Here is a 72,089-nt window from a genome sequence, read left to right on the forward strand (position 1 = left end):
GACCATAGCTTCCCATCTTCCTGGCAGCAGATTTTTATGAACAAACATATTTCCATAGGCTCTAGGGGAATGAGAGTTGGGGGACAAAGTCTACAGATTCTGTGCACCTGGATTCAGACAACTGTAAACTGTGTCATCTACGCTTAGACTGCTTGGTGTTTGAAGTCAAATTGTTTATTACCTAGCAGGTTAAATATAACTCTCATATTGGCTCATAAAAAGAGAGGCATGGATTTGGAGGTCCCTTTGCTACAGCAGTGTAGCAAATTATATTCATGTATATTCCAGTCCAAGCAGTCTTCATATGATGCCAAAAAGAACAAAAGGTCACAGGTACCTGCTAGCCCTTTGGTCTTTAAGCTCTTGTCTGTCCATTTATAAAACAAACACGATTTTATCCATAGATGGAACTTAGATTTCACTGGTAATTATACATGTTGTGGTAGACCAAAGGGGCTCATATCAAAGGTGATCTTTTTTTAAATAATTTTTTTTAGAGAGAGAGAAGAGAGAGGGAGAGAAAGAATTTTTTAATATTTATTTTTCAGTTTTCGGTGGACACCTTTATTTTATTTTATGTGTTGCTGAGGATAGAACCCAGCACCCCATGCATGCCAGGCAAGCACATTACCGCTTGAGCCACATCCCAGCTCCTCAAAGGTGATCTTTATGTCTAAGGTCATGCAAAACCCCAGGAGGAGAATCAGATTGCATTCTTATGTGCTTTGCATATACTTCTATAGCAGCACTATTAACCACTGAAAATATTCTTTGAAATACTTTTGTATTCTCCAGTACGTGGTTTGCGATTCAATTTGCAAACATTAAGAGAGAATACTTGAGCTGAAAATATCTGGAAGACTGCTATATCCTTTTAAATTGTTTTTTTTTTTGGTTGCAAGTGGACAAAATACCTTTATTTTATTTATTTATTTTTATGTGGTGCTGAGGCTTGAACCAAGTACCTCACACATGGTAGACAAGCACTGTACCACTGAGATACGACATCAGCCCTGCTATATCCTTCTTGAATGGACCCATGTTTATATATGCTATAATATAAATGTCTCTATTATTATAAATTATTGGCAAATATAGTTAAAATATACTTTGTTTTTTAAGAGTGTTTTGTGTTACTTGTTGGCAAATTATAAAACAGGGAATATTATAACAAAAATCTCAGCAATGGGTGATTTGTACTTGCCTGTGCTAACATTACACCTTTATCAGCATAAGTAATTAAAAGCTAGCTGTATTATTTCAAGAAGTTGAACACAAAACCAAGATGCACAGGAAAAATATAAGTCATGAATATTGGATTATATAATGAAATAATGCCTTTACAATGTTTATCTAAAAGATAATCATAATAAAGGGGGAAACACCCTATGAGTGTCATACAGTCATATCAGAGACTATTAAATAGTACAATAATATAGAGAAGTGTATTTAGTTCTTATGAATAGTTTTTCAGATATGTACAGTGAAAAGCTAGACTGACCTAGGGGGTAAAAATCCTTACATTGTTAACAAAATATCTTCTAGCCCCATAAATCATGTGTAATCACTTGTTAATGAAAAAATTCCATAACTACATGGGCAAAAAGAATGTAAACTTTTACTTTTTTGTGCATTTCAAAATTCACTTATATTGATGTTCCTTCCACCCCAATCCATCCCATTACCAAACAGGAATGAGCTAAGGAGTGACAAAAATATTCTTCTTTCTCATTTTCTTCCTTTTCCCTTGGGATAAACCAAGACTTCATTAGATTTTTTTTTTTTGAAGTTGGAAGGATAACAAAAGTCTCAAAATTTCCTTCAAATAAAATAGAGTGAATAAGTAAATAGGAATTCAAATGTCAGTAAGCTAGTAAGCCTCAATATAAATGTAAGATAGTTTCCCTTTAACAGGGGAGTGTTAGAAGAGAGGTTTCCTGGGAGGCACTCATTTAAAAAATAGATTATAACTTAAGTTATTACTAGATAGATCATTCCTGGCAAAGGCAGAAAGAATGAACATTTTCTCTCCTTTCATGAATCTTGTAAGGCTAGGGTATAGTGGCTTGCAAATGTCATATATTGGACTGTAAATCATGTACCATATGATTAATCATGGTTATTTATGGTATTCTCAAGGCTGGGGAGATAGCTCAGTGATAGAGCACTTGCTAGCATGTACTAGGCCCTGGGTTCAATGCTGAGCACTGCAAACAAAACAAAACAAACAAAACATTATTAACATTAGACATTTTTAATGGGTGTAAAAAATTATTAAAACAGCCATTTCATTTCTCCTTCTCCTAATCTAGCCACATAAGTCATCTCCAATAGATGATACAGATTTCAGCAATAATTTGTAAAATATTCCAAGAGTTGGCATAGTCCCAAGAATTAGAGAAAACTTCCACCCACTCATAAACTTCCGAAGTAAATGTAAATATAGCGTGGTTCTCATTTTCTTTCATATAATGCCACATAACACCAAATAACTTTGTAAGTATCTTATGAAGAAAACAAAAGCTTAAAAACCTATCAAAACTATTTAAAATATTTAAATGCAGAAAACTCAAATTTCCTTCAATCAGGTCACAAATCACCCCAAAATTGGAATCACATTTACAAACAGAATGAGTAGAATGTTTAGGACAACCAAAACTGCCCCATGTAACTTTTAAAATGTAATCATTTACTCAAATACATTTCAAATGGGAATGGTGATAACACAGGAAGCAAGAATAAGTTCGCAATTGAAGTTTCTAGAAGCTCAGGAAAACAATAACATCCCATGTCGCAGATGCAAAAAGAAAAACAGTTCTAATGGAGTTAAAGAGTACTCTGGTCATCTTCGTTCCTTTAATCTTGTAAGGTGTTAACTATTTTCACTTCCCTTATCACAAAGTTAGTCCACAGGAGGAGCTGGTGGATCTTGTCCATTATGAGGACTGGTTGGCTTTCCGGATAAGTTGGATCCTCTTAGATTAGGCGGTCTCAGCAAGAACGCGATCACTGCAATAACCATCCAGGCCATCAAGATCATAGTAATATCGATGCCGTTGTCACCGGAGGGTCCTGGTAATTCCTGAAGACATTCTGTGTCCGTGCAGTAGGACTGGGACTGCCGCAACAACTCGATCAGCCTTCGCATCACTTGATCATGAGAGCAAACACATTCACAGGGATCGAATCCACCTTCTGCCATGATTGCTCAGCTTGATTTTACTTGACTGTTTAAATCCGTCCAGGACACAACCGACCGACCGACCGGTGAGGAGGGAAAGGGCCGCGACGTACTCTCGACGGAAAGACAGCACAGGGCGTCTGGCTACCGCTGCTCCGGAAGCTGCTGCTGCTGGTGCTCTGGTCCGCGGTCCGCAGTGTCCTCCCCTTCCTCTGTTTGGATTCGAGATTGACCACGTCACTCTTAGCCACGAGACTGGGATCTGCCGCCCCCAGATGGCGGCTCGACAGATTGCAGCGCCTCAGCAAAGGGTGATTTATTTAAGTTCCATTTCACCGCATCCTTATGAATTATATATCTATGATACAGTGTCTATTTTTAAGTAAAACACTAAGTGTTCCCTAATATGATAATTTTTAATCTCAGTTTTTATTTTTCATTTAAAGTTACTAGAATATTTAAAAATATTCTAATGTAATTTGAACTGTTATTTGGCTAATTTTCTATCTTAATTTTTAACCATTTATCCTTTCATTTTCATAGTGCTTTAATTTTTTTCTTTTAAGTGGGCTTTTTTTGTGGTTGTTCATATAAAGAATATTAATCCTGCATCATGTTGTATGAAGAACAATCACCCTGATTATGTTTTCTCAAGATTGCTATTTGAGACTTTTACTATTTTTATTTTTTAAAATGTAAATTGATAAATAACAATTGAATATATTTATGGGTTACAATATGATGTTTTAATATATGTATATAACTTAAGAGATGAATGAGTTATAAAAGGGACTGGATAGAAGGGCAACCGATTGTTTACCTCAGAATGGTGAAATTGTGGATGATCACTTATTCTACTCTTCTGTATTTTGTGATTTCCTATAAAGAGAATACTTTATTAATCAGAGAAGAAACAAAGTCTATTTTACATCAAGAAAATTATAGTGAAATCATTTATACTGAAAAATATTTGGTAAGTAGCAATGTACTATCAAGAATATATTTTCTTTATAAATCAGTGTTCCTTTTTAGGCATCATCTGAAGCATGAGTGGCAGGCAGGGACTTGGTTTCCAGTTTTTTCTTGGTTAAAGTTAATGGAGCATAGTATTTTGTGTCCCCCAAAAGGTGAAAATATTTGCTATAATAGCATCTCCTAATATTTGTACCACCTGTATCTTTATTTCTTATATCACTGAAGTAAAAAAAGGCCAATAATATGATGCTCAGTAAGCAGACTAGAAACAATGGCCCATAAATCCTAACACTCAAGGAGGTCTCTACTTTTCAGAGTAGCCACTTAATGAGTCTGTGATCTGTAGATTTGTCTGAGCCCAATTCAAACATACTTAGATCTCCTCATCTATCATCATTTCTGTGAGTTTGAAAAAATATTGTTTTTGTATAGTTTCTTTTTGTTCATTCAAAACTTACTCAGGTTGACCCACCTATTAACTCCCAATCTTCTTAACTATCATTACTCTGGAATTGTTTTCTTTTCTGTGAAAGCAGTATCAACAACACTAATCCTCTCACTAATCTGTTGTCTGTTTTTAGCTATTATAATAACCTGAAGGAACCAAGAACCTATGGCACATATTTTTGTGGACACTGATCTAACAAATGAAACCAGGTTTCCCTCTTTTTTTCCTACCTCAGATTCCCTGGGCAATGTAATATCATTTCTAAGATTAAAATTATAACACAAGTATTATAAAAGAGGTATTTGCTAGATTTTGCAACTCCAGTTAACAATTAATATGAATTTTGAAGATGACTAAATAGAGGTACCTAACACTCATCTCTTCCTCCACAAAGAAGAACCAAAGGAACAGGTGAATTGCTGCATTTTGAGATGAGTGACAGACAAAATGCTGGAACTCAGCAAGAGAGATTGGAAAGAAATAACACACCTCAGCAATTGTCACTGCAGCTCTCTAGTGAGATGTGTGGGGGCTCCCCTTTTCAGGGGTAGAGGTGAATGGGAAAGTCCCTGCAGTCTATCCGTTTTAGAATCCAGAAATCCTAGCTACTGCAAAATTTCACCACTTGAAATACTGTTAGCAGAACCATCTGGAGTTTGTACTGCAACTTTCTTTAGAAAAGTAACTCATGTCACCCTTCCCACTGACTCTAGATCCCAGCCTGTTATGAATGAACACCATCTTAAGAGGGGAGCTATTGTCCAAATTCAAGCTGTTTTAAGTGTCAGAAACCCCTGCATATCCTCATCTCTGGGACGCCACGGACATTCCACCATGTTGGCATGGGGAATTGCAGTCTCATGGATCCAACTTGGCTCAGCAAAGCAATTTGACCCCAGTACTGAAGCCTACTTGGAGTTCTGCATTGCAGGAGAGAGTAGGGCCCTTGTTCTTGAGAACAAGGTCACGGCCAGGTGCATGTGGACTTGTGCCAATGCCAGGACTGAAGACAGATGCTCACCTGGTCCCCACTGCTGCATCATCTCCATGCTTCCTCTGGGAGCATGTTTCTCTTCTACTGGGGCCAGAAACTCACAACACATTCCTGCTGCTGCTGTGCCACCATGCACTCTGTTTGGGTATGCAGTTCAGTCCAGACTGAGTGTAAATGCCACAGAGGGGGTCCCGTGGTTCCATTGCCACCTCTCTCTGTGCATGGTGAGGGGCAGCCTACTACTTGGTATAAGAGCATGCATGTCAGGCCCAACTTGGCTCAGTGCCAGAGGCCCTTGTGGCAGCAGAGCTAACTTCATCAATGTCTGAAGAAATGCTCTTCACCTGACTGATACTGCTACTCCCATTGTATAAGTGTCTGCACAGTGGGCATCCCACATCCATTTATGTATATGCTACACCTGCATGAGCTTTTAGATTGTCCCCACACATTCATAGTCTCTGGAGATTGTGGATCTCTTCAGCTGTACCATTTCATGCACTGTGCTTATAATCTTTAATTATAAAAGATTATACTTGGGCCTGAAGTACATACCCTTATACCAAGAAAGCTATAGGAAGATTATATTTTTGGTATCCAACTGGAAACAAAGAAAACATTGCATGCACACCAAAGTGCTGCCTCAAGACACATATTCAGGAGGAATCTGTTGACTATGAAGGACATACATATAAGTGATAGAAATAAGTGATTTGTGAGAAGCACAGATTTCAATGTAGGAAGACAAAAATATTATAAAACACAATAACATAATGCCTCCAAAAGAATATAATAACCTTTTTGCAAAAGATTCCAAAGGAAACAATATTGATGAGAAACCTTATAAAGAATTTAAATAACTATACAAGGTTAATGAAATATAGAGAGTTGAACAAAATTAGAAAAGCAATGAACAATATGAATGAAAAATTCAGCAAAGAAAGAATCTTGAAAAAAGAATCAAGCAGAAATCTTGGAAATGAAGAGCTTGATGAGTCAAATAATAAGTGCAGTTGAAAGCCTCAACAACAGATTAGATCAAGCAGAAGAAAGAATCCTGAACTTGCATATAGGTCTTTTGAAATATTCTGGTCAGACAAGAAAGAAAAGAAAAAAAAGAACATAAAGAGCCTTGAGACCTTTGGGATACCATAAATGAACAAATATCTGCATTTTGTGTGTATCTGAAAGAGCAAAAAGAGGGAAAGTCATCAGAAATCTATTCAATGACATAACTGAAAACTTTCCAATTTTAAGAAAGATATGGTTCACATAGATGAAAGGATAAATAAATACATCCACTATGGTTGGAGACTTCCACACTCTCTTAGTAATATAAAGCTGTAGAAAGAAAATTAGTAAGGATATATAACTGTGTGTCCTTCAACTACCAACTGAATCTAATTTATCTTCATAACCTTCTATATAACAAATCTTTTTAGTACATATGTAAATAGCACCAATATAGCCTATATCCTGGAGTATAAAGTAAATTTTACCAAATTTAAAATGATTTAAATCATACAGAGAGTGTCCTCTGACCAAAATAGAAAAAAACCTCACCAATAAATAAGAAAACATTCAAAAAGTTTTCATACACTTAGAGAGGTTAAACCACTTACTTCTAAGTAATGTATGGTCAAAAAAGGAAGACTCAATACAAATTAGAAAATATTTTGCATTGAATGAAAATTAAAATATGCAAACTGCAGCTAAATCATTGCTAGGTGGCAAATTTATAGCATTAAATGCTTGTACAGGAAAAGAATAAAGATCCCAAATCAGTTCTGAAAGCATCTGTCCTAAATAACTAGAAAAAAAGGAGAAAATAACCCAAATCCAGTAGAATGAGGATAAATAAATAAAGATTTTAGCAGAAATCAATGAGATTGAAAATGAAAAATGAACAGAGAAATATGCAGATACTGGAGAGCAGAAAGGAAAACAAAGGTGGGGATAGATCTCATGGAAATCAAAGGGAGATCAGTAAAGAAAAAGAACCAAGGGATGGGAGGTAGGGAGGGAGTGGGGAGTGCTGGGGAGTGATATTGGCCAAATTACATTTGTTATATTGTGTGCATATATGAATATGTAACAGCAAATCCCATCAATATAATGCACCAATAAATACGATACACCAATGCATATAATGTACCAGTAAAATATAATGCACCAATAAAAATTTGGAAAAAATTTTAAAAGTAAAACAGTAAAAAAGAATAGAGAAATCCCCAAAACCAGTTTTTTAAAGTTTAATACAAGTTATGACCCTATAGAAATTAAAAAGATACTATGAATAACTCTATGCACACATCTTTGCAAATTAGATTCAAATGGAAGGATTGCTTAAGGTACAAACTACCAAAGTTCAAACAAAAGTAAGTAAACTCAATAGATATATATGTATAGAAAGATCAAATTTATAGACATTCAAGAAAGAAATGTCTAGGCCTACATACATGTTTTCACTGGGAAATCCTACCAAAATTTAAGAAGAAATAACACCAGGCTGGGGATGTAGCCCAGTGATAGAGCACTTGCCTAGCATGTGCAAGGCCCTGCATTCTATCCCCAGCTCCCAGTGAAGAAGAAGGAGGAGGTGAAAGAGGAGAAGAAAGAGAAAAAAATGAGGAGGAGGAGGAGGAGGAATGGGGGAGAGGGAGAATTTTGAATTCAATATAAAAAATAATGCATCATGATGAAGTGGATTTATCCTGAGAATGTGGAGCTGGTTTAATACTAAAAAAAAATCAATGAATACAATCCACCACATTAACTTACCAACACCACCAAGAACAACCCAGTCATATGGTCACACAATTGATGAAAATTTTTTATTTATTTTTTATTTTTTTAAAAGAGAGAGAGAGAGAGAGAGAGAGAGAGAGAGAGAGAGAGAGAGAATTTTTATTTATTTATTTATTTTTAGTTATCGGCGGACACAACATCTTTGTTTGTATGTGATGCTGAGGATCGAACCCAGGCCGCACGCATGCCAGGCGAGCGCGCTACTGCTTGAGCCACATCCCCAGCCCAATTGATGAAAATTTGATAAAATTCAACAGCCATTTATGATAACAAAACAAACACAAATGAATAAACATCTCAGTAGACTGCAAGTACAAGGAAGCTTTAAATTGATATAGATAAACTACAAAAATGTCTATATCTTATATTACACTCAGTAGAGAAAGACTGTTTTCTTCTTAACACCAGGGATATGGCCAAGCTGCCACTCATGACTGCCAATCAATATTGTACTTGAAGTTCTAACCAGTTTAATAAGGCAAGAAGAGGAAATAAGTGGCTTACAGACTGGGAAGGAGGGAAAACAACTACTCCAACTCACAGAAGTTTTGATTATCTACATAGAAGATCTTATAAAATCCATAATAATACTTCTAGAGTGAAAAAAGAAGTTGAACAATGTTTCAGGATACATGTTCAACAAAAATGCAAAGTACTTCTCAAAGTCAGCGATGAGCGTTGGAAATCAAAATGTAAAACAAAATAAAATGGCACTGGTCTACATGCCTCCAGCCAGTTTTGTTTCATGTCAGTAGGGCTGCAGAAGGGAAAGACTCTGGGCAGCAGAAAGAGGGAGATTCTGGGAAGAGAAGAAACACTAATAAAAGGGAGGGTAGAGGGGCCCTGTAATAAAACTAGTTGAATATTCAGTTCAAATTTTATTCAAATTATTTAGTTCAAATGGAATACATATAGTTTCTTTCAATGTTCTGAAGCAGTTTATAAATATGTAAGTTCTTCAGGGCTTTCTAGGGGGAACTAGCTAGGAAATTGAGCATAACCTCAGAAATGTATGTAAGCAAGTCCCTGCTTGAGGCACTCTTGTGGATGGATGGAATGCAGAGTGAACTCCAATAGGTAAAGGTGGGGGAAACACACTCACAAGAAAACCCATCCAAGCAGGGTGTAGTGGTGCATGCCTGTAACCCCAACAACTAGGGAGACTGAGGCAGGAGGATCACAAGTTTGAGGCCAGCCTCAGCAACTTAGCAAGACCTTGTCTCAAAATAAAATAAATAAAAAATAGAAAGTGCTGGGAATGGGGCTCAATGGTTAAGTACCCCTGGGTTCCATCCCTGGTACCAAAAATAAAACAAAAACAAAACTATGCAGACAAAGGGTTATAAAATTTTGTATGATGAGCATAAACCTAGTAAGTGGGGCATTTTGTCTTTCACTCATGGAAAGGAAGAAGGAGAAACGTTAGAGAGATCACACAGTCTTTCTCTCCCTACTCCCTTGCCTTCTCTTAAGGTGTTCATTCTGGTAAGAGAGGGATAGGAAACAGGAGGGTGAGTTGTAGCTGATGCCTGGGATGAAGGCTGGAAGGGTTTTGATGCTGGATGAGAAGTGTGGGCTGACTTTCCAGGAAAGGGTTTCCTTCTCAAAGTGTGGCAAGGAGAAGGAAAGAAGGATAGGAGAAAGGGAACAAAGAGGTCTAATTGTATCCTGTGATTTGCTTTAAAATTGGACTTAGCCATGTGTAGTGGATGTGCCTGTGTTCTGGGTCCTCCTCAGGAGCTAAGGCAGAAGGATCATTTGAGCCCAGGAGGTTGAGGACAGCCTGGGCAAACAGAGCAAAACCCCAACTCGAAGAAAAGAAAAAATGTTTCCCTGAAGTATCAGCTTTAAAGAAGAAATATTTATTCTAGGTTCTCTTAAGATAAGCCATATGTTTGACATAAGGGGTGGGGCCATGGATTGTGCTTTTAAATCTTATTGAGTTCAGAATTTGCAAGTGACTCTCCAAAATCGCACATGCCCTCACCATTAACACTGTAGGCAGACCACCCTCTCTCAGCCCAGCCTTCCCAGTGGAGAGGCAGCTCCCACGGCAGCATGGGGGAGTGGGAAATCGTCAGAAACACCGGCTTCAAATACCAGCTCTGCTCTCCTAAGCTGTGGGGTCTGGTGCTAGGTGCTCACTTTGCCTTCTTGATTTGAGATTTTTTAATTTAATTTTTTATATTTATTTTTTACTTGTAGTTGGACACAATATATTTACTTTATTTATTTATTTATTTTTATGTGGTGCTGAGGATTAAACCCAGGGCCTCACATGTGCTTGGCAAGTGCTCTACCACTGAGCCACAACCTCAGCCCCTTTTTAAAATTTTAAACTGGAAAAATAACTGTGCCCAATGTTTTTGAGGATAAAATAAGATGATGTATCCACACAGGTACATAGAAAAGTGAGATTCATTCTACTGTCTTTCCTATTCCTGTGCCTCACCCCTTCCCTTCATTCCCCTTTGTCTAAAACAATGAACTTCTTATTCTTCCCTCTCCCCTGTTATGTGTTAGCATCTGCATACCATAGAGAAGATTTGACCTTTGGCTTTTGAGAGTGGCTTACTTCACTTAACATGATAGTCCCTTGTGCACATATATGAATGCACCCCAGTGAATCTCCACAAGACTAGAATCCTAATTAGAATAAGACATACTTCGTGTTTGTACAAATATGTCAAAATACACTCTATTGTCTATCACTAAAAAGAATACATAAAAATAAAAACTAAGATGATGTATGTAGTGTGCTAAGCGTGTACTAGGGACATTTATAATTAGAATACCAGGTATTCAGCTGTATTTCCTCTTTGTTCTTTGAAGCACTGAAAAGCTCCTGTGAAGGTGGGACCCAAAATTAATTTAGACCAAAAATATGCTGAAGTAAGAAACCACCACCATGTTCAATTCACAGCAAAGATGACTTCAGTTTGCAAAGGTGAGGCTTTCCTGGCAAACTATAATGGGTACCTCCTTTTTTGCATGCATAAAATCTGAACCAGAGTCAATTTTCTTTATGTGAGTAAAAGAGGATAATTTAAGAACAGATGGTCAGGACCAAAAGCCAAGCTTTTCATTGAACAAACTTCAGAGAACAGAGCTCTCAACATAGCTGTATAAATACATGACAGTCCAGGGGTAGTCAATGGATGCTTTTAACAGAAGTTGTTTTTCTTACGATCAATCTCAATTTCAAAGACGATTTCCAGCACTGGGAAATCTGAAGTGTTCTACATTAGAACTATCTAGTATTTAAAGCTACCAAGTATAGTTTCTCTCCTGGGAACCATATCACCTAGCAGACCTGGAGACTCTGTGCATTATATTACACTAAAATTGACCAGTAATCCTTATTTCATCTCCATATATTTCTGCCTCTGTGGGCAGCTCCTGACTTGACAGGCAGCCCAGGGATAGAGCTGCCTACAGTGATATACTACTGGCTCTCACCCACTCTCAAGAGCTGATAATTAAAATTTTAGCAAGTTTGCAAGGAAGGTGTTGAACATAACCATCATTCAAAATGAACATATATAAACTTATGATTAAATTAAGGTAATAATTATCATTTTGTGTTTTACTACACTAACTATTACGTATCATTTTGAAATTATCTCTGTTTTATCTGCATGGTGGAAATCCTAGATAATAGTATAATACAGAGCATCTCTTCTTAACTCTACATTCAGTGATACCATGTTGGTAGCTTGAAATTGGCCATGATGGGATTATTTACAAAAAAAATAAAGGGAAAAATTTTACAAATTAAGGCCTTCTCCTTAGAGGGGAACAACCTGCTCCAAAGAGCTGATTGTCAAATATTTATCAATGTACCTCTGGACTCACCTTCCTTACATCTCTAAGGAATCTATCTCAAGGGGAACACTAAGAACTCTCTCCATATTTCTACACCCCAAATGGTATTTCCTTGTACAGCTCTGTAATTGGCTGTTACTCCTCTTGACCTCTTTACATTCTCTCTGTCTCCTCCCTTCCATACTTTCTTCTAGTTTTTAATTCTGTCTTTATAAAAGTATCTCTTTGTAGTTCTTCTTATTGATGGCATATATTGGATTTATTTCTACCCTTTAAGTATGTATGACCATGAGCTTCAAACCCTTTTAAATGCAAGGAAGGAAAGAACTTATATTGGTTTTCACTATAATCAAGAGAAAATATGCTGCCAGGGTTATCAATTCATACATTTTTGTAAAGGTGTTTTTGTTTTTTTGGTACTGGGGATAGAACTCAGGGGCACTCAACCACTGAGTCACATTCCCAGCCCCATTTGCATTTTATTTAGAAACAGGGTCTCACCAAATTGCTTAGTGCCTCACTTTTGCTGAGGCTGGCTTTGAACTTGCAATCCTCCTGCCTCACCCTTCCAAGCTGCTAGGATCACAGGCATGCAACACTGCACCTGGCTCATATAAATGCTCTTTTAATCAAGCATTCATTATGGGCCAAGACGCCAAGTACTGAGAATCCAGAGATAAAATAAGACATGGCTCAACCATCAAGAGCCTCACATTCTAGAAGGGAGACAGACAAGTAATGGATAATCAGATATTATGATAAGTACTGAAAGAGAGATATTATGTAGTATTATGGGAAGCTAGAGGAGATAAGCAACTGAATTTTCTTGGCGAGGAAGGGGATTGGGAACAGTTTCACAGAAGACTTAACACTTGGATTTGGTATTGAAGGATGAGTACACATTCTTTTTTTTTTATTGGTTGTTCACAACATTACAAAGCTCTTGACATATCATATTTCATACATTAGATTGAAGTGGGTTATGAACTCCCAATTTTACCCCAAATGCAGATTGCGAGTACACATTCGTAGCACCAAGGAGGCATGGAAGGTGGATGTTCTGAGGATTGAAAACAAAGACTTGGTGTATGGGGCGATGGTAGGCATTGTCGTTAAAAATTGTAGACTTAAGTAAACTTAGATGAATGAAGGAATTTAATGGAAGTATTAAAGAGGCCTTGGGGAAGAATTAAATATGAACTGGAGTATTTCTGAGAATCTAGGTATACAGGAATGGAGTACATGGTCTTTTCAAGGTACCACAATATGGCTGAAACAGTTCAACTATTTTCTGTCTTTGTGCTCCAGATTGAAATCCTGAGAGAGGATGTGGTTGGCGTACTTAGTATTGCCCGCCCACCCATGACCTGCTTAGGATTGGCTAAAGCATCTTGATTGACAGTACCACCAAAATTGACCCAAAAAGGAAAGGGGCAAATCCCTAGAAAGGAAAATCATGGTGTAGGAATAAAAAGAAGTAGGAATGGATGCTGGCTGAACAACTACAAAAGATATCTAGCAGTGTCCTTTAATTCAAGTGGCATCTCCAATTGGGCACCCTCCTAAGGTCTAGTTTCTGCTAACAAGCCCTCCCTCCAATATATGCCCTCAACCTGGCAGCCTGTATGACGAAATTGGCACCTGAACTACAATAACATTACCTCCTCCGTGTCTTCTCACAGCCCTTAGGGGTAGTAGGCAGGTTTCTACTATTGTTAACCTCTGGGTGCCCTCACTTTTTTCTGTTTTATTCGACTCTCCCAACTTGTTCCTCCTATTAAATTTCAGCTCTGGCCAGGTATGGTGCTAGAGGTTTATAATCCCAGTTACTTGGGAGGCAGGAGGATTCTAAGTCTGAGACTAACCTCAGCAATTTAGCAACACTCTGTCTCAAAAATAAAATAAAAAGAGCTGGGATATAGCTCATTATTAGAGCACCACTGGGTTTGATCCCCAGTAGCAAAATAAAACATAAAAAAACACTGGAAGTAGCCTAGTGGTAAAGTGCCCCTGGGTTCAATCCCCAGTAACACACATAATAAAGTTTCATCTGTGGACACTTTACAAAGGCTGTGTTTTCTTGACTGGCATAGTTCTTTCTCCCTTTGCCAGGGTAACTGCTGACACAAATCAACACAGGGGTTCTCTGGACTCATAAGAGCCCACATATCAAGAGGCAAATAGGCCCAATCCACTCACATATCTGGACTTTAATCTTTGTACCTCTAGTGCTGAGCAAGATTGGCAGAGGAGGCTGAAAAACCACAGTAGTGTATCAAGGGCAACAGAAGTAGCTATAAACTGTAGCCAAACATTCACCAAGTTGTTGTTTTGTCCTAAAACTCCATGGGGGGTATTTTTAAATGACTTTTCCACAGACTTAGTTAATTATTTAATAGGCCTTTTCTTGTGACCTTGTCCCTTTTTGGGAAATAAATGCTTTGCTGCTGTTGTTTTAGAGTAGAACCATGCTACATTTTGGCCCACAGCATGTGTGGGGGGGGAGTGTGGTATGTGGGCTCTCAGAGAACCATGTGAGTGCAGGGGCTGGGGGTGCATGCCTATAGGTCTGGTGACTGCAGTTTAGACTTTTCATCTCTAACACTTCTAAAGGAGACCCCTGTCCCTGGACAGCGAGGCTGGGGAGTTCTGCTGACTCATAGAGCTTATCCTTTCCTTCCCCCTCAAGCCCATTTATGCAGAGGATTAGTCCTTATTGGCCAAGTGAACTAAGGGCCAGCCAGAGGTGAGAAACCTGGGTTCACAGTAGGGGAGAGCTGGGGCTTTAAACTCCTCATAATCCCCACTAGTCACTGCCAAAGTCCCCATGAAAGCATATGACCTGATTCAAAAGAGTATGATTGCCATGCAAATGGAGTGTCCCACCAGATCCCCCAGTTTGCCCTCACCCTGGTCACTTACAAGCTGAACAATTATCTGAACTTCTCCTACTAGTACAAACTTCTTTCTACTATGCCAGAGAATCATTTCTTTGGGATTCACTTGAATTTCCTACAGTCTTTGAATTTGGGGTCTATGGACTTTTATGTGGCTAATAAGACCAGTAACCCTACCTCTGAAGAAGGGGATTAGGCCAAGATCTGTGTCCAGCCATAGCTGTTTGGTTTTATTTAGACTGTGATTCACTTAGGTCACTGGTGTAAGGGCTGTAGAGCCAATTGTGAGTGACCATGAGTGTGTATTGCTGGGGAGAAGACAGGGAGCTATAAGTGGAAGTCAGTTCACTCTAGATGCCTGTTGTGGATTTCTCAAAGAATCCAGACATAGAGATGCCAGAGTGCCACAAAAAGGCTCCAGTTGCATCCCCAGGAAGATGAGCCACGTTTGAGGGCCACATGGTATTTTAGACCAGAGGTTCTCAACTAGAGCTTACATCAGAATCATGTATAGGGCTTGTGGGTGCTCTGCCCTCCCATAGAAACACTGAAAATCAAGAAAAATGAACAGAACCAATTTTATCATAATTCTGAAAATCATGCTGGATGTAGTGGCACTTGCCTGTAATCCCAGCAGCTCGAGAGGTTGAGAGCAGAGGATCACAAGTTTCAATTTAGCCTCAGCAAATGTGAGGTGCTAAGCAACTCAGTGAGACCCTGTCTCTAAATAAAACACAAAATAGTGCTGGGGATGTGGCTCAGTGGTTTTGTGCCCCTGAGATCAATTCCAAGTACACCACCCCTCCCCATGAAAAAAGAAAAAAAGAATTCCAAAAATCAGTCAAAGGTTTACAACAACTAAGTGAGTGCTTATAGCAGAATACAACAGTTACTAATAGGGCATTATGTAAAAGTGTGGATGTGTAACCGATGTGATTCTGCAATCTGTATTTGGGGTAAAATTGGGAGTTCATAACCAACTTGAATCTAATGTATGAAATATGATATGTCAAGAGCTTTGTAATGTTTTGAACAACCAATAAAAAAAAGAAAAAAAAAAGAAAAAAAAAAGAAAATCAACTTCTCAGTAGTAGGAAAGCTCAGTGGCATTTTGCTTTGTCCTTCCCTCATCTTTCCTTCTGTGTAGCAGCAGTCTTAGCCCACACTCCCCCTGTGCAGGATCCTGTTATTTCCTGGTTCTAGAAGGAGAGGAGAGACCTTATTTGTAAACTCTTGAGTGTATCTGTCCTAACCTGTCTGGGGCTACACAGGATGGACACAAGGTGCTTATCTCTGTTTCCCTTCACTTGTATCTCAGGCTAAGAAGCATTTGCCATCACTTGAAAACATGGCAAGCTGAACTGAAAACACAGATTCCTGGGGCAAAGGATTGCCTGAGGTCTGGGGAGCCAAAGCTGGGGAAAGTTTCTTGGGGAAATTAAGGCATTTTAAATACATCGTGCATATCAGAAAGCCACAGACATAGCCAAGACAAAGCACAGAGGGATACATCTCCATGACCTTGCATTTGGTAATGCATTCTTAGCTATGACACCGAAACCATAAGCAACAAAATGAAAAATAGCTAAATCAGAACTTGTCAAATTGAAAAAGACCACCTAAAGAATGAGAAACAATATTTGAAAACCATATATCTGATCAGGTTTGAGTGCCCCTGACTTAATATCAAGAATATGTAAAGAGCTCCTACAACTCAACAACATAAACAACCCAATTTGAACACATGGGAAGGGATTTTATAGATATTTCTTCAAAGAAGATATGTAAATGGTAATAAGCATATAAAAAGATGGTCAAGGCTTGGGTGTAGCTCAGTGGTAGAGTGTTTGAGTAGCATGTATAAGGTCCTGGGTTCAATTCCAAAAAAAAAAAAAAAAAAGATGTTCAACATCATTAGTCACTAGGGAAATTCAAATGAAAACCACAATGACATACCTTTTTATACCTACTAGGATGGCTATAAGGGGATATCACTCAGTGATTCAGTGCCTCTGAGTTCAATCCCTGGTACCAAAGAAAGAAAAGAAAAGTGTGAAACCATTGAATGGTTTTAAAGAGAAGGGTAACAAGATCAGATGTAAACTTTGAAAGGAACACTCTGGCTGCTATGTGATGAGTGGACTGTAGGACAAGAGGAGAATCAGGGGAAACAATTGGGGGACTCCTGCAATGAATGGTCCAGGCAAGAGATAATAGAGGCTTGGTCCAGGGCAGAGGTAATTGAGTTGATAACTGGAGATCCTTTTTATCGATTCAGTGAAAGAATGGATTTTGAGCACACAGTTATAGGGTGCAATAATTCTTACCCAACTACAGCCTGCAGGCCGAACTTGCCCACAGCCTACATTTATAACGTTTTTTTGGACCACAGCCACACCAATTCATCTGTGCACCTTCTATGGCTGTTTTGTGTGTGTTGTAATGGTGACTGTATGGGGTCCTCAAAGCCTAAGGTATTTACTGTCTGGTACTTTATAGAAAAAAGTTTGATGATCCCTGGTCTAGAATAATGACTTGTAGGTATCTGGCTTGTATGACCAGTGAATGGGTAGTCAATGTAAATAGAGGGAGAAGGCAGAGAGGGAGAGAAGGGAGTAGGGTTAGTAGCCTCCTGGGTGAAGAAGTTTGGTAATATGGGCGGAGTCAAGGATATGTGGAATGGAATTAGGGCAACAGGGGTGAGAGGTGTGACCATAGCATGCAGTCATGAAGAGGCAAAACGTATGGTGACAGCTCAGAGTATGGAATGGGAGGCTGGTAGAAGGGCAGAAGAGATTGCTTTTTGTGTAAACATCATTTTTCTCAGAGGCTTAGTTAGGGACATTTGGAAAAGTCACAAAGCAGGAAGGACTAGGATTAAACTGGATGATGAATCTGAATTCAAATCATAATGTTTACTGAGGCATTAGTACCTGCTAAGCTCTGTTCTAAGAACTTCATCTGGGCTGTGATTCCTCGCAATAATCCCAATAGGCAGTTGCTCTCCTTATAATCCTTCCACAGATGAGGAAACTGAGTCACAGGCAGGTGAAGCGACTTGTGACACTGACATAGCTAATAAGTAACAGGAGTAGAATTTGAACCCAGGTAGAACCCTGGGACCTAGCCTGGGGGACATGAATGGATTCTGGAGAAAAACATCCAAACTATACTGGGGGTTTCACCTAGGAAACACGCCCTTGCCCTGTGAAGCAGTGTTTCAATAACAAGTGTTGATAGCACAATGTTTAACAGAGATTTGGATCAGAACCAGCATCAGTAAACATCAGCTCTCCTCAGATCTCACATCTCCCTCCCTCTCTCTCATCTCTATCTATCTATCCATCTGTCTATCTATCTATCCATCTATCTATCATCTGTCCATCCATCCATCTCCCTCCCTCTCTGCAGTTCTGGGGGTTGACCCCGGGGCCTGGTGAGGCGAGTGCTATACTGCTGAGCTACACTCTCAGCCCATCTTGGGGTCTATTGAATACCTGCTCCCCACCTTACAATACTGAAATGCATTTCTATCTTTTCCTTCTCTGAGCTGCTCCACTAACTTCCAGAGAAGATACTCCTTTTTTTTGTACTGGGGAGTAAACCCAAGGTCTTGTGCATGCTAGGCAAGTGCTCTATGAAGGTCTACACCCACACCCCTTTTTATTTTATTTTGAAACAGGGTCTCTATATTTCACCTGAACTGGCCTCAAACTTACCATCCTCCCTCAGCCTCCTGAGTAGCTGGGATAACAGGTGTGCACCACCATATCCAACTAATACTTTTTTTCATTAGGATCCCCAAATGCCAACAGTCGTCCTGAGCATACCAGCTGCTTAGCTCAGAAAAGCCCCCGTCTTCCTCACTAGACAGGCTGCCCACATTGCCACAATGGCTCCTCACATTATCTGCACTCAACCCAGATGGGCTGAGCCCTGCCCCCTGCTGCCACCAGCTGTCCTCTTCCTCTCCACTTGCAGCACCATTGAGAGACCACCCAGACCAATGTCGAAAAAACCCAACCCTCCAAAGGAGATTTGAAATACCTTGTTAGTCTGGGTCCCAGTGAAAACCTCCACCTCCATTCCCCTCCATCACATTTACTAGTCCTTGTCATACACATCCTGCCACCCCACCCCGCCACACACACCTCTTGGAAGCCATTAGCTGTCTTCTTTCAGGTCAATTTCCCAGTTATTTTCTTCTTTTTGTTAGATTTCCTGGAATGTCTGCTTCACCTGAGGCTCATTCTGCCTGCATTTCTAAAGCCTCTGTCTTGGCAATTGATCCCAGAACAACTTCCACCAGACGAAGTGCTTGGAATTTGGTCTGGCTTTGTCACATCTCTGTTTAGGTAGGAGGTGTAACCCTTTCAATAGTCTTGCCATCTCCTTCTCCTCCCCCAGGTCATCTGCTCTTGTACACATTGGCCATGGTCAAGGGCAAGACTAAACAGAGTTCTTTCTGCTCCAGAGGAAACAAGGAACATATATAGGGGCCAAATGTCACTGCTGTCATTGCCAGCCTTGCCTGCCTGCCTACCTGTACTGAAGCCTCTTCAGGAGGTCTGGTGTAAAGCAAATACCCTAATTCAACACGAATCACATTTGTAATTTAAGATTCTGAATGTGGGTCCAAAACACAACCTAGTAGAGGTTTGTAAGGGATGGTAAAACTTAGCAGCAGCCTGAATTTAAAAAGTTTGAGGGATTTTTTGGTTTTGTTTGTTTTTGTTCTAGGGATTAAACCCAGGATCACTCAACCACTGAGCCACATCCCCAGCCCTTTTGTATTTTATTTAGAGGCAGGGTCTCACTGAGTTATTTAGGGCCTCACTAAGTTGCTGAGGCTGGCTTTGAATTTGCAATCCTCCTGCCTTAGCCTCCCAAGCTGCTGGGATTACAGGGGTGCATTGTCTCAGCTGACCTCAGAGTTTTAATAACAGGATCCTGTGCAGTGTAATGTGGATATCAAAAAGTAGTGAGAACATATCTGTGTGACCAGAAGTTTGTTACCCATAGCAGGTAATATGGTGATACTGCTCAGACATGACAGTACTTGACATTATGACTACACTGGATACTGAAATACTGAAATCACCTGGGCATGGTGATGCATGCCTGAAATTCCAGCTATTCAGGAGGCTGAGGCAGGTGGATTGCAAGTTCAAGGCCAGGCTAGACAACTTGTGAGACACTATATCAAAATAAAAAATGGTTGGTGATGAAGCTAAGTCATAGAGTACCCCTGTTTCCAATCCCTGGCAAAAATGATTGAAATTATTTCATACTGATTGACATGTAGCACCATCCCAGTATCCTCCAAGGGCCTCTTTTTGTATCCCAATGACTCCCTGGACCCTGGGTCTCTCCACCATTCAGAAATAAGAGGGTCAGTGTCAGCCCTGATAGAAAACGTATAGCTTCTACTTCAGTATTCAGCCCATACTGATGGGTAATGTCCATGCTTTAATAGGTTATTAAGTATGCTGATATGCTAAATACTTGCATCGTCACCCCTCTATTCGATCCTGATGAGAGAGAACACACCAGTGGAAGCTGAGAGCAATAATCAGGAAAATCGCTTTATAAAAAGCAGCAATAAAAGCAAACCCTGTACTAAGTGCTTTATATACATTATGTCATTTAAGCCTCATTATGACTCTATGAGGCAGAAACCAATATTGCTTCTTTTTATGCTGGAGAAATTGAATCAAATTGAAGTGAAGCGACTTGCTCAAAGTTTCACAGAGTGGGATTCAGACCCATGCTACCCAATCTTCCAGCATAAAAAAATCAATAAAGACATGAAGTAGATAAATGGCTACCCAGGATCTGGGTGCTAGGGAGCAATGGCTTGCAAAGAGGTATAGGATTTCTTTAGAGTTGGAGTGAGGACAGTTTTCTAAAATTGACTGTAGTAAGTGTTGCCCAACTCTGTGAATGGACTAAAAGCATTGGATTGTACCCTTTGAATGAGTCAAGTGGATGGTGTGTGAAGAATGTATCAATGGGGGGGTCTGGCTGGGGAGTAGGAATGGCAGAGTGCGCTGTGTTCATCTAAGTGGAGGATGCTTCCAGGAAGAAGGAGCATCCTGTCTGGATGGGGGTCCTGAGGGCAAAATTTAGGTGAGTAGGAGGAAATCATAAGGGCAGGCCTGGCTCACCAGCAGGAAGAACGTTCCAGCACGTGAGTTTCTGTGCCGGCAGAGGCAGGGAGCCTGCAGGTGCAGCCCAGTTCACTTGGGAGCTGGGTGGGGAGTGCTTGGCAGGAAGGCTGGGGAGGGGAGTTCCACGGCAAGTGGAGAAGGGAGGAAGGGGTGATCTGAGGGATCTTCTACCTGTGTCTGCTGAGGGCCTGGAGGGAGAAGGACTGCAAAGTGGGAGAGGTGGCTTCTCCAGCCCTTTGCATCTGACACTGGTGCTCTGAGTGGGCCCTGTCTGCCAGGTTGCAGTCCTACCTATTATCCAGGTGGCCAGGAGGAGCCTGTGGGGCTGAAGATGGGAGTTTGGAACCTGTCTCCCTAAGACATGGGGGTACTTCTTCAGCAGCAGTTAGAGTCCCAGTTCCCATGCTGGCCCCTTCCCCTGCACACTGTCATAATTCTGAGGTCCAGTCCTGAGAGCAGAATGGGTTCAGTAAGGCGAGGACTTTGGCTCTTGGTGTTATTGCCTCTGATTAAATCTGGGAAATCCTGTTCACTTCTGGGGCTCTTCTCTGGGTTCTTCTGGAGTGTGCTGTGTTGTTGGGAAAGTGTGGATGTGGGAGAGGCGAGCAAGAGGGGGAATGTCCTTCAAGAGTCTGGGTGCCTGATCCTATTCAGTGGCATCTCAGGCCATCCCACCTGGACATTCCTAGTCCCTCCCTGCCTGGGGTATGACCAGTCAGCATCATGTCCCCATATGTGTAGAAGATAGGCACCACTGTGCCGTGACACACTGTAGCTGAGTGGTCCTTGTTGATGCCCCTCGATTGGGAGTGGCAGCTGATTCAGAACTGGCACTGAGGGTGGGGAAGGGAAGGTGTGAGCTTCCTGTCATAGCCATTCAGAACCCTGGAAACAGACTCCAACCCCTGTTTGTATGCAAACCCACAGGACATTTTGCCTCTTAGTCTGGCCTGTGAGTCACGTGTGGCAGAATCACTTATGTTCCTTGTGAGAAATACACTTGTCCAGGCCCCATCATAAATCAAATAAACCCAAATCTCTGGGAATGTGCATGCATAACAGGTTCTCTAGGTATTCTGAAAGAATGCTGAAGCATGGGAAACACTTCTGTAGGTACCTAAAGCTGAAATTTGAACTTTAAGGACTTTCTTACTTCTATTCCCTGTCTCCCATTGTTGCTGATAGGAAAACAGAATCCACAGAAACTAAGTGAATTATCCAAGGTCACATATCCAAGGTCACATAATCCAGAGAATTAATCTTGGTTGTTTTCTGGCCTAGGTCTACTCTCTTATCAATAGAGTATCTATCCATTTAGCCAAACCTTTGTTTGATCAAAGAGCAAAAGTATCTTGAATAGGGGTCAGGTGTTACACTGCATGAGAATTATGGATCTGGAACAGACTGTGCTTATTCTAGCCTCTGAGCTTTTGCTCAAGCTCTTCTCTTGATTGCACTGTTCTCTTCCCTGACTCTCATCCTTCTCTGACTTTCCCCTTTTCTATCTTCTCACATCTAACTCTACTTCAAGGTTCAGCAACCCAGTCCTCTCTGCCTTCCCGGAGTCCCTGAGCCCACTCATCTAGTTCTTCAGCATATTTTGTGTTGGAACCCAAGGGTTTGTTTTATATTTTCCTAATTAGAAATGACTAGGGCTCTCAGTCTCTTGGTAGCTACCATAATTGCCTTCTCCAAAGGCTAGGCCCTGATTAGGGGCTTAGGAAATCCAGATTGAAATCCAGATGATGAGCAGTGACTGCAGTACAGGCCAGTCAAGCAGCTAGCCACGTGGCTCTAGCAGGACAGCTTTGCTACAATCACATCAACACCACGTGTGACATGTAGCGCCTTTCTTACATCCAGTCTGTGGTCTCCTAGGTTTTCCAAACTGCACCAAGGCCTCTCCCACCAACCCACTGGATCATTTGTGAGGCCCTAAATGTCCTTCTTCTACTCGCTGTGGGCATAGACAAAACAAGAAAATAATGTAGAAATTCTGCTCTAACTTTGCAGCCTGCAGGCACTTTTGTCTTCTGCCAGCCCAGGTGGTTCGCGATTTTATACTCCATGCAGCCTTCATTAGATCAGTCCCGCAGTCTGGTGGGTGCGTCACGGTCTCCCGAAGTTCCCTGCCTCCTTCATAGCCTCCCTCTCAAAACTTCTTCAGCAGTTTCAGCAGTAAGGGGCTCTGAGAACCCAAGTGGGAATTTTCCAGATAATTCATATTTTCCTTACTATTAAAATAATTCGTTTGCACACTTGAACTCATTGGAGTCCTCTTGCCCTCAGTGAGGCTGGGTGCATGAGGCACTTTTCCTAAGAAGTCAAAGGGGGTCCACCGCCTGGGCAATATTTAGCCACTCTCGCCTCTGGAAAGCCCAGTTTGCATAAACTGTAATCTCTCAGGCACTTTCTATTGCAGTAACGCAGGACGTTTTGAGCTCTGTGTGGTTATTTCCCTCCCCTTCTTCAGGGAGCCAGAGTTGCTAGGCTTCTCTTTGACTCCTTGTCTCTGTCTCTTTGCCTCTCAACACCCCTCCCCCATAGAGTGCCAGGTCCTCATTTGTTCCATTCCTTGGTCACTTAGTGGAGACCTCAGGTGCCCTGCACAGAACCTTTTCCCAAGGCTTCACAGGTTCTATATCCTCGTCATGTTCCTTGATGTAATCTGGTTCTTTTTACGCCCATGGATTCTTCCAGCCATGTCCTGACCACCCCCTGGCCTCTTATAGGGTAGGTGCCAGATAACTAGCAGATTTGGGGGCCCACAGACAACATGAAGGAAGGCATCTATTTACAGAACACAGTGCTCACACATATTCAGGAGTTGTAGGCCACTTAGACATCCAAGACCAACCCAGTGGCCTTTTCCAGACTTTGGGGGCAGGGGAGGGATGCAGTTCTGCTCATTATGATTTTGAAGCTGACCTACACTGAACTTAAACTTCAGGGCCTGAACAATGAGTTGGGATATTTGCTAAGTTAAGTTTTAGCATCTACTCTGTGCTGGTCAGGTAACAGGGCATTTCCATACTTGTTGTCTTGTTGGATTCCCGTCTGTGATAGCCTGGGGAGATGATATTCTTAGCCCTATTGGTATATGTGAAAATGTTAAAATACAATAATAACATTAATGACTAACATTCATTAAAACACTCACAATGTACCAGTGTCCTAAGAACTATGTATGTATTAACTCATGTTTCCTTATAACAAACTATGACCTAGTTATTACAATTATTCTAATTTTACTTTATTTTTTAATAGATTTTTATGGTGGATTTACCCAGGGGTGCTTTACCACAGAGATGTATACCTGGCCCTTTAATTAATTAATTACTTTTTACATTTTGAGACAGAGTCTCACCAAGTTGTTTAGGGCCTTGACAATTTACTGAGGCTGGTCTCACACTTGTGATCCTCTTGCCTCAGCCTCCTGATTCTCTGGGATTACAAGCATGCACCACCATGCCTGGCAATTATCCTGATTTTAAAGGCTAATAAACTAAGGCACAGAAAAGATAAGAGATGGCCCAAGGTCACCCAGTCATTGAATTATTAATGAGGTAGTGCCTTATTTTGAACAGAGGCAGCCCAGGTCCCAGTATATGTAAATACTAAAATATTTAGATATAAAATGTTGAAATTTTCACTCACTCAAGTCACAAAAATCATTAGATGGCAGATACTGGGCTGGACACTAGAATTTCTTTCTTGCTTTCCTTCTTTTAATGAAGTTTAGTTGGTACATTATACTTATACATATTAGTGGAATTAATTGTTACATATTCATTCATGTGCACAACATACCTTGGTCAATTTCATTCCTTAGTATCCCCCCTTTCCTTTCTTTTCTACCTCCCTCTGGTCTCCTTCCCCTGCCCTCTGGGTCTCCTTTCAAATTTTATGAGATCCCTTTTTCTTTTTTCTCTATGCTTTCCACATGATAGAAAACATAGGACCCTTGAAATTCTGTTTGACTTATTTTGCTTAACACAATGTTCTGAAGTTACATCCATTCTTCTGCAAATAACATATTTTGTAGTATTTCTGACTCTGAATTCTGTGTTCTTTATAATATGTGTTCATTTATTCACAAGCAATAAACATTTGTTAAATTCTACTGTATGCCAAGCACTACACTATGTATGCATTGGGCATAAAATTGCTGCTCAAAAAGAGCTTGAATTCTAGAGAGGGAGATAGATCAAAGAACAAAGATCAATCTTTAGCATGGCTTTCATTCTCAGGATACCTATCTTCAAATCCAACATCCATAGAATGGCCATGGTGATATCAGTTCATTCTTTTTAAAATTGTTTTTGTAGCTGTAGATGGAAAGGATGCCTTTATTTTATTTGTTTATTTTTATGTGCTGCTGAGGATCAACCCAGGGCCTCACACATGCTAGGCAAGTGCTCTGCCACTGAGCTTCAGCCCCAGCCCTCAGTTCATTCTTGATGAGAGTGTTGTAAGGAGTACTGAATGGATTTATGGGTGCTATGAACCTAAAGTGATGTCCAGAAGTATTAGATGCAGTTACGACAGGTTTCTCTGTTCTATGACAGAGTGCCAATGGCCAAGGGAAGGCCCCCAAAGTAGTGTTTGAGGAACAGCCAGAGGACACCTGGATGGAGGAAGAGATAGGCAGGTTCCAGAGCATGCAGGGCCTTGAATTCCATGCATTAGGCCAAGATATATAGCAGAATGGGCTTGCACCAGGGGCTCTGAAGAGATAGTTGATCAGCACCTACATTTGTGCCACTTTTAAGGAAGACCAAGCTGGACGATCAACCTGTATACAGTCTAGTGCCCCCAGCTTGCAGCAAATGTTTTCTCTCTAGCTCAGGTTCACAAAACTGAGTAGCCACAGGGGGCCATCTGAACTCCTGGTCTGTTTTGAAATAAACTCAACCCTCCCTCAGTTGTCAGCAGCCTTTGGCTCCACCTGGCAACAGCTGCAGGTCTTCATGTCCCCAGGTAACCCCATGGCCTCAGGCAGTGGCCCAGGAGGAATGAGGGTATTGGACTTTTGGAGCTGACTTCTGTAGTTTGGAGAAGAGGTGGGTGGGGAGAGAGGGGGTGAGGAAGGCATGGCACCAGACTGCTGGGTAGTCTGAGACCAAAGGAGTCAGACCCAGGATCTGATGACAGTATCTTTCAAACAGCTTGAGATGTTTCAGTCTGTCTCCAGGGATTGTTTTTATAAAATTGTGTTTTCCAGCTTGGGCCAGACAAGCCAGTGTCAGTTTTTAACCTCTGAAGGTTTGGGTTGGTTGTTCTGTATCTTCTTTTTTTCCAAGGTCACCTGCTTTGGTCACAGGACCTGGGGACTCCAAGAAGAAAACGAACAATCATTCCTCACATTTTTATAACAATCTGATTTAAAAACAATCCTCATATTCACTGGATTCTGAAGAATTCTTGGAAGGTGGGCAGGGCAAGCAATTGTAGGGTCATCATTTCTGATTTTACAGATGAGCAGGTCAAGGCAAAGACCTGGGAAGGCACGTGCCCAGAGTCACACAGCTGGGAAACTAGGACTCTGTATTAGTTTTTATGCTGGATAACAAATCGCCACAACATGACTCATTTAAAACAGCACTTACTCATTATCTCATAGTTTCTTTGACCAGAAATCCAGGCCTGGCTTAGCTGAATCCTCTGCATAGGGTCTTCCAAAGTCAAAATCAAGGTGTTAGCCATGACTGGGATCTCATCTGGAGGCTAGACTAAGGGACAACGTGCTTCCTGGTTCACGTGGCTGTCGGCAGAGCTCAGTTCCTCACAGTTGTGGGATCCACGGCAGTTTGCCTCTTCAGAGTCAGCAAGGGGAGAGAGAGTGTTCTCTAGCAAAATGGTGTTTTATATGCTATCAGGAAATCACAAAAGTGACCTCTTGTCCCCTTTGTAATATTCTATTGGTTAGAAGTAAGTCACAGGTCCCACCCACATTCAAGGAGAAGGGACATGTACACAGGGGCATGAACGCCAAAAGGTGGAGATTATGTTGCCATTTAAAGTGGGTTTGCCCTAGATTCCAATCCAGCACTGTCTGATTCCAAATGCAGTGATCTTTCCCCTGGATCACCGGGTTAGCCCCTAGGGAGGTGTGGCATCCATTTCTGCTACTCTCAAATGTAAGCACAGCATTCAAAGGTGCATTTGTGGAGCAGAGAGCGCAGTAAATCTAAGGAGACTGCTCTGATTTGAAACCTAGGTCCTGGGTCACACAGCCTTGGTTCCTTACCAACTAACTTATGGACACACCCCAAATCTCTTTTTAAAAAAAATTTTTTTATTATTACAAAGCTCTTGACATATCATATTTCATACATTTGATTCAAGCGGATTATGTACTCCCATTTTTACCCCATATACATATTGCAGATTCACATCGGTTACACATCCACATTTTTACATACTGCCATACTAGTGTCTGTTGTATTCTGCTGCCCTTCCTATCCTCTACTATCTCCCCTCCCCTCCGCTCCCCTCCCCTCCCATCTTCTCTCTCTACCCCATCTACTGTAATTCATTTCTCTCTCTTTTTTTTGATAGAAAACAATTCAGCGCTTCTTGAGATGGAAGGTTGTTTTCAGACAGTTTCCTGCAAGCGCCTCCATCCCCCACCCCAACTTTTTATCTCCCCAAAATAAATAAATAAATAAAACAAAACAAAAAAAGAAGAATGCAAGTCTTTCCAGTTTAGAAGAGTTCAGCTCTTATCCTGACAACATTCAAATTACTAACAGAGGCAAAGGGAGTCATACTGATTTTTGCTTCTTTTGCCTTTGTGGGGAAGTCCCATTATTTGGATCCTATTAAGGACTGTCGGGGAAGATGTGGCCTTAGAGGAAATGGGTTAAAGAGAGCTCTTTACATTTCCCAGCCAGGGCCGGAAGCTCTCTAGGACAGCTTCTTCAGCTTAGGCTTGCCTGCCCAGAAGCCCTGTAGCTCTTTGCGGAGGCCTGTTCTGCACTGACAATGAGGGCGACCTCACTATTCATTTCATTCATTCATTCATTTAGTCAGTTGGTCAGATAACAAGTATTTATTGAGCACTTCTTTGTGTAAGGGACCATCCTAGCTATTAGCCACACTGAGATCAACCTCCCTATAGCAAGAGGATCATGGTGAAGACTCACACAAGAAAACAATCACAGGCTGCATAAACATGTTTTCTTGTTATTTGTAGTTTTGTTGTTGTTGTTGTCACAAAATAAATTTGTGATTGACACACAGTGGAAGTTGGGAGTCGAATTGTGGCCAGTAGAGACAGGGAAGTTTTGGAGCCAGAGGAATGGAGAGAGGTTGGTTAATGTATAATTGTTTTAATCGAGGTATACTCTGAGTCTGGGAGACTGTCTGATGGGATCAGGAAAGAGATGTGCTTGCTCAGTATTGCAAACCCAAAGCTTCTAGGACCAGGTAAGTGAATCAAACAGGTGGACACAAGGAACAGCAGAACTTGTGCCAAACTGCAGGGCATTGTAATATAGAAAAATAAAACACCATGTGGTCCTAATAAACATGGCCCACAAGCTGCCAATCTGTGACCCCAGCTTAGACAAAGGAAGTAGTGTTTATTCTAAGATGGAAATGATAATAGCAAACACTTGTATAGAGATTACTGTGTACTGGTACTCTTGAAAACAATTTAAATGTTTTAACTCATTTAATTTCCATAACAAGCCATAACAATTAGGAAACATAGGTTTCCATAACAATTAGGTAAGCACATTTATTAGCACTATTTTATAGATTAATAAACAGAGGCCCAGAGAAATTAGATAATTTGCCTATGGTCACACAGCTAATAACCACAACTGGAATTTAAGTTTAGGCAGCCTGGGTTCAGAGCCCATGCTCCAAACTACCATATTCTCAGCATCTGCTAAAAGATGACTATTTGAAAGGTGGTCAGATAGTGGGAAAGTAAGTCATGCAGAGGTGGCAGCATGTGCAAATATGGAGGCCTGAAAAATCTGAGGGATTCCAGAGTCTGTAAATAGTACAGTATTTCTGAAAGTGCAAGTACGTGTTTTGAGGTAATGATGAGGGGCATGGGTGGAGAAAGATAAGGAGATGGAAGGAGAGAAATTAGTCCAGAAATAAAGATCATATACACTCATATGCTGTGCAAAGGATTTGTCCATAGAAGGGACATTTTGAAGCACTTGGTATATGCCAGTCATGTATTGTATTAAGGACAGAGATAGACCTGGGTGCAAGGGCTAGGGGTGTAACTCTGTTGTAGAGCACTTACCTTGCATGCTCAAGGCTGTGGATTCCATATCCAGCAATGCAAAACTTAAAAAAAAAAAAAGACCTAGGCACAAAGCGTTTGAGGGTTCAGAGAAGAGGCATCAAACTCCTCAGCATGAGGGAGTCTGGGAACAGAACGCTTCCCACAAAGTGATAGGATTGACCTAAGGGTTAAATGATGAGCAGAAGTTGGCTGTTCAAAGGAGAATGGAGAGACCATTACAAAAAAGAGGCATCAGGGCAGGCAAAGGCATTTCTCAACTCCTGATAAAAATTGCCTTCCAGGCTAGGGATGTGGTTCAAGCGGTAGCGCGCTCGCCTGGCATGCGTGCGGCCCGGGTTCGATCCTCAGCACCACATACCAACAAAGATGCTGTGTCCGCCGAGAACTAAAAAATAAATATTAAAAAAAATTCTCTCTCTCCTCTCTCACTCTCTCTTTAAAAAAAAATTGCCTTCCTCCTGGTCTCAAGTTTTCCTGTTCCTTTCTCTCCTTCCTTCCTTCCTTCCCTCCTTCCTTCCTTTCTTCTCTAACTCTCTCTCCCCCCTTCCCTGCCTCCCTCTCTCTCTCTTTTTGAGATGGGGTCTTGCTATGTTGCTCAGTGTCACAGTGGTTCTGAACTGTTAGGCTCAAAAGATAGATACATGCAGGACTGCACTAGGGAGTGATGCTACACTGTGTACAATTAGAGAAATGAAAAGTTGTGCTGCATTTGTGTACAATGAATCAAAATGCATTTTGCTGTCATATATACCTAATTAAAATAAATTTAAAAATTTTAAAAAGAAAATAAATCAATAAGAATTAGTTATGAGAAATAAAGAAGAACCCTCTCAATCTGACATTACCCAGATTACAGTCACTGAAACTGGAGTTAAAAAAATCAAAAGAAAAAAAATTTCCTTCTTCCTCAGCCTCCCTGGTAGCTGGACTGCAGGTGCATGTGATCTGCTCTCTTGCCTGGCTTCACCCTCCCTTTATCCTCTCACCTATTCACGTATCACAGCGGAGACTTTGAAAAATGCCAGAGAAGAATCTGACAAGAGTTGCTGCACAGGACTTCTACTTTTCGTAAATCTCACAAAGGCAAGGGGCAGGGAGATAAAATTGGGGGTTAGAATAACTTGAGTTTAGGCTCAGGCACTTTATCAATGTTAACTTCATTTAACTCCAATTTTCACTTCAACATTGCCAACATTTTTTTCCAATTCCTTTACCCTATTTTATAGATGAGGAAATGGAGGTTCACAGAAGCATATTACGTGCTTGAAATACAGTTAGTAGGTGACATGTTGTGGCATTTAAACCCGGGACTATCTGGACCAAACCTGTGCTCTTGTGTTCTCAGCCTCCAAGAAACTTCTTTGAACTGAGGGCATACTAACTTCATAATGTAGCTAAAATTCATTTATTGCAACCTTGATCAATAATTCTAATTAGAATTAATCTCATTCTTCTGACCCTTGGGTTCCTCAGCCTCACAGCAAGGCGGTGGTGGAAATGACTATTGTTCACCAATATCCACTTCCTTTCTACTGTAAGTAATTCAAGGGTCTTGTACTTCTGTGCTCCCTTGGAGTTAGATGTGGCCTTAGGTCTTGCTGCCATATCTAATGAAATATGAGTGATAATGATGTGTATCACTTTAGGATGGAAGCATTGAAAAGATAATGCTATTCTCTCTTTTCTTTTCCATATTATTGGACAACATTCCAAATGGTAGTACCACCACTGATCTGGGTTTCTGAGTGAAGATGATATGTACCAGAGTCATCTACTGGCCAGCAATGAGCATATAGAATTAAAATACATAGAAATGCTGGGCACTGTGATGCACACCTGTAATCCCAATGGCTTGGGTGGCTGAGGCACGAGGATGGCAAGTTCAAAGTCAGCCTCTTGTCAAGGCCCTAAACTACTCAACAAGACCCTACCTGAAAACAAAATACAAAAAAGGGCTGGGGATGTGGCTCAGTGATAAAGTGCCCCTGAGTTCAATCCTGGTACCAAAACTAAATAAATAAAATACAAACATATTATGTGTAATATATACGTATATATCTTCATTGTCTATCTCTCTATACACACGTACACTCACACACTCACACACACACACACACACACACACATCCACTAACACACATATTTTCATTAGTTGAAGTCATTGAAATTCTGAGGTTGCTATTATAGTCCGAGCAGTAGAGAAGCTAATGCTCTCTATCTCATGGAATTGTTGTGAGGTTCAGTAAAATAACAGAAGTGGAAGTGCTTTATAAACTCTGATTCTGGGTGCCCATGCAATGTATTATTACTTGCCAATACATTCCATGGAATATACTGAGCTACATTCTATGCAATATCCCTATACAAAAAGGATATTTCCAGAAACTTGTATTTTGTTACATCATAGGCAGATATTTACTTGTTCGCATAGCATTCTTGTGTGGGAGACTTCCCTTTTATGGAGAAGGAGGGAACCAACCCTGACAACTGAAGGTGGTTTCTCAGAGGCTATAGGGATGTGACAATCAGCCACTCTGATCAAACTTGTTGCAAATTCCAATTTTTTTTTCTATCTAGGCTCAATGACTCAATTAGAGGAACCCAACCCTACTCTTCCCAGATAGCAACTCTGCATTCTGCCTCTCGCAGTAAAGGCTGCTGATCCTAGGGCTGATAGTTTCAATCCAATAACCCCTCCAGAAGTGGACATGCAAGCATTGGCCTGCAAGGGCTAGTCATGACATTATCATGTGAGGGGGCTTGGATGGTTTATAACCATGGGAAGAAAACCAGCCCTTCCTCTGGCCTAGTAATCTCACTATTTGACCTGGTAAACCCACTCCTGAGAGTTGATCCTAAGGAAAAATGATCAATGGAAAAAAGAATATATATATATATATATATATATATATATATAAATTCACATACAGAAATACCTAAAATCAACAATAGGGTGAAGACTATATAAACTTAAAGTATTAGGAAAACTATGCAGAAATATGGAATTATATATTAGAGGTGAGAACACAGATGTGCTGGAAAGTCAAATCAGTAATCTGAGTTCACTTGATCCATAAGTAGTAAAGCTGAAGTTCAAATTCAAGCAATGCAGCATCAGAATTTGCAGCTGCTCTAGTCTGCTGGGGCTGTCATTATAAAATACTATAGATTAGGGAGAGCATGCTTAAATAGCAGAAACTTATTTTCTCATAGTTCTGGAGGCTCAAAATCCAAGATGAGGGTTTGGGCAGGGTTTAGTTTCTGGTGAGACTCTTTTCAAAAATGTTTTCATTGGTGCATTATAACTATACATAATAGTGGAATTCATTAGGACATATTCATACACGTACATTACATAATTTAGTCAATTTTATTCTCTAACACATCCTCTTTTCCTTCTTTCCCCATCACCTGATCCTCTTCCTCTCAGAAGACTCTTTCTTGTTGGATTGCAGATGGCTGCCTTCTTGGTGTGTCTTCACATAGTGGGGTGAGTAAGAGATCTGGTGTCTCCTTCTCTTAAAATGACACAAGTTATCAGATTAGGGCTCCACTCTGATCATCTCATTTAACCCTGATCATCTCCTTAAAGGCATCAATACAGAACATGGGGTTTAGTGATTTAATAGGGGGGGCACAATTCATTGTTTTGCCCCTAAGATTCATGTCTTTATAGCATGAACAATGTATTCATTCCATCTCAGCCACAGGAAAACTCTTAACTCATTCAAGTATCCACTCTAAATTCTAAGGTCCAAAATCTCATCTAAATATCACTTAAGTCAGAGATGGGTTAGACTTGCGATATGATTGATCCTGAGGAAAAATTCCCTCCTACTGGAAACTTGTCAAGGCAGACAAGATCTGTACTTCCAAAATGTAATGGCAGGACAGCAATATAATAGATATTTTCATTTTAAAAGGAATAAATAGTAAAGAAGGAAGAGGATAAAGGGTCCCAAGTAAATCTTAAATTTAGCAAGGTAAATTTCATTATTTCTTAAAGCTCAAGAATAATCCTCTGGGTGGGAGTATAGCTCAGTGGTAAAGCACGTCCTTAGCAAACACGAAGCCCTTGGTTAGAAAGAAAGAGGGCTAGGGAGGAGGTAAGGAAGAAAGGGAGGAAGAGAGAGAAAGAGAAAATCCTCCTCTTTGGATTGAAACCACTGGGGTGGTGGGTGCTTCTACCCCCATGGTTCTGGTCAGAGGCTGTCTGAACTGTTAAAACTGAGGCGATGACCCCACCCTTTGAAACCAAGGAGGCACACCTATGATCTCTGTGTTGCCTTTGGGGTCATTCTTCCCTATTCTTGAAGAACAGCGCACATTGATAGCCAAATAGCTCTATGGTCTGGTTCTGTGGTGTGTAAAAGGTCTGGCCTTCAGGAACAGGTTCCGTTCTCTTCAGTCTCAGCTGACAGTGTTTCTGCTGGTCTAATACCATCTCTGATCCTGATGTCTGTTAAAGTCATTGATTAAACCCATGAATTGCACTCATGATCTCTATATCAAATGGTCATTCAGGCACACACTTAGTGTTTTTCTTCAGAAAAAGCTTTCTCATTTCTTGCAATATGGATAGGTAGAAAATTTTCCAAGTCTCCAAGTTATGGTAACAATTTATTCTTCAATTCATCTCTGTCCTCTCACCTTTTACAATAAAGAATAAGGAGGACCCAAGGTATACCTTCAATATCTTGCGTAGAAATCTTCTCTTCTAGATATCTAATTTCATTATTCACAAGTTCTACCTTACATTAGAACACAATTCAACTGCAGTGGTGCACACCTGTAATCCTAGCTACTCTAGAGGCTGAGGCAGGAAAATCGCCAATGTGAGGCCAGCCTCAGCAACTTATTCAGACCCTGTCTCAAATAAAAAGAAAAAAGACTGGGATGTAGCTCAGTGATAGAATGCATCTGGGTTCTGGGTTCAATCCCCAGTGCTTCAAACATAACCAAACAACCTCCCACCATCACAGAATAAACAAACAAAAACAACTAAGCCTAGTTCTTTGCCACTTTATAGGGATTAATTTTCTTCCACTTTCCAATATCTTATTTCCATCTGGGACCTCACCAGAATCACCTATAATGTCCAGTTTACTAGGATGCACTTCTACTACCCAGTTCCAAAGCTGCTTCCCCATTTTTAGGTATTAGTAACAGCAGTACCCTAGTTCTTGGTATGAAAATCTTTAGGATTCTCTAGAAAAATAAAACCACTAGGAGATATATCTGTATCTGTATCTATGGCTATATCTATACCTGTATCTCTATCATCAGTTTGGTTTATATGATTATGGAGGCTAAGAAGTCTCATGCTCTGACATCTACAAACTGGAGACCCAGAGAATCAGTGCAGTTCTGATTCTTCGGTCTGAATCCAAAGACCTGAGAACCAAGAGAGTCAATGGTGTAAGTTCCAGTCCAAGAAATGGCAGACTTGAGATCCATGAAGAGCAGATGTTTTAGGTTGAATCAAAAGGCAGGAAGACTTTTGGTTGTATTCAAGGTCTTCAAATGATTGGATGAGGCCCACCAACATTAGTGAGGGAAAGATGCTTTCCTAAGTCTATTTATCCAAATGTTAACTCACCACAAATTCCCTCACAGACATACCCAGTATGTTTGACCAAATGCATGAGCACTCTGTGGCCCAGTCAAGTGGACACAAATTAACATCAGGATGGGTTTAGCCATGGGGTATTTTCTCATGCCTGCCTTCCTTGACCTTGATTAAATGACCTTTTGTACGACTTTGTTAATGGTTTTAGTGTTTACTTTTATTTTCTCAGGCTTCTAAAAATGATTATTGAATTTCCATTGGGAATGCCTTCCTTCAATTCAATCTCCACACTACTGCCACAGAAGACTTTTTCAAGTATAAACAAAATCTGCGCTTTCATGATTAAAATATTTTGATGTTTTCCTACATTCTTGGAAACCTCTAGCAGGGACACTAGACCTTCTATGATCATGTTCCTGTCAACCTCTTTAGCTTCCTGACCCACTTCTGCTATACTCTAGTCATCTCTAAAAACTTGTATTTCTCCAAATAGGGTGCATGCCATCTCTGTCTCTTATGATTTTTCTCATGTTTATCTCTCAGATGATGTCCTGCGTTTATTGGAATAATCTTCTCTGTGAAGTTCTCCATAACTTTCACTCTGGATTAAGGGGTTGTCACTTTGTGTACCACAGTTTGTTGAATTTGTATATATCATCACACTTTTCTCCATATTTTTTTATTATTTTCTTTTTAGTCATCTACCTTCCCTTCAGACTGAATGCTTCTTGAGAGAAAATTCATAAAAACCCAGGGAAAGCACCCAACAATTTACTCAATATATGGTTGTTGAATAAATGAGTTGCTTTTGCAGCAATAAATTATATAAAGTAGTTATTGTCAGGCGTGGTGGTGCACGCCTATAAACCCAGCAGCTCAGGAGGCTGAGGCAAGAGGTTCACAAGTTCAAAGCCAACCTCAGCAACAGTGAGGCGCTAAGCAACTCAGTGAGACCCTGTCTCTAAATAAAATACAAAATAGGGCTGGGGATGGGGCTCAGTGGTCCAGTGCCCCTGAGTTCAATCCCTGGTTACCCCTACCCTGCCCCCTAAAAGAGAAGGTATTGTCATTATTTTGGGAAAAAATAATGAGAACCACACTTAAAGTGATGACAGTTGGAGAGGTAGAATCAACAGAAGAGTAAGGAGAGAGAGGAGTCAAGGGTGACTGGGTTCTTGACTGAGAACATGGGCGGGGCAATAATGTAAGGTAGTAAGGGAGTGCAGGGTGGGGAACTTACTTGGGGAGATAGACATGTGTGCTTAGTACAGAAGTATAAGTGGCACTAGTAAGTCGAGGTAGGAATGTCCAGCTTGCATTTGGGAACACTAACCAGAGCTTGAGTCTGAGCTAAGGAGACCAAAATTAGAGAAGATGGTTACTGTTGGGAGGATGAGAATGGAAAGAAAGTCTGCAGAGAGACAATTATTGGAGAAAGAATCATAAGAAAAACTTGCACTGAGTGGGCCATATACCACCCACTATTGGTCTTAAGTGTTTGCCTTAAGTCCAAGATCTAGGTATTTTCCTTTTTAACATCAAACTGGACACTGGCTTTGAGAGGAACACAGGGCCTACAGACCTACAGAGCAAAACAGCTGCTGAGTCCTTAAAGAAGCCTTTATGTGTGTGTGGTATGCAGTGCTGGGAATGGGACCTAGAGCCTTCCACATACTAAACAAGTGCTCTATTACTGACCTATATATCCCGCTCCTTCTTTTACTTCTTAATTTTTAAGTTATCTTTAAGTTTTAAAAATATTCTTTAATCTAATGTATGAAACATGATATGTCAAGAGCTTTGTAATGTTTTGAACAACCAATAAAAAATTCTTTAATTTTAAATTATTTTTATACTTTTAAAAATATTTGTTTCTAGTTTTCATTGACACAAAATAATTGTACATATGTATGGGTTGCAGGGTGATAATTAGATATATGTGTAAAGATCAAATCAGGGTAATTAGCATTTCTATCTCCTTAAACATTAATCATGTCTTTATGTTAGGAAGCTTTGAACTCCTCTCTTCTAGTTTTTGGTGTTTAGTTGTCAATGGACTTTTAAAATTTTGTTTATTTATATGTGGTGCTGAGAATCAAACCCAATGCCTCACACATGCTAGGCAAGCACTGTACCACTGAGCCATAACACCAGCCATCTTCTATTATTTTTGTAATATACTTGCAACCTCTTTCTCCTCTGTCCCAAGTATCCACAGTATCTTCCCTGTACTGAGTTGAGTTCTTCTGGACCAGGTTCTGTTAATATTCAGCCTTGCCCATTGCCTGGGGAGCTGACACATACTAGAACATGGAGTGGAAATGACGCATTTAAACTCTAGGACTTAGGGGGAAAGTCTAGCTTCCCTATATCTAAGGCAAGAAGTCAGTTATCCAGTCATTTCCTTTAGTATAAAAATTGAAAATGACATAAATGACTACTAGGACCAGAAAGTGAGAGTCAGAAATATGGTTAATTGTTTACTAATGATTTGATTATCCAGAGATGACCCAAAACTCCAATGGCTACACAAGCTAATGCTGTTCATGAGAAGGTCAAAAGGCTCTTCAGAGAGTATCATGCTTAGCTCTTGGTTGCTTACTTGGCTAAATGTAGGCAAGCTCTTTTGATTGCCCTGTGAGTGGTTATGGTTTCTAAGCAATGATGAGAATTAAAATTTCACACTCTCATGCTAAAGTTTATAAGGTTCTATTTCCAGATCACTATTTCCAGAGATCCTCCAGCCAAAGGATCCCAGAATGCCATTGGGAGCGTTTTTTAAGATTATTTTTTTAATTTATATATGACAGCAGAATGCATTACAATTCTGATTACACATATAGAGCACAATTTTTCATATCTCTGGTTGTATACAAAGTATATTCACACCAATTTGTGTCTTCATACATGTACTTTGCATAATAATGTCCATCACATTCCACCATCATTTCTAACCCCCATTGGAAGCTTTTGTAGGAACTGTTTGGATTAAAATTTCTCTATTCTCACATGGAAAACTAAATTCTAGAGACCCTGGATGGAAATTCAAGCCTAGAGAATATTGTAAAAGACGAACAAAGACTCCCCAAAGGCGTGAGAAAAGCCCTGGACTTGAAATTAGGAGACCAGAGTGCACTTGGACAGACAATCCATTATAGTTGTTTGACTCAGTTTAAATCAATTAACTAATTTTAACTCCAGTTCCCATTTCTGCAAAACAGCAATACCAATAACTACTAGTTGTAATTAATCAAGTAACATGTGCAAAGGATCCAGTATTCGGCAGCTGATAGGAATGAGTTGTTGAATCTGAATGTGCTCCTTAAAACTGCTGCCCAACTCTTTTTAAGAGTCCTGGAGAGCCTTTCAAGGTCTCTTAATTCATCTTTAAAATTTTTAGGAAAGGGACTTGAGGATGTAGCTCAGGGGTAGAACATTTTCCTTGCATGTACCAGGCCCTGGGTTCAACCCCCAGCAAAAACAAACAGACAAATAAATAATTCAGGGCAATATTTTCAATTATTTGAATGGTACCATGGCATATTATCCTTTCTCCACCTATCAAAAGCCTACTCATAATTGAGAACCCAATTCAAGTGTCAACTTTATTGCAAATCTTCTGCAAATGTTCTTTAGATCTAATCTGGGGACTTAGGGAAGGTTTTCTGCAGGAAGTGATGCTTGAGCTGAGATATAAAAGCCAAGTGGAAATACCCTGTGGGAAAGGAGGGGAGACTGTATTTGGGATAGAAGAGACAGTATACAATAAATTTCATGACATTACATTATACAAAGATATCTACATTACTTTGCAATTGGTAGTTTTGTAATTCAGGCTACTTGGAAGGCTGAGGCAGGAGAATTGCAAGTTCAAGGCCAGCCTGTGCAACTTAGGCCCTCTCTCAAAAAAGGGGGGGTTGGGATATAGCTTAGTGGTAGATTACCCATGGGTTCAACCCTAATACAAAACCCAAAACCAAAACAAACAAACCAAAGGGGAAAAAACACCCCCCAAAAGCAAACAGGAAATGTAGTTTATTAGGAAAACCAGAAGGCCAGTGTGATTAGAGCAGAGAAGGACAAAAACTTGACAAATAGGGCAGTAGCAAATGGTGTACTGTCGTGTAGTTGGTACAGTACACAAAGATCCTCATGAAGGGGGCCAGCCTGTGTCTGCCTGCTAAACCACATACACATGGAGCTGTGTCCACCCAGAAGTGGTAGTTTTTCTAATTTGTCCACCTTGCTTGAATTTTCAGAAAGAGACCAAAGGCTAACAGCATCCTTTATAAGGCCACGTATGTTCCATCTCCCACTTACCATACTGTCCTCATCTGGAACCTTCTCCCATTCTCTTCTTTGAGCTCCAGCCACACAGGCCTTCTGAATCTTCAGGACCTTGTCCATTTTTACTTGTTATATTGGGTTTCACTATCATGAACCCAGCTCAATGTTTGGCATACCACTGAGGCTTGAGGAGTGTGCTCTAGTGTCCAATCAATGAGGTAAGGCTGATTTGACTTCCTTTAAGTCAAATTGGGTTAGGCCTGCCCTGGTCTTCAGCTAGGGAGGCTGGCACAATGCCCATTTTCAAGTGCTGGGAGCAGTGAACCTTGATACCTATGCATGGCAGAGAGGGGACACTTTCTCTCTCTGGGGCCTCTAGAATCTATAGGGATTGACAAGGTCACAGGACTTTTTCATATAGGCAATACTGATAGTGTTCTAAAACAGAGTTGAAAGCAGAGAGGAATGTGATTATTTCAGATCTTCCTCTACCTCAAAATCCAGGAGAGCTTTCTCTGAGGCCATATCACAGCTCCAACAAGAGTTAGCCCATCGAAGGGGAATAATAGAAATCCACTGGCTTAGACAAAGGGAAACGAGGGAGGGGAATAGGAAAGACTGTAGAATTCATCAGTCATAACTTTCCTAACTTTGTATTTGTATACATGACCAGGGTAAGTCCACATCATGTACAACCAAAAAAGTGGGATCCTAAAGAGAATAAGTTATACTAAAAGAAGAAGTTATACTCTATGTATGTGTATTAATATGCATACATGCATACTGACATATATTCTATGCATTCATATTCATACATAGAATATATATACATATATACACTTACATATACACTCTACTGTCATTAGTAACTAAAAAAGAACAATAACAGAAAAGCTCATCAGCCTGAATTTCCGCAAAAAATTATAAGTTCCTATTGAAACAACTTGTTTCACAGATATTTATTGAACACCTACAAAAAATGAATAAGACAGGAATGATATCAGATTCTGTAAAGCCTATGCTTCAGCGCCACATTTAGAAATCTTTCTGGTGCCATCTTATGGGGGAACTGTGCCTTTTAAATGGGCTAAATTCTCATTGTCAGCTTCTATAGCAACCTCCATGGTCCAAGGAGAGGGACTCTGAGGTCAGCTTTCCATGGGTCCAGATTTCAGTGTAGTCCACCATTCATGAGCTGTGTAACCTTGGGCCAGATACCTTTTCTGATTTTTAATTTTCTCACCTGTAAATAAAAATAACAACACTTACAGATTTGATATGAAGATTGAGAGATAACATATGACATGATGTAGCCCAATCAGTGCCAAGTCAATAAATATTTTCATAAAATATACCCTACTATCTTAGTCACCTTTTTTGCTGCTGTGAACAAAAGACCTGGCAAGAACAATGTTAGGAGGAAATGTGTTTTTGTGGGCTCACAGTTTCAGAGTTCTCACTCCGTTCTTCAGGATTCAAGGTAAGGCAGGGCATCACGGTGGAAGAGTTGCACCAGAAGAGAGAGGGAGGGGAAGAGAAGGGAAAGAGCCCCCTCACCAAGGACAAAATATAAACCCCAAATCCATGCCTCCAATGACCCATCTCTTCCAGCCACACCCAATTTGTCTATAGTTACCACACCTACCAGAGGGTTGATGCACTGATGAGGTTAAGACTTTCATAACCCAATCACTTCACCTCTCAACTTTCTTGCTCTGGTTCACACATGAGCTTTTGGGGGACATCTCACATCTAAACCGTAACACCTACTCTTTTGTTTTATGGGAAAGGAATTTTGAAAAATAAGACATGAGGGCTGGGGCTCAGGCTCAGAGATAGTGCACTTTCCTGGCATGTGTGAGGCACTGGGTTCGATTCTCAGCACCACATATAAATAAATAAAATAAAGGTCTATCAACAACTAAAAATAACATTAAAAAAAGAAAGAAAAATAAAACATGACTAAGAAATAGGCCCATTTTTCAGGAACTGAGAATAGTAATCAGAGGAAATGTCATGGTTATGGAAAATGTTTCTTATCTATCATGGCCCTATTCAGGTTTGCTATCTTCTTGAGATAGCAACTGTTTTATCTTGGTGTTCCCCAGTTGACCCCAGTTCCTAGCATAATGCCTGGGAGTGCTGCAGACACAGGAAAATTGTCTTATTAAATTCCATACATCCAGGGTTGGGCAGAGTACCTAGAACTCAGCATTCTTATTACATGCATGAATTCATTTCATCCTCACAACAGCCCTCTTACTTGGTGCTATTATTATCCTTGATATTAGATGAAGAGGCTGAGGCACAGAGAATCGCCAAGCTAGTTAAACGGTAGAGTGAGTATCTGAACCCAGGCTGTCTGGATCAGGGCCTGCATCCTGAACGCCTGTTGAATGAATACAGCTACAAGAAAACATAAATTATAATCATATAAAAGAAGGATTCCATTATGTACTTGTACTTAATATGATAGCCTCCATCTCCAAAATTAAATACAATTCTATTCTTTGTAAATTCAATACAAAATCCCAGTTTGACCAGCACGTTTGATTTGAAAAGGAGAAAGGACAAATTAACTCACACTGTGCATTACGGGTTCTTGCTGCTCTGAGCATCTTGTGGTGACTGACCCATTTTGATGTGCCAGGAACCCCTTTTGTTGTGCCAATAACCACCTCCTAAATTGTGATATATATACTTTTAGGTTTTTCACATACTGTTTTTTTCTAAACCATGGAGGGCTGGTAAATACCCCTTAGTAGATCCCATCCTACCCACCTACAACTCACACCTGCACTTCCACCCTCAACCCCAACAGCAAGGTCAGAAAGACACTTGGTGTCCTCTTCTGGGGGTTGGGGTAGTAGCATGCTTTGGGAGGACCAGGGAGCCATTTCCAGGAAATAACTCATGTCAAATCCTATCAATTCTGGTGGTAAGAATGGGGGTCTTTTTCTGAAAATAAAAATTAGACCTATTTATCCAGGAGAGTTTCCTGAAGGCTTGATGTGTGAAGAGATGGAATAAAGTTTCTGGTGAACTTTAGAAGGGGGCTGAGCAGATATTTCCTTCACGCAGTTACATTTTACATAAAATTTAGAATTGCAGGTTATTAATGACAAGAATTTGCCCTTTGTTATGGTTCATTCCTGAAATGTCCTCTAAAAGCTCATGTGTTGAAGGCTTGGTCACCAGTGCAGCAATGTGCAGAGGTGGAGCTCTTGGAAGTGCTTGGATCATGAGAGCTCTGAGCCTATCAGTGGATTAATCTATTGATAGCTGAATGGTCTACTGTGAGGGGGTAGAATCTGCATGCAGGTGGGCATAGTTGGAAAAGGAGGTCACTGGGGACATGCCCCTGGGGACTATAGCTTGTCTCTTTCCCCTTCCTCCCTCTGTCTATCCTGAACAGCCTTCCTCTGCCATTCCCTTCTGCCTAGATGTTTTATCTCACCTTAGGCCCACAGCAATGGAATTGACTGAAATTTCTGAAACTATGAGTCAAAATAAATCTCTTCTTTAAGTTGTTTTTGACAGGTGTTTTGGTTACAGTGATGAAAAGCTAACACCACTCATTGAAGATTATCTAGATGCAGACACATTATACATTACCTCATTTGGATATCATCATAATTTTGGAAGGTAAGGAGTATACCCAATTTACAGTTAAGAAAATGGAGATATAAAAAAGTTAAGCAACAGTCTCAAAATGGTAGAACCAGGAATTAAAACCCAAATCAATAGTCCCAAAATGGTAATGAGGCTGGGGCCAAAGAACAGTCAGTGTAGATTGGCTCAGGAAGATGGGGCTGATTCAAAGGAAATAAAATGCTAATACTTCCAGAGCGCTTCCCCCTCCTCCAATCTGTAGCCAAAGTTACCTGCCTCCAGGGAATTGTTCCTCCCAGCAAGGGGTTGTTAATGAGTAGCCCCTGGGTGGTCCCTTCCTGCCTGTACCCCTTGGTGGCTTCCTTTGGACCTTGGATCACTCCACCTTTGGGGTCCCATGGCAGGATGCAGAGGAGAATGAGAATAAAGGAAATCTAAAATCTATAAAAGGGCCAGGACACCTCCATTCCCTCAGGCATCAACTTGGACCTCCTCCTCTGCAGAGGATGTTCTCTCATTTAAATAAAACTTTTTACTCTTGGCTCAGCATTTCTCAGGTGTTCAATCTTCCACACCAGGGAATGGGATCCGGATGTGATTTTCAACACCAGTATCATCTCTGGTCTCAGTAGAACCAGAAATTAAACCCCAAATCCTGCTCTTTTCTGTGTGATATGTTTTATTTCTGTACTTGCTTTGATCCTGTTTTAGATGCCTGCTACTTAAAGACATGGCTACTTAAAGGGAAATATTCCTGACAGATGCAACCCCTATTCAAAACCACTGAAATGGACAAAAACCATGCTCCAAACCCTACAGACCGACCCCTCATTAGTTGTTCTGACAACCTATTATTTTATCATTTATGTTGAATAGAAAGATGGGATGCTTAAGTGGGTAAAAGGCAGAGGTCAAATGACAAAGGAATGTCAGAGAGTCAGAGAAGGGGTTCAGAGGGAAAGGAGGAATGGTGTGGATACTGAGGACAGAAGAGCCTCTTGGCTGCCCCTCCACAGCTCACAAGGCTGCAACTGTCGCATCAGGCTGAGGCTTGGCTTTGTGGAGTGTGCAGCTTGGATCAAAAGGTAATCATAACTAACCTACAACTAGTACCTACGTTATGCCAGGCACTCTTTTGAGTGCTGTATATTAATTAACTCAGTTAATCCCCACAAAAATCTAATTTTACCTGTTAGAAAATTGAAGCAGAGTTAGACTATGATTTCTACTTTACTGATGAAGAAACTGGAGCACAAAAAAATTGAGTGAATTGCCCAAGGTCAAGCTAACAAATGGTGGAGGTGGAATTTAAACTTAGGATTCTAGCTCCAGAGCTATATTCTCACTCATCACCATCTTCAGTGAAGTGAAGGCAACTGCAAGTTTAGAACTCCGGCTGGCCAGGTACCCAGTTTCTAATGCCCCCGTCTCCCCAGCAGCCACTAGCCCAGCACAGTGACACCCTGGTTACCTTCACCATCCTAAGGGTGGAGATACAGCTAACAACAGATGACCCCACCTATTGGATGAGAAGGGAAGCAGGAAAGTTACTGATCTCCAACCAAATCAATTCCTGTCTCTGCCCTAAGAGTTTTTTTTCTTCTCCCTCTATTCTCCCAACCTCACTTCCCCAACACATTGAACCAAGTACTTTGCATGAATTAGGATTGTGAGGACTGGGAAATCTGAATAGAATATTACAGTTGTGTTGTAGTTATTTTTTGTTTGTTTTCCCTTTTTTCCTTTTTTGCACTAATTTTCACTATTTTAACCTTTTTTATTTTTCTTAATATATATGTGTGTCTTTCTACTTACTTGTCTACCCAAAATTACTTCCTCTCTCTTCTCCTGCTACTAATCTTCCTCTTTAGATTTCTTTCACACTTCCTAAGATATAATAACTCTATATCCTCACCTCCTATCTGTTCAGCATATCATCCTACTCCTTCACTCCCAGTTCTTTGTCCACCATCAGAAACTGTAAACTCTTTTATAAGCCTACTGAGTATATTGTAGATAATAATTGAATTCACCATTTCTGTACATTGTGACCAAACTGTAAAAGTCTTAATAACAAACATTTGTTTTTAGGGTGTATATTATTTATATTGGGTTCTGCTAACATTGTCCCCAAAGGACAGGTATTGGAATCCTACAGGGGCACTATAATCCTATAGGGTAAAAATGGTAACACCTCAGATCCACAGTGCTAGAGGGGAAGATACACAAGCAATATGAAAAGACAAGGGAAGAAAGTGCCCAAACAAACCAAGATACCACATTATTAGAATCCATGGCCAGCACAACAGAAGAAATGACAGAGTATGAGTTCAGGATGTTCATAATTAAAATGTTCTGTGAATTAAAGGATGTTATAAGAAAGCTAATACAGGCAGCAAAAGATCATTTTGACAAAGAGATACATAAACAAATATAGGAAGCAAAAGATTATTTCAATAGGGAGATAGAAGTTCCAAAGAAACAAAATGGAAATCCTTGAAATGAAAGAAACAATAAACCAAATTAAAAGTTTAATTTAAGGCATCACCAACAGATTAGACCACTTGGAAGACAAGATCTCAGACAATGAAGATAAAATATATAGTCTTGAAAAGAAGGTAGACAACACAGTGAAAATGGTAAGAAACCATGAGCAGAACATTCAAAACAAATATGGGATAGCATAAAAAGATGAAATTTAAAAGCTGCTGAGATAGAGGAAGGCATAGAGTTCCAAACCAAAGTATTGAGCAATCTGTTCAATGAAATAATATCAGAAAATTTTCCACACATGAAGAATGAATTGGAAAACCAAATTCAAGAGTCTTACAGGACTCCAAGTGTACAAAATTACAATAGATCCACACCAAGGCATAGTATAATGAAAATGCCTAACATACAGAATAAGAAGAGAATATTAAAAACCATGAGAGAAAGGAATCAGATTACATATAAGGGGAGATCAATTAGATTATATGCCGATTTTTCAACCCAGACCCTGAAAGCTAGAAGTTACTGCAACAACATATATCAAGCTTTGAAAGAAAATGGATGCCAACCAAGAATCTTATATCCAGCAAAATTAAACTTTAGATTTGATGATGAAATAAAAACCTTCCATGATAAACAAAAGTTAAAAGAATTTACAACTAGAAAGCCTGCACTACAGTACATCCTCAGCAAAATATTCCATGAAGAGGAATTGAAACACAACAATGAAAATCAGCAAAAGGAGGTATTTCAATAAAGGAAAAGCTAATCAAAGGATAAACCAAGTCATGTTAAACACCAAAAATAAACAAAAATGGCTGGAAATACAAATCATGTCTCATTAATAGCTCTGAATGTTAATGGCCTAAACTCACCAATCAAAAGACATAGTCTGGCAGATTGGACTTAAAAAAAAGACCCAACAATATGCTGCCTCTAAGAGGCTCATCTCATAGGGAAGGGCATCCATAGACTGAAGGTGAAAGGTTGGGAAAAATCATGCACTCACATGGGCTGCAGAAAGAAGCAGGGGTTTCCATCCTCATATTAAATAAAGTAGATTCAAAACAAATTTAATAAAAAAGAATATTTCATATTCTTAAAGGAACCATTCATTCATCAATAAGACATAGCAATAAAAATTTATATTACCCAAACAATGGAGCATCTATGTTCATCAAACCAACTCTTCCCATGTTCAAGAGTCAAATAGAACACAATAATTCTGGGTGACTAGAAGACACTATCTGGTAATTCTAGAAGACATCTTCTGAAACCCACCAACCAAGAAAAGCCCTGGACTACATGGATACACAGCTGAATTCTACAACACCTTTAAAGAAGAACTAATACCTATACTCTTCAAATTATTTTGTGAAAAATAAAAAGAGGCAGCACTTCCAAACTCATTCTATGAGGCCAATATCACCCTGATTCCAAAACCAGGCAAAGACACATCAAAGAAAGAAAACTTCAGACCAATATCTCTAATGAACATGGAAGCAAAAATTCTCAATAAAATTCTGGTAAATCAAATACAAAAACGTATCAAAAAGATAGTGCACCATGATCAAGTGGGGTTCATCCCAGGGATGCAAGGTTGGTTTAGCATATGGAAATCAATAAATGTAATTCATCACATCTATAGACATAAAGAACCATATGATCATCTCGATAGATGCAGAAAAAGCATTTGACAAAATACAGCACCCCTTCTTGTTCAAAACACTAGAAATCTATGGATAACAGGAACATATCTCAACATTGTAAAAGCTATCTATGCTAATTCCCAGGCCAACATCATTCTAAATGGAGAATAATTTAAAGCATTCCCTCTAAAAACTGGAACAAGAGAGGGATGCCAGAACTGCCATCTTGCAGTGATCTGCCAAAATGATGAATGTAAAGGGGAAGAGGAGAGGCACCTAATGGATGTGTGTTCTCTAGACCTTTTAGAAAATGCAGACTTGTCAGGGGCGGTGGCACATGCCTGTAATTCCAGCAGCTCGGGAGGCTGAGGCAGGAGGACCGCAAGTTCAAAGCCAGCCTCAGCAAAAGCGAGATGCTAAGGAACTCAGTGAGACCCTGTCTCTAAATAAAATACAAAATAGGGCTGGGGATGTGGCTCAGTGGTCCAGAGCCCCTGAGTTCAATCCCTGGTACCAACCCCTTTCCAATGCAGACTTGTTCCTTTAGCCACATACATGTGACTCTAAAATAAAGATGATATGTAAACATCAATAGAATTGATGCCCCACAAATGTTACCAAGGCAGAACTGGAGGTCTATTATGTTACCCAGAATGCTGTTGGCATTTCTACAAACAAACAAGGGCAAGATTTTTGCCAGAGAATTAATGTGTGTATTGAGCACACCTAAAAGCCAAGATACCTTCCTGAAAGGCATCAAGGAAAATAATGAGGAAAACGAGGAAGACAAAAAATACCCGAGTTTAACTGAAATGCCAGCATGCTCCACCCACAGCAGCACACTTTGGGAGAAATAATGGAAAGAGATTGAACTTCTGGAACCTATTCCCTATGAAGCATGGCATAATAGGTGTAAAAAAATAAGACCTCTGGGCTGTAACAACAAAACAAAACCCCCATGCCTGGTAATCCCAGTGGCCCAGTAGGCTGAGGCAGGAGGATCTCAAGTTTAGATCCAGTTTCAGTAACTTAGTGAGGCCCTGTCTGAAAATAAAATATCAAAAAGGGCTGGGGATGTGGCTCAGTGGTTAAGCACCCCAGGTTCATCCCCAGTACCAAAACAACAACAAATGACCACCCGACTTACACCATCACAAAAAATACAAAAATCTTCAAACAAAGTCTATGGTGTTCCATAAGCATGTTGCCTGTCCATAGATATTCTTGTTAGGAGGTAAAGGCCTCCCACAAATCAGGCCAGACCCATCATCTCTTAAAAACCCAGTCTTGATCCCCCATTCTACCTTCTCTCCAGAGCTCCAACAAACTTGGGCAATGTCAAGTCTATACCTACCATCTATCTGCAGAATCTTGGCCTGAGGCAGCCTTAACCACAGGCCCAGCCATGGAGGATCCTATTAAAGGGGTTAGAGTAGAAGAACTCCCACAGATTCATCTTTCACTCCCTCAGGTTTGTCTGAAGAAGCCCATTCAACACTTCTCATGGTAAACCAGAAAATTCGAAGTTGGAGTTTTCAAGTCACCTTTAAATTTAGAAAACAATCTAAAATCCCCGTTACCACCTTGGACCCATTATGTCAGTATGGCTGGAGATGATACCAAACATCCAGAATAGTTGAAGCTCCCCTGGTGATTCCAGTTTACAGTCAGGATTGAGAACCCCGGGAAGTCATCTTCTTTAAGCCCCAGCAGCCGTACTCACAGTGATTTCCACATTGGAGTAGCCCTAGAAAATCCTCAGAAAACTCACTCATCCTACTCCCACCAGAGTGTCCACATTTGAGTCTGGACCCAGGAGTGTGCATTCTTAACAGTCATCTCAGATATTTTCTCTTTGAGTCAGCAGAGGGCACATTTGGGAAATGCTGCCTTCAGAGGCATGGGAGTGAGGCGGAAGCAGGAGGACTCTGGCCCTTTAAGGTCTGATTGAGGGATGGCCTTTACCACAGCTGTGAGGCAGAGAAGATCCCTTCTCCTTTCTTTCTCCTTCTGGATGGGTGAGGGAGGCCGTCCTGCTCCTTGACTTTGGCCTCTTAAAAAGAGTGGGATGGGCATGCTGCCTTGCCCCACCTCCTCTTTCTGATCATTTTGATGCTGAGAGGTCAAGTTAGGAGACAGACTTTGGCCTAGGAGGTCGTCTTGGGAAGCAATATAGGGCCTGCCTTTCTTTTATTGCTGGTCCCATCCTTGGTCCTGGAGCCTGGATGTGGTTCCTTGCATGAAACAAAGGGATCAGAGTGACGTTCTTCAGGGTTGGGTTAGAACTCTATGCTTAACACCAAGCCTTTCAAGATGGTCCTCCCCTCCTGCGTTAAACTCCCAAAATGCTGGGATTATAGGCATGTACCACCATGCCAGGCCCCAGCCTTTTTATTTTTATTTTAAAATTTATTGATTTATTTATTGGTACTGGGGGTTGAACCTAAGGGTGCTTAAGTGTTATACCGATACCAAGACCCTCAAATAACTCTCAGACCACACATTGGCATTCCAATTAAGCCTTTATTGCTGGCCAGTGGCGGACACTCTACTCTCTAAAAGCAAGATAGAATGGCGCACCCCCTTCAGTTTGGCCTCATATTTAAGTCAAAAAACCACAAAAGGGACATTTGGGGGTTTAGTCAATGCAAGCAAGCCAAATTACAGAAACGGGAGATTGCATTCAGGTGGTGGGAGGCTTAGCCAATCAAAATAAGCCCAGTTACCCAGTTACAGAAACAGGAGCCCAGTCATCCCAGTTACAGAAACAGAGCCCAGTTAGATAGTGCTGTGTTCTTGAGGGTTCAACCAAAGGAAAAAAAAAAAAAACTTGCCCCAGTCGTGACCTTTCTAGTTGGCATGGCTGTTTCACAAAATGGAGTTAATAAACAAAATGGAGTCACTATAGTCACGACTTCTGGTTCATCATATTAGCACTGAGCCGCATCCCCAGCCCTTTTAGAGACAGGGTCTCGCTGATTTGCTTAGGGCCTTGAAGTTGCTGTAGCTGGCTTTGAACTTGCAGTCCTCCAGCCCCAGGCTCTGGAGCTGTTGCAATGACAGGCATGCACTACCACACCTGGCTGATTTTTAAAATTTTGAGACTAGGTTTCACTAATTTGCTGAGGGTCTTGCTAAGTAGCTGGGGCTGGCCTCAAACTTGTGATCCTCTGCCTCTGCCTCTTGAGTCACTGGGATTCCAGATATGTACCACCTGGTTTTGAAAGGATGGCAAGCTCAGGAAAGCTGGCTCCAAGCCTATTTTCCTTTAGGGCCCCAGCTTAAGAACAGATTAGCTTGGGGCCTCCTGAAAAATCTTTTCCATTCCCCACAACAACTGAGTAATGTGTTAGCCACTTTCCTTCATAATAATCTTATTGCTTGTTATCTCTGAAAACTGTAATTGAGCTGCATTTTTGTGGAGGGCTGTTTATGTGGTGGTTTGTTCTTAGAAGGCAAATAGTACAGGATGCTGTGTTGGGGAGACTTATAAGCCCTCAGAAAGGATGAGAAAAGCTAACACCTGAGGATACAAAGCATCTGTGACAGTATTTAATTAATGACAGCCAGTACCACTTGTAGTTGTGGGGCAATTGACCATTTTAGAGAGAAGAGAACTATGGCATGGAGAGAGAAAGCAACTGGCAAATGTCACACAGTGGGTGGCAGAGATGGAATTTGAGCTCAAGTCTGATCCTAAAATCTGTCTATAACTTTAAAAATCTTTAAATGCAGTATCCCAACTGGCCAGGAAGTTCTCCTATTTGGGTCATGCTGCTACTTTGAGATTTTGGCACCAAATATGCTTTGAGATTTTCTTTGTCCCCATCATGCTCAATTCGCAGCAAGGTGGGACCCCCTTCTGCCTGCCTGATAGAACCTGGGTGGCAGACAGGAAGCGCGCAGACATGACCACAGCAGCGGTGGTAGCGGATGCCATACCGCTGGCAGGGGGAGGACTGCAAGGTAAGGCTGAGAGAAGCTTGGGTATCTGAGAATGAGGAAGAAAAAGTAGAATGGGAAAGTGTTTCCCCAGCAAGGAAAACTTTAGCAGTAGAACAGAACAGAGAGGAGGATGGGAGCGAATCTCAAAGCTTGAACATTTTTTGCCCACTTCCCTGTCTGGTGACAAAAATTGTCCAATTCAGTGAGGGTTTAAAATCTGGGGGCCATTGTGACCTGTTGTACTTTTGGGGTCTAAGGAGAGGATTCCATGTTTCCCATGACCTTCCGGCACCCTCAGGGGTGAGTGAGAGCAGAAAAATGTGTCCCAAATTTTGCTTGTGCTCACCTGAGGAACGGATAAGGGCCAGGCAGGGGTGAGGTGTCCCAGCAACCCACTTGGGGGTCCAAACGGATGGAGGGGCTTGCAAGAGGACTGGGATGTCTCCCAGAGACTTGAACGGAATGGGTAGTGTCTATGGCATGCGTGTGACTTATGGATAGACCCCACACATGGAAAGGGGCTGTAAGGTCAGGAGAACAAGGGAACTTACCCAACTCTGTTGGCCCAGATGAAGAGAGAGGGAGAGAGCAGTTTAGGAATTTTCCTGGTTCATTTGAAGGGGGAAGGGATGGACTTCAATCCCCTGAGGCAGAAGCCCGAAAATCCCTCCCAGGTTTCAGCACCAGATGTGAGGTTAGGCAACTGGGCAGCGACCAAAGGAGGCAGATTTAAAAGGCTGCTGAACTAGGCTCTATTGAGACTCACTCCCATGTGGGACTCATCAGACTGACAGAGTAGACAGGAGAAGGGTCTGAGGAGAAACCACATGGGGGCTCTTCAGGACTGGAATTTTATGTGGCTTATGGCAGGATAGGAAGGGCTTGCGACAGGAAAAACTGTTTTTAAGAGTCCCTTATGCTACTGGAGTTGGTCTGGGGAACTGGCTGAGACCAGGATTGGTCAGGAAACCCTGCTGATTGACAGCCATTAGCCAGGAGATCCCACTTATTGACAGGCGTATCCGTCGGTGCCTCATTGATATTTCTTTCCCATGCTCAGGCTACTTGGTGCTTTGTTCCTAAGTCACCGCCACCGACCTGACACTAAGCTCCAGTATCAGATCAAAAGTCTCAAACCTTAGGCTTTAAGACCAGCGGACACACACTCACTCAGACCATTGGTGATCAGATCAGGAACCAAGGCAGGCTTCTCCTGGGGTGGAGCTGACAGCCAGTTTAGGAGAGAGTCCTAGGGAGAAGTTGCAGCTCTCACCAGGGTCAAGATGTGGCTGTAGCGTCTGAGAGTGGTGAGGAAGAGGCAGAAGATCAGGCAATCCATGAAAAGAGTTGGGATGTCAGTCCAGGTTCTCATCAGGCTCTCCAGCGGGAGGGCATCAGTGTGGGCTGGCTTAATGTCAGTTCATTTGCTCCATCATTTATACTAAATTTGGGGGCTTCTGACCACCCTTTCAATCCCTATCATTCATTTGCATAAAGCATCTGGTCTGTGGTCCCTATCCTGATTTTCTTGCCACTCCCCCTTATTGAGGTGAGGACAACATGACAGAGACTTCACTCTGAGCTTCTCAGGGTGGGGAGAAATGACTTGTTTGTGCCTGAGGGCCATACTGGAAGGCTCTGTAGGTATGCCTGATGAGACTGCAGGTTTCAAACCTGCAGTTTTAAAATGGAGTTGCTTAGGCTAAGGCCTAAGGCCATCTTTACACTAGTATAGTAGAATAGGTAGATAACGTTACAAGTGCTTAGAGGATAAGCAATTGGGATCCCAGGATTCCAGAGAAGAAATGGCTCAGGCCTGGGGATATAATGCAGTTGGTAGAGTGCTTGCCTCACATGCATAATGCCCTGGGTTCAATGCCCAGCACCACACACACACACACACACACACACAAATGTCTCACTGTTTGGAGCAGAGAAAGGAAAGCAGAGATAATATTGGAGGGCCTCATTGAGAAGGTAATATTTAAGCTGGAACTTGGGAAAAGAGGAGTAAGGAGCCGATTACATTGGCAGAATAGTTCGTCCTGATTAGGAAAGAGAAAATAACTTGGTGTGGGTGGAAATTCATTCAACAAATATTTATTCAGCATCTACTGAATAAATAGGGCTGAGCATGCAAATGTTTAAGATTAAGACAGGCAAAGCTACTGTTAGGTCGGTGGTGGCGACTTGGTGGCGACTTGGTGGCAACTTAGAACAAAGCAGCCACGCAGGAAAGGAACATCAATCAGGTGCCAGTGGAAACGCCTGTGGATCAGCGAGATCTCCTGACTAATGCCTGTCAATCAGCAGGACCCCCTGGCCAATCCTGGAGTTTAGCTATCTCCCCTGACCAACTCCAAAAGGACAAGGGACCCTAAAAATACCTTTCCCTGTCCCAAGCCCTTCCCTTCCTACTGTAAGCCCCATAAAAGTCCAGTCTGGTTGAGCTTCCACGCGGTTTCTCCTCAGACCCTTCTCCTGTCCACTCTGTGGGTCTGATCGAGTCTGCCCGGGAGTGATATCTCAATAAAGTCTCATTCGGTGGCCCTTTTAAATCTGCCTCCTTTGGTTGCTGCCCAACTCGCCCGATCTGACAGTTACTGGCTTGGAGCATGTTCTCTGATGGGGAGATAAATGTGCAAACAGTTAAGTCACAAATTGTGGCAAATCAATTATGATTGAGAATAGCAATGGAGTCATCTCTTTCCATGGGGTTATGTGAAGGTACCTTTGAAGAGGTAACATTTGAGCTGAGGCCTATTAAGAAGGGAGACATGAGAAGAGTGGAGAGACACCTGATTTGGGTTTAAGGAACAAGGTGTGCAAAGGCCTAGAGGGAAGAATGTCCTATTTGTGGCTGGAGTCTAGAGAGCACGCAGAGAATGGCAGGATATGAGGCTGGTGAGAGGTGGGGTCGGAGGCCCTGAGAAGAGCCCCAGATTCCATTTCTAACTGCAGCACAAAGCAGACCAAATCAAGTTTGCACTGATGCTATGAGGCTGAAAAGGAGGATGCCTACAATTAGGCACATATCCCAGGCCGACTAGGAAGCATACTGGTGTCTTAGGGACTCTGGAAAGGATCCAGAAGCAGATGACAGGTTCAGTCACACAGGATGTATGAGTCATTCCTTTCCCTGAAAAGTTCTGAGCAGACCCTTCCTGGCTCTGAGCCTCAGCAACCCCACGCTGCTTCAGGAAACTTGTGAGGTCAAGGTCTGAAAGGAAAGGGCAGTTCCTCACTAGACAGCCTGCCAGAGTTTGGGTTGGGTCCCTTTTCAGGCAGGGTGGAGCAGGTGTATGGGTGGGCCTCTTGGAAAGATTATTGTAAGATGGGAGTGTGGAATAACTTAAGAAAGCAAATACACGCCTGGCTAGCGAGTGCCCCAATCCTGAGGGTGTGTTAAGCATGAGTTAGAATGCAAAGTTTTAAAAGTATTCTGGAACATCAAAATATTAAAGAGTTATGTTAAATCCCCAGCACTATTACAACCCCAGACTTGTGGATTCAGTGGAGGAGGAAGGTTAGATGAATAATATGTAAATTAACATGGAAATACTTACTCAGATGTTTGTAAAGGAGAGAGAAGACCTTTTCCTGAGATGACTGGTTTTGTGGTCTTTGTTCTTGACCTTTACCAGGAGAGGGAGCACAAGTTGGGAACTCTGCAGGCCCAGCCTTCCTACCCTTTGGCCACTGGGTGTCAGCACAACAGTTTGGATTAAATCTCTCAATTGTTAAGGGGCATGTGGTTTTTAATAGACTTTCCAGCAAACAAAATATTGGTGATCAAGGCCTTGTTGAGATGGTATTTAGAGAAGTGTTGGTAAAATGAATGGGGCGAATGGAGAGCAATTTCTAGAAAGGATTGGAAAAGGAATAAATGGGGAGTTAAAGGAGAAATGGCCAAAAGATACATAAGAAGCAATTAAAAAAAACTTTTTGTAGTTGTAGATGGACAGAATGCCTTTATTTTATTTATTTTTATGTGGTGCTGAGGATCGAATCCAGTACCTCACACATGCTAGGTGAGCACTCTGCCACTGAGCTATAGCCCCAGCCCAAGAAGCAATTCTTGAAGTTGTTGGAAGACAGAAATGGCAAAAATAGCTGTCCCCACTAGTGATATAATTATTTTGTGGTGCCTAGGTCCTGGATTTAAAACAATGACAAAATAGCACCCAATATCGAATTGTTGCCCCAAACCTGCATCTGTATAGTGATATGAAATAAGGACTCTTAAAAATATTTTAAACATTTTTATTACTTATAATTATACATGACAGTAGACTGTGTTTTGGCAGAATATACATACATGAAGTACAACTTATTCTATTTGGGTTCCCACTCTTGTGGTTGCACAGTTTTCCTGTGTACAAATACAAGGCTAGGACAGTTTTGACCAACTTTCTACTGTCTCTCCTATTCCTCTCCTTCCTTTCCTCCCCCTTTGTCTAATCCAATGGACTCCCCCTTTGTCTAATCCAATGGACTTTTATTGTCCCCTCCCCAACCTCCCTGTGGGTTAGCATCCACAAATCAGAGACAATACCAAGAAACCAAAGGCCACATGTTCTCTCTGAAATAAGGACCTTAATCCATATATGTTTCAACATGTCTTTAGTCACCTTTAGTAGTCAATAATATAATTGATTTTCTAAACTCTTGTATGCTTAAGTTTTTCCCCTCAGTCTAGAAGTGTAAAGTGATCTAAAAGTGAGACAAATTACTTTCTTTAGTGTTTTATTTTTAATTTTATTGGTGCATTATAATTATACATAATAGATTCATCATGACATATTTGTACAGGGACATAACATGATTTGATCAATTTAATTCACAGTACTTCCTTTTCCCTTCCCTCCTCCCTCCCCTGACAAACTTCTTCACCACTGGTATAGTTTCTTTTCTTAATGGAAACCAGCTTGAGTTCAAATTTTAACTTTACCACATGCTGGCTGTGTGAACCCAGGACCTTACATATGCTAGGCAAAAGTGCTCTCACCAATGAGATACAGCCAGCACTTGGGTGTGTGTCCTTTGACATAGCTTCTATGAGCCTCAATTTCCTTGTCTGCAAAATGGGAATAATAAGTATCTCATAAGACTATTGAGGATTCAAGAGTTTATAAATATAAAGCATCTTGTACATTCATAAGTGTTCAACAAATGATAGATATTATTACTTTGAGTTAATTTCAGGGCTGATAACAGCTGTGCTTATCTTGAACAGTTTTGTGAAGGATTTTCAGATTTGGTATTCAGGCAAGACACTAATCCCCTGACCCTGTTCTGCCTTATGTGTGCAGGTTCCTGGGCTTTCCTCTCACACCAAAACGGGAAGTGTACCAACTGGTCAGAGCCACTGTGGTTTATGTCAACAACTCGACCTAGCTCACTGTCATTTATCCTGCCATGTGGAGCCTGGGCCCCACAAAGCCCAACCAACCACTTTCCATCAGGAGGAAATTCCTCAAAGCCTTCTCTGTCTAAAGCTTGGACAGAGATGGACATCACACAGCACATTCAACAGACACTCTGGAATCACAAGAGTCACAGGGTCCTAAGACTCCACTTCATGTGTCAGCAGCAAAAAGGTAGCTCGCTTTTTTGGATTCCATTGGATTCCTGGGATCCAATGGAATGGTACTTCACCTTTGGACACTGCCTTTGTGCTAGTCTATTTCAATGACACTCATAAAAGTGGCCAGTGGACTAAACTTCCCAGTGGACTGGAGGAATTTTTGGAAAGGGAATCTTCCAAAAAAGGGTCCGGCGAGCAGGCAGCATCATGTCTATGGTTTCTGACTCTTCCCAGGAACATTATGGGTCTGCAAATAATCAGTCTGCCAATAATCAGTGTTCCCTTCGTCCTTTCAAAGTCAGCTTCCAGCTGCGAGGCTGGAATCATTGGATCATTGCTCCTCGTCACCATACCCCAAACTACTGTAAGGGATCCTGTCCTCGGGTGCTATGCTATGGTCTCAATTCCCCCAATCACGCCATCATTCAAAACCTTGTCAGTGAGCTGCTGGACAAGAATGTCCCTTGGCCCTCCTGTGTGCCTTATAAATGTGTTCCCATGAGCATCCTTCTGATTGAGGAAACTGGAAATATTCTGTATAAGGAGTTTGCTGATATGATTGCTCAGTCTTGCACATGTAGATAATAATGAAGGAACAGCTAGTTAGGGCTGCCCATGTAATTGTAGAATGGTTGAAAATATCAGTGTGAAAGATATATGTGATCTTAAATCTATAGGTCCTATCCCTTGACCTAAGTATTGTTACTTTAGTCTCTTCCCCCATTTGTAATCTACTCAGTTGACAAGACTGTGCTGATACCAATTTGACCTAGTCAAATTTGGTCACTAGAACAAATCTGACCACTACTATTGGTCAGTACAATTTGACCACTAGTCAGAGCCTTGATGCTTGGGTAAGATGGTCCTTTGAAGATGTCCTATTTTGTCTTTTAAATTTTTTTTTGTAGTTATAGATGGACAACATGTCTTTATTTTATTTGTTTATTTTTATGTGGTGCTGAGGATCAAACTCAGTGCCTCCTCACATGTGCAAGGCAAGCACTCTGCCACTGAACTACAACCCCAGGCCTCTATTTTGTCATTTTTTATTGTGACGTTTTCAAGTCACTGGCCCAAGCTGGTAGAACTTTATAAAGTATCCACCAAAGCCTGGGAAAGGTGGACTTTTGCTAGTGTTCAGCTTCTAAGGCTCTGGAAGATTTGGAGTGGTATTAGTAGCCTGAGATTTTTGTACCCTCTTCCTCCCCTCCTATCTCCTGGAAATGAATGTCTCCTATCCAGACTGCCTGCTTCTATGCTCTTTCCACCTTCTAATTCTTAGACTAGAGAACTTTGTAGGTAACCGTCATTATAGGAATCTTCATGTAAACGTGTAGGGCTTTTCCTCTCAGCCTCTGCATCTGGGAAAAGGCCCACAGGGAAGCATCACCATGGAGTTGTCCGAGATGGCAACTGCTTCAACATCACCAGCATTTGTGGTAAAGAAGAGAAGAGCTGTCACTGCTGATTAGGATGAGGGAAATTTCAAACTTTCTATGAAGCAGTAGGTTTCACAGGATGTTTTCTTATTCTACATTACATTTAAAGCCCTGCAATCACACCTAAAGAAAGTTCCTTGGTGGCTCAGAGACCAGGAGGCCTGTTTGGAGAAGGACAGGAGGAGAGGACTGTGGTGGAGGGGAGAGTGAGCCATGCAGAGGCCTGGAGCTGACTTCATTCTGGGCTTGCCTGTTTCATATATCCATTGGGCTCTGGACATTAGACTTGGGGAGATGGGGATGAATGGAACTCTGTTGTGGGCTCTGCAATGCTTATGCTGTGATTCTATTCTATATTCCTTTGCTGTATTTAAGTGATGGGATGGGAATGTGATGCACATAAATTGAGGGAAATGTAAAATGAGAAGATGAAATTGTCTAAATATATTGTGCATGTGTACAAATATAAGAATGTATAATTAAAATGCATTAGTAAAAATTTTTAAAAATATATTTTTTTTTGTTGAAGAGGATCATGAATATTTGGGGAATTAGGAGAACAGGTGGAAGGAATTTGTTTCCTTTGTTGGCTTTTAGCTATGATTAGGATCTCATCTCTAGTCCCTATGGGGCAGGACTGCAGGCTCTTCAGAATTCTGCTTTCTTAAAGGCATACTGCTGGTGAACAGGACTCATTGACATGCCCTGTTGAGGAAGCTTGGTAAGTCTTTCCCTCTGCCCAACTCTTCCTTGATAAATTGGTACCATTCTCAGTGGGATGGGGTTGATTAAGGGTAGGTACATATGTTTGCAAATATTAATCCCTATCTTTCTGATCCATCATAAATCAACTCATTTCTACCAATTCCTTCTCAACAGTTCTAGCTAGACTAAATATGCTGCAAGTAAATATCTTGCAAGTCTATACATACATAAATTATATTCTTCCCTTTAAGGAATTGTTCCTTAATATTCCTTTGTCCATCTATCCACTGTATCTTTAGAAATCACCTAAGGTGATTTTTTTTTCATCTCAGTAGCTCCCATGCCCCTCCAGACTCAGGTAGGTGTCCACTTTGGGTTCACATAGCATTACATGCTCTCCCTTAGTATACACTAGTGTAACTGTCTATTGTGAAAAGGATGGAGCTCACTTTGAGGGGTTTCACCTGTGTCATACCCCTGTTCTCTACTGCCAGACCCCAGTACCTAGTAAGTCATTAACACAAACACAGAACACTAACAATACTTTTTACAGAGTGGGAAATCCAACCCAGGGACTCATACGTGCTAGACAGGTGGCCTACCCCTAACCTTTATACCCCACCCAACAGTGACATTTTTGTGGGGGATACGTTCTTCCTGATACAATAATTCAATATTTGCATAGTTCACTAACTTTTCATTGGAATAAATGTAATTTATGCATATGCTGTGTATATAAATTAAGATGATTAATAGTTGTGCCCATTTCAAAAGGATGCTGCAAATTTCAATAGAATGTGACAGCTATGTTACTGAACAAGGCAGTTTGTGAAATCCTATGTACTTCAATTTGAACTGAGAGGAGATATGGGCTTTCAGTCCAGTCATTTTCCCAGTCTGCCTGGATTATGCACAAATACATAACAGGCCTGAAGACAAACCTTGGTTATAGGACCAGATCCTGAGTTCAGTCTCTTGGTTCTTTGGGATTTTCAGAAAGTCCTGATCTCCCAGCCTTGAGTCCTGAATACTTGTGGAACAAGCTGTTTATGGAGTACTCAGTTGATTGGTTGGTCCTATTATCCATTAAGCCCAGACTCATCAAAACCCCCAAGGAAATCACTGGCTGTTAGTTTAGTTGAGTTGTCCCTCAAAATCTCATGTGTAAGATGAGATTTAGAAGAGAAATGTTTGGGTTTAGAGGAGAAATGACTGGGTTAGAAGAGTCTTAGGGGTTAACTGAATGACAACCATAGGCTGGTAGGCCGGTGCCAGAGGAGGTGGGTCCCTGGGGCATGCCTTTGGGATATCTATTTGGTCCTTGATGAGCAGAGCTCACTCTCCTCTGCTTTCTGGTGTGATGTCTTGAACCGCCTCATTCTGCCACACTTTCATGGTGATATTCAGCTGTCCTTGAGCTCTGAGGAACACAGCTGGAACACAGCTGGCTCTCTGTAGATCAAGGCCTCTGAAACCGTGAGCCCCCAAATAAACTTTTCCTCCTCTAAAATTGTTCTTGTCAGGTCTTTTAGTGATAGTGGCAAAGCAGCTCACTGCAACACTGGAATGTTGAATGGGGTAAGTTGTGACTGAAGTGATGGATTCTCTTTTCCTTTTGAAATACAGCTTTAGCTCAGCATTGTTTCTCAGATCTGAAGAGATCTCTACTTTAAACCTTCCTCTGAGAGGAAGGAGACATACATGGTAGTGGAGGAGAGAGAGAGAGAGGAGAGAGAGAGAGAGAGAGAAAGTATAGAAGACAGTAGTGCTAGGGTTTTGGTCAGATAATCATTCCAAACTTGCAGATGCCTCAGTTCTAAAGCAATATTTCCCAGCCAGATTTGCAGCAAATGAATTCATAAAATAAATCTCCATTTCCTCCCTATTTTAGTGTGGTGAGGATACCACCACTGGCTGTGAAATCATACTTGCAAGTTTAACAATGCTTTTGAAAAGGTCATATTTGAAAGGTCACATTTGTTTTTAGTTCTCTAAAGGACTGTCCTAAAAGACAGAAAGTGTCTTTGTTCTGTGTGATTCCAAAAGGTAAAGCTTAGACCCATGAATGACAGAGAGCAAATGGCTTCAGTTCAACCTTAGGATGTCACCCACAGCCAAGACTTTCCAACAACGAAATGGACATGCTTAGAAGGGAGCAAGTTCCTCTATGACCACTGGAGAACAGGCTTCGAACACTATAGCACAGGTTCCAGAAACGGTCTTAAACTAGGTAACCCCAGAAAAGCTCTCCTAACTCTGAGATTCTCCACCAAGAATAGCACGAGTGTGAGTTAGGTGTGTCCTTTGGCATTTGGGGGTGAAGGGCAGGCACTGAGAACAGCCCTTTCATGAAATTTCTGTGGTTCTTTATTAACTTTCAGATATGGGTCAGCATCTTTTCCCCTGTGGTTCTGAAGAAGCCAAACTATAAAAACCATGATGTTCCCTCCAGTCAATCACTCCAGAGCTACCAATCTCAAGTTCAAGTGTCTCTTCTCTTTAAAAAATTCCTGGGGAGGCAGTTGGAAAGAGGAAGAAGAGAAATCATTTTAATTATTTTAAGGGACAATGCTCAAGTGTCTTCCAGTTGGAGTTGAATTATTTTCTTTGTCCTAGGTTTTGGAGAGGGAAAACCAAGCTTGACCTTTTTCACTTCAGGGAGAAAATTGGGGATCTCAACAGGGTGCCAGGTGCATTATGCATAACAGGTCAATGGGGCCTAAAGTGGTAGGTACCTAAGGGTTAGCCAAACATACCACCCACTGTTCTGACATTCTGTGTCTCTCTGAATGGATTTCTATCCCATGCCCCCGATGCTCTCTACTTTCTAGGAGAAGGCAACAATTGAGGAACTGAAGCAGTTGTGATTCAATGGGACGTTCTCACTCTCTCTTGCTTGTTTAGTGTCTTTCTGGGTTCTTGTGCAGCTTCTTCCTTGTGGCCAGCAAACACACAGTGGCCCCTTCCTTCCACAGCCGGCTTTCTGGGGTCAATCTTTCCACCCCCTGCCTCCATTTCTTCACCTGTCATTGCCTCTTAGACTCACTGCCATCTGCCCTGTGTCCCAGCAGGCCAGGGGAACTTCTCTCACAGGCTCCCCATCAATCCTTTTTTCTCCATCCCTGGGACTGTCTGCACTATATGATGCTGACCCAACTTTTCTTTAATAAAATGGCAGTTTGGGTAGCCCACTTTTTTATAGTTCTTAGAGGTGATTCACACGGGAAATCATCCTCTATCTCGGAGAATTTTAGACCTGAGAAGATAGTCTTCATCATGTTTATTGTTTTGCATTTTTTTTCCACTAGAATGTAGGGCTTTTGAGAAAATGGCATCTCAACTTGATGTCATTTTTTTTTGGCAGTGCTGGGAGTGGAGGGCCTCACACATGCTAGGCAAGTGTGCTCCACCACCTAGCAACACTCCCAGGCCCTGTTTTATATTTTAATTTTGATTCTTTTGGTGCTGGGAATTTAAACAGCTTGTTGATTCTTAATTGTAGGCTAATTGTATGCTCACCTGGGACACAGCATTTGCTCTGACCTAGCTTGAAACCAAACTTTTTTTTTTCCTTTCTGGGATAAGACTCTATGATGCCATTCAGTAGAACTCAGCATGTTTCAGCCCTAACGTATTGAAATCTGTAAAGTTCAGTTTACAGGATATGTAGTCATCACTCAAGGACTACTAGAATTATATGTCTAGAGGAAAGAGATTTGGAAGAAGGAGACACACATGTGAGTCCTGGCCTTGTCACCACCTAGATGGGTGACCTTGGGCAAATCACTGAGCTAACTTTTCAGTCTCATTTTCTGCATCTGTAAATTCTAGCTAATAATTCTGATTTGTCTACTCCCAGTCTGTTGAGAGACTATGATGAAATAATAAATATGAAAACACTTTGGTGAAGAAAAATATAAAAATCCTCACACCCTTATTATGAAAGGAGGCCCTGCCTTTCCCTCTGCCCCATTTTGCTGTGCTAGGGGTAGAACCAGGGCCTCAAGCATCTAGGTAAGTGTTCTACCGCTGAACTATAATCCCAGCACCTGAGCTATCCTTTAACCACCCATTTTCACTCCAAGGCTTACTTGACAGTGCTGTCTTATGCTCTTCAGCTTCTTTTTATCATTATAGCAGAAGAACATAAATTGCCTAGCTCCTTGTGCAAATAGCACAAACTAGTAAATATTTTGTATACAGAATTGGTGAGATCATCTTGATTTTTTTAGTAATATTAATTGATTTTATTTTTAAATACATGACAATGGAATGTATTACAACTCTTATTACACATATAGAGCACAATTTTTCATATCTGCATATAAAATATGTTCACACGAATTCCTGTCTTCATACATGTACTTTGGATAATGTCTATCACATTCCACCATCATTGCTAACCCCCTGCCCTCTCCCTTCCCCTCCCACCCCTCTGCCCTACCTAGAGTTCGTCTATTCCTCCCATGCTTCTTCTCCCTATCCCATTATGGGTCAGTCACCTTATATCAGAGAAAACATTCAGCATTTGGTTTTTTGGATTGGGTAACTTCACTTAACATTATTTTCTCCAATGCCATCCATTTACCTGCAAATGCCATGATTTTATTCTCTTTTATTCCATTGTATATATATGCCACATTTTAAAAATCCATTCATCTACTGAAGGGCATCTAGGTTGGTTCCACAGTTTAGCTATTGTGAATTCTGCTGCTATAAACATTGATGTGGCTGTGTCCCTGTAGTATGCTGTTTTTAAGTCCTTTGGGTATAGACCAAGGAGAGGGATAGCTGGGTCATATGGTGGTTCCATTCCCAATTTTCCAAGAAATCTCCATTCTGCTTTTCATCTTTTAAAATTTTTGAATTTGTTTTAATTAGTTACACATGACAGTAAAATGATCATGACATATCATACATTTGAATCAGATGGGGAATATTCATACTGCTTTTTATATTGACTGCCCCAATTTGTAGTCCCACCAGCAATGTATGAGTATGCCTTTTCCCCCACATCCTCACCAACACTTATTGTTGCTTGTCCTCATAATAGCTGCCATTCTGACTGGAGTGAGATGATTTGCATTTCTCTAATTGTGAGAGATTCATCTTGCTTCTTTACTGATAAAAATCACTGCTGCTAGCAGGCACCTCATCCTTCCTTGGAAGTACATCCAGAAGAAACATGATGGCACAGAAGAAAAAAATGCTGACTAAAACTTTGGATACCTTGGTTGTAAGCTGGTTTTGCCATTAAGTAGTGTTTGGTATAAAGCAGGTCATGCCTCCTCTCTATAAACTGAAGGGTTGAACAACTTGATATCTTTTTTCTTCTCTATCTCTCTCTTGTGTTTTGTATTAGGTGTTGAACCCAGGGCCAATTCATACTAAGATACAATCCCCAGCTCTTTTTTTTAGAAATAGAGAGAGAGAGAATTTTTTAATATTTATTTTTTAGTTTTTGGTGGACTCAAATCTTTATTTTATTTGTATGTGGTGCTGAGGATTGAACCCAGCGATCCGCGTACACCAGGCGAGTGTGCTACCGCTTGCCCAGCTCTTTTTTTATTTTTGTTTTTTATTTTGAGATGGTCTCACTAAATTGCTGAGGTTGACCTCAAACTTGCAATCCTCCTACCTCAACCTCCCCAGTCTCTTGAGAATAAAAGTGTACATCTCTGTGCCCAGTGAAATACTAAATTTCTTTTTTTTTAAAGAGAGAGTGAGAGAGGAGACAGAGAGAGAGAGAGAGAGAGAGGAATTTTTTAATGTTTATTTTTTAGTTCTCGGCGGATACAACATCTTTGTTGGTATGTGGTCGGAGGATCGAACCCGGGCCGCACGCATGCCAGGCAAGCGCGCTACCACTTGAGCCACATCCCCAGCCCCCGAGATACTAAATTTCTTAAGTTCCTCTGTGACTACTTCCAGGCAAGTGCCTGAATATAAGATATGCAAACAAAGGTTTGATGGTGTCATCTCCACCAGTGAGATTAAAATAATAGAGGATCACCAGTTGGCTGGTGTATTTCTCCTACATGTGCCCATACACTAGAGCCATTGGGCAGATGATGAATTCACTCAAACAACAAGTAGCAATTTGGAGTAGATAATTTTACCTAGGAACCAGGCCTGTAATCCCAGCCACTCTGGAAGCTGAAGTATGAGGATTGCAAGTTCAAATCCAACCTGAGCCATTTAGTGAGACCCTAGGCAATTTAACAAGACTCTGTTTCAAAATAAAAAATAAAAAGTGCTGGTGATGTAGCTCAGTGGTAAAGTGACCTTGTGTTCGAATCCCCAGTACCAAAATAAATAAATAGAATAATCTCACCTAGGGAAATCAGAGTGAGAAGAAAGAGGGGATTTAGGTGGACTCTGGATTGTTCTACCATTTAAAAATAAGGAAGGATAACAAAGAATCTATAAAGGAATCACCAGAGGAGGTAGGTAAAAGGCCCATCAGCAGAAACAGGGAGAAAGACATAAAACTGGGCTGGATACTTCATTTAAAAAGTCCTCTCAAGAGTCTTTTCTTCATTAAAAATCGACTGACCAGTTTGCCTTTTGGGAAAGAAGAGGACTGAAATAGAAGTCCTATGAACTCTTCAAAAACTTCCTATTTTAAGTTCAAATTTGAATATAAATTCCCTCATAGCAGGGCCTCTAGCTCCTTTCTGAACCAGGACCCTTTTGAGATTCTAAAGAAAGTTACCAGCTCTCTTGCCCAAAGGCCACAGCTAAATACATAGAGGCCCTGGGGCTACAGAGCTCAGTGGCAGAACATTCACTTGCCCGCAGGCATGAGGTGCTGGTTCCATCCCTGGCACAATAAAAAAGGGGCCCTTCCCTACCAAAAGAAAAACACCACCAACAAAAACCCCACTACATAGTGTTCTGGGCTGGGACTTGGAGAACCTAGCTGCAAATCTTGACTTTAGTAAAAGGCAAGGTATATTCGTGTGTGTGTGTGTGTGTGTGTGTGTGTGTGTGTGTGTGTGTGTGGTGAAAAACAGCATGATGCCTACCCTCATACACTTGTTAAGTATACAGTATGGAATATAAGCTATACACACATTGGCATGCAGAGCAGGGCTCTAGAACTTTCCATCTTGCCTGATGGAAACTCTACTCACTGCACAGCACCTCTCTGTGTCCACCTCCCTCAGCTACTGGAACCAGCACTGTAGATTCTGCTTCTGTGATTATAATTACTTTAGATACCTTGTGAAAGTGAGGTCATGTGCTCTTTCTGCACCTGGCTTATTTCACTTAACATCGTCCAGGTTCATCCATGTTGTTGCAGATGACAAGAGTTTCTTTTCTAAAGCTCTGTGCATGTGCAACCTTTTCTTTATCTAATTGTCTTTCAATAGGCACTCAGGGGTTTCCAGCTTTACTGGTGTGTAATCAGCAAATAAAAAATAGACATTTACACTATACATTATGATGATACATATATGTGCACATTGTGAAATGATACCACAGTCAAGCTAATTAAAATCCATCACTTCACATGGTTGTGTGTGTGTGTGGTGAGAACACATAAGATCTATTTTCTTAGCCAATCTCAAGTACATAATATGGCTTATTGAGCATAGTCACCATGCTGTACATATATCTTCAGAACTTATAACTGATAGTTTGTACACTTTAAGGCAGGCATGGTGGCACATGTGGGTAATTCCAGTGACTTGGGAGGCTGAGGCAGGTGGATCACAACTTAATGAGATTTGACTGTTACTCAAGAAAAAAAATAGGTAGGGATATAGCTTCAGCAGTAGAATGTCCCTGGGTTCAATCCCCAGTACTGAATAAAAGTTTGTATCCCTTCACCCATTGCTCTCCATTCCCCTGCAGAGCACCTAGCTCCTAGCAACCATTATATTCTTCTTTCTGAGAACTTGACTATTTTAAAATCCATATATAAGTAAGATCATATAGTGTGTGTTTGTGCCTGGTGTATTCCACTCAGTATAAAATTTCCTGGCTTCACATAGATCTATATGTTTGTTTTTGTGCCAATACCATACTGTTTTGAATACTGTGGCTTTGTAATATGTTTTGAAGTCAGGACGTGTAAGGCCTCTAGTTCATTTTTGGGGTCATTTATGTTTTTAGAAATTTTTTCTTCTGTCCCAAAATGCCATTGTGATTTTAATAGTTATTGCATCAAAACTGTAGGAGGCTCTGGGGATACATTGAAATAACACTTATTCTTTTAAAGAGCTTACATATTTACTGAAACACAGTTTTGTTACAAAATGTAACAGCATCTAGGTGTAGTGGTACTAGCCTCTAATCCCAGCTATTTTAGAAGCTGAGGCAGAACAACTGAGTTCAAGGCCAGCCCACATAACATATGCTACATGGTAAGACCCTGTCTTTTACCCAGGGATGTTGAACCACTGAGCTACATCCTTGGCCCTCTTTAATAGTTAGAGACGGGATCTTGCGGAGTTGCTTAGGGTGTCACTAAGTTGCTGAGGCTGGCTTTGAACTACTCACAATTCTCCTGCCTCATCCTCTGAGCTGCTGAGATTACAGGCATGCACCACTGCACCCACCACAAGACCCTGTCTTGAAGAGAAAGAGGGAAAAGAAAAATAGGGAGGGAAGGATGGAGAGAAAAGAAAAGAATAACAGTATTCAGTCAGTGAGTTCAATTTGCTCTACTTGTCTGTAGCTCAGTGCTATAGCACTTGCCTAGCATACACAAGGCCCTGGGTTCAATCCCCACCACTAAAAAAAAAATGCCCTAGATTCTGAGAACACTTGCTTAGAGCTATGCTCAGTTCAAGACATTTTTCATAAGTTAGTGACAAAGTAAGTTTTATTAAGTTTGTTTTCCAAGTGAAGGGACTGATCTAGGAAGCAGTAGAACCAGGGTTACAAAGCTGGGAGGCTAAGTAACATTCTGTGGTAACTTGATTATTCATGTCTCTGTCATACTCTCCTCTTTTGCAGGGGAAGCAGGGAGCTGAGGTCCTCCACTTTGCCTGCTTCACATTTCCATCTTTGAGGACTTCTGTAGAATAACTCTCCTGGACTCTCTCCCATCCTCTCCCTTCACGTGGCAAATGAGTTGGCAAATTGGTGTAGCTAAGTGGAAGACTACTAGGAGTACATTATGGCTATCTTTCTTTCTTTCTTCTTTTTTTTTCATGGTTGTTGTTGTCACTGGGGATTGAACCCAGGAGCACTTAACCACTGAGCTACATCCCTAGCCCCCCTTTTAAAATTTTTATTTAGAGACAGGGCCTTGCTAAGTTGCTTAGGGCCTCACTAAGTTGCTGAGGCTGGCTTCGAACTTATGATCCTCCTGCCTCAACCTTCTAAGGCACTGGGATTATAGGCATGCGCCACCACACCTAGCTATGCCTACCTTTCTATTCCCTATCTTCCAATGCAGTAAAACTCTGAAATATATATATACATATGAAAGTGTACTGGGATTGAATCCAGGGCTGTGCATGCCAGGCAAGTGCTGTACCACTTACCTATATCCCAGCTCTTCACTGATATTTTTATTCTCTATTTCTCTCCTTCTTGTGTCTATCAATTGGTTCTGAATTTGAGAGTGGAAGAGAGAGACATTATTACTCATAACTACCCCCACATACATCTGCCCAATCCATTTTTACTCAGACTGTGTGTCTTTCTGTCCACTTAATCTGTTCCCTATTATCTCCTGAGTGTCTATGTGGGACTGTTCCTGAATACACTCTGATTGCACCTCTGATTGCCTAGATGCCTCCTTTGTGTGTGCATGTCTGTATGACAGGAAGTGTATGTGGGTGTTTGGCCCAAGACTCCATGAGGTCCTAAGGGGAATTGATCTGAATATGGGTGGGAAGAAGAGGGAAAGAGAATGAAGGCATGTTCCTTGAACTTAGATTTAAGGGTCACTTTTCCATAATTATAATGATTTTTGTCCTTCTCTACCAGAAGCAGGCTCTACCTGGAAAGACTGCTCAGACCCATTTATTTTCCTTTTCTTTTAAGCTGGGGCCAAAGACTTCTGTCCTCCCATCTCTGTGTCAGCAGGGTCAGAAGCAGGAGAGTAGTTGCTATTTCAGAACCCCTTCTGGTTCAATGATTGTTTGCAGATTGTTCACTGAACAGGGAGGTCTCAGTTTTTCATAGGCAAATTATCATATTAGAGAAATTTAACCCTTGTTTTGCAGTTGTTATTTAGTATCCTATGACATACTTCTACAATACTTTGGTCAATTTTATCAAGTAATTTTTTTAATATTTTATTTTTCAGTTGTACATAACACCTTTGTTTTATTTATTTATTTATTTTTATGTGGTGCTGAGGATCAAACCCAGGGCCTCGCACATGCTAGGTGAGTGCTCTACCACTGAGCCACAACCCCAGCCCCCCAAGTCATCTTAATGTCATCACATCCTTGGGGAAAAATAGGGTGAGTCAGGATTACAGTCCCTACTTTATGGATAAAACCAAAGGTAGACTCGGTTAATTGCTTTGCTAATCATCTTTCCAATGCTTCCTTGGTAATTTGAGTGTTGGTGCATCCAGACTATTCCTAAGCTAGTTGACTCTTCAGGCAAAAGAAAACTCAGATCACTCTTTTGAAGGGTGGAGCTTAAAATAATTATATTTAAGAGGCTTGGATTGTAGCTCAGTGGAAAAAGCACTTGTCTAGCATGTGTGAGGCACTGGGTTTGATTCTCAGCACTGCATATAAATAAATAAAAAAATAAAAATCCATCGATGACTAAAAATATTTAAACAATAATTATATTTAAGAAGCACAATTAATTATAAACGCTATCTTATAATTAATGATTATTAATATTTACATTACCCTGAAAGGTAAGCTGGAAGTAGTATTAAACTGATATATAAATATAAGCCAGTCATGATGACACATGCTTTTAATCCCAGTGACTCAGGAGCCTGAGGTAGGAGGATTGCAAGTTCAAGGCCAGCCAGAGGAAATTAATAAGACCCTGTCTCAAAATAAAAAATAAAAAGGACTTGACATGTAACTCAGTGGTAAAGCACACCTTGGTTCACCTCCCAGTTCCACAATATATAAATAGTTATTGTAAAAAAAATATTGCTAGCCTAGGAAAAGGTCAAAATTCCAAAATTAAAAGTGAATGTCTTTCACTTTCACACCATTGTAAGTTGGGGACTTTCTATATTCTACTTGGGTAAGACAGAAAATAAGCACTGAACATTGTGACTAGGTAAATTACATAGTGTATTGGAATAAAAGTAATAGGTGCTATGGGAAAAAAAATAGAGCCGGGCACAGAATGCATAAGTGGTTTTGGTGTTAGTTTACAATCTCAAGCAGTTTGCCAAGAGAGACCTAATTGAGAAGGTGGCATTTGAGTAATTATTTGAAGAAGGTACAAAGGCCCCCAGGCTAAGGATCAGTAAGGAAGACAGTAGGGCAGGAGCAGGTGAGCAAGGGGAAGAGTGGTTGGGAAATGAGAATGGAGGCGTAAGAAGTTTGGCTGGGTTTTGTAGATTAAGGATTTCTCCAAGTCTTTGTATAAGGACTTGAAGTCCCAAATTAGATGGGACCATGCAGCCTTGTAAGCAGAGGAGTGACATGATTTTGAAAGGTTCATTCTTGAAGCTAAATTGGGCCTAGATTTCAGGGCTCACAGGTGGAAAGCAGGGGCACAACAGTGGACCATTCCAGTAATATATTCAGACCACTCTGTTAGTGAAGCAGATCTCCTTAGAAATAATAGCAAAACATGTTCTTATGTTTTTTATTGATTTTGGTGCTGGAAATGAACACCAGGGCTTCAGACATACTAAGTGCCCTACCACTGAGCTACATCCTACCCCCCAAAGTGTTAGTTTTTAGTCTCCTCAGTTGGATCTATCAGACTATTCTACTTGGTTTTCTGGGGCTCCTGTTTCTCCCCTTCTCCATTTATTTTACCTTGACCAACAATTATCTCGACTCATCTGGATATTTCTCACAGGGAGGAGATCTGGGGCAATGATAGTTGTTATTGGAGAAGGAAATAAGAGCCTAACATTGCAGATTACATGGGAATAGCAGCAAGCTCCTCCTTCCCAAATACCTATGTATCTCAGAGTGTGTTGCAGGTGGTGGGGGTGCAGTAAAATAGGGTGGTCTCCTTAGAACTGCCCTTATCTAATTCCTCGGGAATTTTTCCTAGGGTGCAGGAAGATTTATGGTGAAGGACAGTTTCTTTTTAATTATACAGGGTGGTAGAATCCATTTTGATATATTTATACAAGAATGGAATATATCTTATTCTAATTAGGATTCTATTCTTGTGGATGTACACGAGAGTGGGATTCAGTGTGGTGTATTCATATGTGTACACAGGAAAATTATGTCAAATTCATTCCACCATGTTTCCTTTCCCTACCTGCCCTCCCTTCCTTTCTTTCCCCTTTTGTCTAATCTACTGAACTTCTGTTGTTCCCTTCCCTACCATTTATTGCGGGTAGCTTCCACATATCAGGAATGGAACCACAATTTGTCCCAGCTATCTTGCTCCTCAGTATATTCCTCTGGATGTAAAATGAGCATACTACAGTGACACAGTCACATCAATGTTTATAGCAGCTCAATTCACAATTGCCAAGCTTCGGACCCAGCCTCAGTGCCCTTCAATAGATGAATGGATAAAGAAAGTGAGGACAGTTTCTTTTGAGTTAAAGCTAGTATAACATTAGTTTGAAAAATAGTATAGCCTGAATACTATCTTGGTGAAATAAGTTCTTACAAGTATATACTGCTGAAAAAATCTGGACTGTATGTTTCTCCTTAGGTAACTTTATGGAAATGATTTCTGTTGCAGAAATATATCATTTAGATCATCCTATGCTTTTACCCATTCAGAAAATACCCATTGTCTGTGGACTCTTAGGATCTGTCTTTCTAATTGGTTAGAGACTCTAAGTTCAGAGCTTCTACATGCTCTTCATCCTTCTTGAGCTGAGAAATCTAGACACTGTGTGTGTGTGTAAGAGGTTGCCATGTGTGATAGCTGGTGGTCTCAGAGAAGGCTTGTTGGAACAAGTGTTTGTGTTCTAAGTTCACACTCGTGTCAGCTCAATTGGAAATCCTTGATTTGCCCTTGGTATACCAATCCCTTGCTACAAGTTCAGCTGAGCTGTGATGAATATTTGCCATGAATATTTGTGGTGAATATTTGCTCTCATACAGTTTCTGCCAGTGACTAACTCCTTCCTCATATCAAGGA

At 41.0% G+C, this 72,089-nt stretch overlaps 2 protein-coding genes and 2 long non-coding RNA genes across 4 annotated transcripts; 1 reads left to right on the forward strand and 3 right to left on the reverse strand.

Annotated features, from left to right (window-relative positions):
* Positions 1–2,235: 2,235 nt before the first annotated feature.
* Positions 2,236–3,389, reverse strand: LOC101967445 (small integral membrane protein 14). Its single transcript, XM_040280855.2, has one exon. It carries the CDS (start codon positions 3,200–3,202, stop codon positions 2,903–2,905), a length of 300 nt encoding a protein of 99 aa, XP_040136789.1. The 5' UTR covers positions 3,203–3,389; the 3' UTR covers positions 2,236–2,902.
* Positions 3,390–25,004: 21,615 nt separating this feature from the next.
* On the reverse strand, positions 25,005–27,170 carry LOC144371633 (uncharacterized). Its single transcript, XR_013431585.1, has 2 exons — positions 26,908–27,170; positions 25,005–26,631 (listed from the first exon to the last, which is right to left on the reverse strand). It is a non-coding gene; the product is annotated as an uncharacterized LOC144371633 (long non-coding RNA).
* A 13,200-nt stretch (positions 27,171–40,370) lies between these two features.
* Positions 40,371–54,808, reverse strand: LOC144371744 (uncharacterized). Its single transcript, XR_013431839.1, has 2 exons — positions 54,689–54,808; positions 40,371–40,669 (listed from the first exon to the last, which is right to left on the reverse strand). It is a non-coding gene; the product is annotated as an uncharacterized LOC144371744 (long non-coding RNA).
* Positions 54,809–54,871: 63 nt separating this feature from the next.
* On the forward strand, positions 54,872–58,647 carry LOC101968804 (bone morphogenetic protein 15). Its single transcript, XM_078033950.1, is given in 6 exon segments — positions 54,872–54,933; positions 56,435–56,499; positions 56,502–56,546; positions 56,549–56,730; positions 56,732–56,882; positions 56,885–58,647. Coding segments are annotated over 6 exon segments (915 nt in total). The 3' UTR covers positions 57,295–58,647.
* Positions 58,648–72,089: the final 13,442 nt, after the last annotated feature.

This window comes from Ictidomys tridecemlineatus, chromosome X (genome assembly GCF_052094955.1).
Source record: "Ictidomys tridecemlineatus isolate mIctTri1 chromosome X, mIctTri1.hap1, whole genome shotgun sequence".
In the NCBI taxonomy this organism is placed as follows: Eukaryota; Metazoa; Chordata; class Mammalia; order Rodentia; family Sciuridae; genus Ictidomys; species Ictidomys tridecemlineatus.

Excerpts from the sequence above, each read along its gene's own strand:
- LOC101967445 (XM_040280855.2), bottom strand. The coding sequence starts at position 3,202 with ATGGCAGAAGGTGGATTCGATCCCTGTGAATGTGTTTGCTCTCATGAT.